This window comes from Phocoena phocoena, chromosome 1 (genome assembly GCF_963924675.1).
Source record: "Phocoena phocoena chromosome 1, mPhoPho1.1, whole genome shotgun sequence".
In the NCBI taxonomy this organism is placed as follows: domain Eukaryota; kingdom Metazoa; phylum Chordata; class Mammalia; order Artiodactyla; family Phocoenidae; genus Phocoena; species Phocoena phocoena.
This window is the reverse complement of record NC_089219.1, coordinates 33,527,858-33,598,684: the sequence shown is the minus strand read 5'-3', so window position 1 is coordinate 33,598,684 and position 70,827 is coordinate 33,527,858. Positions and strand designations below refer to the sequence as shown.

At 54.5% G+C, this 70,827-nt stretch overlaps 1 protein-coding gene across 1 annotated transcript; it reads right to left on the bottom strand.

Annotated features, from left to right (window-relative positions):
- Positions 1-28,605: 28,605 nt before the first annotated feature.
- On the bottom strand, positions 28,606-48,546 carry FOXO6 (forkhead box O6). Its single transcript, XM_065897259.1, has 2 exons — positions 48,133-48,546; positions 28,606-29,871 (listed from the first exon to the last, which is right to left on the bottom strand). The coding sequence occupies exons 1-2, from the start codon at positions 48,544-48,546 to the stop codon at positions 28,606-28,608; spliced, it is 1,680 nt and encodes a 559-aa protein (XP_065753331.1).
- Between the last annotated feature and the right edge of the window lie 22,281 nt (positions 48,547-70,827).

Genomic DNA, 70,827 nt, shown 5'->3' with positions numbered 1-70,827 from the left:
AACTAAGAGATCCTGCAGGCAACCCCATCCTTGGGCAGGTGACTCCACAGGGGAGGGAAAAGAGACAACTCCTGGACCCTGGGCTCCACCTAAAGGAAACTGCCTTCCCACACTCCCCTATCAGAGGCAAACCGCCTGGTGTGAGAGGTAAAAGGAAACAGTACCTCTGGGCCAGGGTGGGGAGAGGGGGACTGGACAGGTGGGAATAGCTCTGCTTTATCCTGGGAGCAACCGGATGGGGGCAGAATGGGGAGCAGTGAACTAAGAGATGTGGATTCTGGTCCAGCTCCACTATTAACTGCATGCCCCTGCGTGTCAAGGGGCAACTCAACTAACCCCTCTGGGTGTCAGTTTCAGAATGTGCGACATGGGGATATTCCCCACATCATGGGACTGTAGTAGGATTAACAAAAATAACGTGTAAGAACTTAGTAAATTCTAAAGTGCACCACAAGGGAATATGGCCTTCATTCATTCATTCCACAGATACTTACTGATCACCTACTATGTGCCAGCGAGGCAAAGTTCCAGGAACTGGGGATGTAGCAGTGAACACGACAAAGCCCCGGTTCCCATGGAGCTGACACTCTGCGGAGGGAGACACATGAACGAGTAATAATTTACCAAGCGGTGTCTCAGTCAAAATGGGCGCAGTTTCGCTGCCGTCAGTGCCTTAAAGCCACTAAGAATCATTTCTCACTCACACTACATGCTCTTGGAGGAAATCCCTGCAGGCCCACTCCACACTGTCCTCATCTGGGGACGCAGGCTGAAGGAGGCTCCATTCCCAACTTCCACAAAAGGGAACATGGCAAATTGCACCAAAGTCCCAAAGCCCCCATCCCCAGTCCTGGAAGTGCTACAGGACACTCCTGTCCCATTTTACTTCCCACCAGCAAGTCACATGGTCACATTCTTCTTCTCCAAGGGGCGGGGAAGTGCGTCATTTTCTGGTACTCGGTACCCAGAAGGTATAAGTGCAGCATATTTGGTGGAAAGCATTATTGCCCACTATGGATAGATTCATGGCTAAGTACCAGGAAAAAAATAAAGTAGTGTAAGGAGCTGGGTGGGTGGCGATGAGGGAGTCTGAGAAAGGCCCTCTGAGGAGGTCACATTGGAACAGATACATAAATGAAGTCCAGAGCAATCCTGTAGGAAGAGCACAGGACACGGGAAGGAGGAGCAAATGTCCTGGGGCAGGTGGAGAGCCAGGAGCCCAGTGGGCTGGAGCCAGGAGCCAGGGGCAGGGTTGGAGAGAGAGAGGCATTCAGAGAAGGAAGTGGATCGTTCGTCACACGTTGTTGGTCAGGGTTTGGCCTTTCCTGAGAGAGATAAGATGTTACAGGTGGCTGCCAGCAAGCAGTACCCTTAGTGGATAAAGGGTAAACAGTTCCCAGAGCCGGAATGCCTGAGGCCAAGGCCCAGCTCCATCCCCTGCTAGCATAAGACCTTGGGCAAGTTACTTGACCTCTCTGAGCCTCAGCTTCCTCTCCGTAATAATTGAGGGTAATAAAAGGACCTGCCTCAGGATTATTGTGATGATAACGTGCTTAAAACAGGGCCAGCGCATTGTGAGTACTATAGCAGCACTGGCTATCATTGCAATCGCTTTCCTCCTCAGCCTGGAGAAGTCCCTCCCTTCCGCTTTACCCCATCTCCCGGTCACCACCAGCACCCGTCTCTAACAGGGATCTCACCTTCCCTCTCTTGAGTCCCAGAGCCTGTGAGGCCTGAGTCCTTCCCCGCCTCTCTGTCCTTGTGATGCTCTCCTCAGCTTCTGCATCTGCTAGGTGGGACCAATCCTCCCTTGCTGTCCAGGTGATGGACCCCGCGCTCCCCAGTGAGCACAGACTCTCCCCCTGCCCCACAGGAGGTGGGTGCTCCTGCATGGCTGCTGGATGGATTCCTAGCTGCCTGTGCTTTCCGCCACCCACCCTGGGGGGGCTGGGAAGACTATGGGTTCCTCCCCTTCAGTCACCCCCACCACTACCCCAGCTCTGGCAGCCAAGCTCTCTCGTGGGCAGGAGCTGGCACCTCACCCAGGAGGGGAGAACAGCTGCAGAGATGGTGGGAGAATTCCTCCCGCTGCTGGATTTGTAAAACAATTGATTAAAGACAATGCAATTAATTATTCCTTGATGAAATAGTGGAAATTACCCAAGAAAATGAAGATTTCTGCAGCAGAACATTAAATCCCTCTAATTATGTCATTCCTAAAAAAGGGGGAGGGGCATAAAAAGGATAGAAATGGTGGGCCGGAGGGAGGAAAAGAATTGTAAAAATAGATGGGGTGACGCTGGGGCTCGTGCCAGGTGAGTGGGGGGGTGGATGGAGGGGGTCACCACCCTGGTCTTGACCACATTGTTCGAGGGAAAAGTCTGAGGTGACAGAGCTCTCTGCAGGGGATGGTGAGCAGCCTGGCAGGCTAGACACTGGGATACATGCCCTGGGTACATTAGCACATTCTCACACTGAATCCTGGTGCCTCATCCCCATTTTACATAGGAGAGCACGAGTCTTGGAGAGGGCACATGACTTGTCCAAAGATGCACAACTACTAATTAATAGAGGCAGGACTTGAACTCGGGTCTAACTCCAGAACCTGTACTTTTTCAACCCCACACCTGCTGGAGTCTACAGCAGTAGGCACTGCAGATGCCCTTGGCAAAAGTGGCTCTGACTGCTAGCCCCCTGAGAATCTCGGTGGCCCCCTGAATCTCAGGGCTGGGTGTGGGGGGAAGGGTAACTGCCAGGTGCTGACATCTCTGCCTATGGGAATTGGGCCTGAGGTCCCCTGGGAAGGGATCTTTCTAGACTTCCATCCCCTCTGATCCCTCTGGGTGTGCTTTTGCAGGCCAGGGAGGGGTGGCAAGTGGGATCTGCCATGGGCCTGGCCTGGCTCTCTCTCCCTGGGAGCTCCAGATGCTCCACTAGGGAGCTGATGACCTAGATTCCAATCTAGGAATGGCTGGGGTTGCCATATAGCCTTGGGCAAGTTCCCTTGCTTTCCTGGACCTCAGTTTCCCTATCTGTAATAGTAGATATGGAGCCAGTGGATATATGGGTCCATTTGAGGATACTGGACCCAGCCCTACCCCAGCTCCAATGTTGAACTCAGTTCCAAGAAACCAGGATCAGCTCTAGAGTGGGCAGGGGGAGGAGATGGACAAGGGAAGTCCCAGAGCCAGCAGACTATGGGCTGTGGGTTCTAGCTTCTGGGGCTGGGCTAAAGGAACCAGGAGGAAGCCAGGGGCCCTGCCGTGGGCAGTGGGTGGGAGGCCGTCCAGGGAGGGAACTGGGGTCGGGGTGGGAGGAGGGAAGAAGAGGAGCCTGGAATGCAGTCAAACCACTCACCCCCATTCCTGCCTCCGGAAACCAATCAACGGACCAGTTGCCTGGAATGGCCAGGTCTGGTGGGGCCTAAAGCAAGGGACACTGATTCTTAGCACTGCCGAGGTTCTTTTCAGAGCTTGTTCTGTTGTTACCCTGCTCCTGGACCGTATGTGAGCATAGCCCATAATGCTTCTGGACACTCTCAGGCACTACCAGTCTCATTTTTTTTATTGGGGTATAGTTGCTTTACAATGTTATGTTAGTTTCTGCCGTACAACGAAGTGAATCAGCTATGTGCATACCTCTATCCCCTCCCTCTTGGACCTCCCTCCCACCCATCTGGGTCACCACAGAGCACCAAGCTGAGCTCCCTGTGCTATACAGCAGGCTCCCACCAGCTATCTATTTTACACGTGGTAGTGTATATATGTCAATCCCAGTCTCCCAATTCATCCCACCACCCCTTCCCCCGCACCGTGTCCACATGTCTGTTCTCTACATCTGCGTCTCTATTCCTGCCCTGCAAATAGGTATTTTCCAATCTAATCTAGCATCAGAATTTCAGTTTCTCATTCAGTCTAAACATTTCACCCTTTCCCTCTCAAGCTCAGGCCCAACCCAAGCTAAGAAACATTCAAAGAGGATGGGAGGCCTGGTCCTCCAGGAAGATTGGGGCTACCAGGCCCTCTCTGTAGAGCATTTCTTGTGGGTCTTTGGAGTTTCCCTCACTGGAATCCTTCAGCTGGTATTTCCCTGACATGGGCAATGATGTCTATAGCTGAGATCTCACGACTGTCCCCAGCTCCTTCTTCTGGGGGCTCATCCCACTCAGTCTCCAAGAGGTCACCTGGCCTTGGCAGGCAGACCCTTCATGCAACATGTCTTGCTACAGCCTCTCCGACCCACAGAAGAGCCTGGGCTTGCCAGACTCTCTTCCCCACCGTCATAGACAGTTCCAAGTCACCACCTCCTTCTAGACTCTTTTCAAGCCAGGGTCAGGCCTCGGCCACTGTGCCAACCAAATTCTTAGGGACACATGTCAGCTTTTCCAAATGCTTCTCCTGAAGGTCCCCTGCTCACCCAATTAAAGTGGGAGTAGGGGGGCACACCCCACCCCTCCGAAGGCATCCTCACTGCCCACCTCCACCTGCCCCACCCTTGTCACTCTCACCTCCCTTTATATAGCATGGAAGTGGGTACTGAGGATCACAGAACCAGCTTGGGCCTTGCAAGGCCTGAAGAGATCTACATCTCGATTTAAAATGTGGGTGTTCTGGACACAAATTACTCTCAGAGGCACCCCAAGTACGCCACGTCCCGTTCGGACAGCCTCATCTGAAAGCAAGCCCCGGCTCCTCCAGCTGGTACCGACTCCTTCTTTGGCCATGTCCCCATCCCTGTCAACTATCCCAGGCCCAGCCCCGACCCTCTCCCTGTGGCAGGACCCCATAGCTTCAAGTCCGCTGTTAGCAGCACCTTCACTCCAGCCATCCTACAGCGCCTGTGGAAACAGTGGCCCCGAGCAGACCAGCTGCAGAGCCAGGCCCCAAACTCAGGCGCCAACTAGCAGGCCGGTGCTCCTTCCACCAGCTCAGCCCCCAGCTATCGCTCTCCGGGAGGGATGAGCTTATTGATGGAGGGGCTGGGGCGGGGAGGAATCCCTTCCCTTCTAAGGCAGCAGCAACAGTTCCTGCGATAGCAAGGTTGGGAGCTGGATAGACTTGGGTTTGAACCCTAGTTCTCCTACTTTCCAGCTGGCTGATTTGAGGCAAGTCACCTCATATTTCTGCACCTCGGTTTCCCCCTCTGTAAAATGGGTATGATAAGACTGAACCCAGAGGGTTGCCAGGAAGGGTGAGTTGAGATGAAGTCTTAGCCAGGCAGTGGCACGAAGTGGGTTCGTTCCCTTAGGACTCCCCCCTTGCAGTCAGGACACCGGGGTTCTACTTCAAACCCAGAGACCAATTTTCTGGCCAAACTGGGTCTTGAACTTCCCATTTGTGTCCTGGAGAGAAAACCTGCAGTGTGGTGAGGCAGATAGTGGGGGCCTGAGAGGCTAAGGAGGGGCTTCTGGAAGAGAGTCTTTAGAATTAGGGGTGGTAGGGGCACAGCCCAGATGGGAAGGGCTGTTCCTCCCACCCATCAGCTCCCGGACCCCTCCCACCAGGGATGGCACTCTAGCCCCTCCCCCAGCTCCAGCACAGATGGCAGGAAGGAAATGCCAAGGCATGGAGGTAGGGAGGGGCCCCCCAGCCCCCGGAGGCTCCAGCCCTTGCCAAGCTTCCCACAGGAGAAGGAAGCACAAGCCCCCTCCCTTGCTATGGCACTGCCCTCTGAGAGCCACAGCCCACTGATGCCCTGGTGCCTTGTATCCCGTTGTCATGGTAACCAGGACTAGCTGACGTGCCGACAGGCAGACCAGGAGCTGCTACCACATGAATCACTTGAACTTGATGTGACAGACACAGGCGGGTGGCCTGCACAGAGGTGGAGGGAGGTGGTGCCCTGTGGGCAGGGGAGCTCAGGCTGAATCTCTCCAACCACGACAGGTTTAGGGGCTCCAGAAGCCCGCGAGACCCTAGAGGTCCCCAGTGAAGGTGAGGCTGGCCCTTGGACCAGCCATGAATCCTCTCCAAGCCCCTATTTCCTTATTTGTAAAATTGGGAGAATGGACTGGATGGGAAAGATCAAATAAAATAATGAGCAGGGGCTTGCTTTGTAAATTCAAACCTGACACAAACGGCTGTTTGGGAGAGCTCAAAGGCTCGGTTCTCGTGCAGACTTGGACTTCAGTCCCTCTTCTGCTCCTTGCTGGCGCCGTGCCAGCCCCAACTTTCTGTTCTGTAGAATGGGGATAATACTGCCTCCCTCACTGGATTCAACTTTTCACTTAGCCATTTAATATTTATCAACCCCATCTACATACCGAGCACCGCGTTATGTCCTAGGGACACAAGAGTAAACGAGGCAGACCCATTTCCTGCCCTCACTGAGCTTACGTTCTAGTGGGAGGGGCAGACCCTAAACAAGCACACAGACCAACAAAATATCTCAGGTTGTGATGAGACTCTGAAGAATGCAGGCGAGGGACTGAGCTGCGGAGCAAATGGGCCGAGGGCTTATTTTAGGAAGGATGATCAGGATGGATTTTCTGAGAAGGTGACATCTCAGCTGAGACCTAAGTGAAAAGAAGGGGCTGGACTCTCAAATGAAAGTGAGAGTGTTCCAGGCCAGGGACAGCAAGGCAAGCAACCTGAGGTACGGCTGAAGCACAGGCGGAGGACGACTGTGGCAACAGCAGGGCAAACAGGTTAAGTGTGAACAATGCAATGGTCAGCGGAAAGCCAAGGAGCTTTGAGTAAAGAAGCAATGTGACTTGATTTCCACGTACACGCTAAGGATGTTTTTGCTGCCAAGTGGAGAATGGGCCTTCCTTCGGCAGCCAGCCCAGGTAGAAGCCTGCTGCAGAGGTCCAGAGAAGAGAGGAGGATGGCGTGAACACCAGGTGGGGGTAGGAACAGAGATGGAGAGAAGCGGTCAGATTCAAGATAATTGTGGGAGATAGATTCACCAGGACTTGTTCCTGGTCCAGATATGGTAGGTGAGGGAAAGGGGAGAAAGAAAGATAACATCTGGGCCTCTGGTCTGAGTATATGGTGGTCGGTGATGTCAATTTCTAAGATGAGGAAAACGGATTCGTTTGTAAAACATCTGCAAAGATGGGACTTAAGTTCATGAGAAAAGTCCAAGGGACTGAAGTCCTCTCTCCAGGGGCAAAACCACACTCATAACAGAGCAGCCTTCGGACAGGCCGCTTCCCTCCCCCTGTCCCCTGGGGGCTGCCCCAGCCTCTCTGGAAGAAGTGTTTGGAGAGCCTACATGGCCAGGGGCCTCAGTTTGAACTCTGTTTTGAAAGTGACAGAAATGTAACTCCGACTTCCATAGGCACAAAGAAGGATTTAGTGGCTCGCAGAATGCAAGGAATTAACCCATGGGAACCTGCTCTGCTCTCTGCCTCTCCCCACAGGCCAGCTCTTCCATTTCAGCTGCAGACCCACTTCTTCCCCAAGGCAGGAAGCACCGAAACCTCCGGAGTTTTTAAAAAGAGAAATCAACTTTTATTTATTTATTTTTTTTCTCTTCAGTAGGCCACCTTTGGTCTAAAAATATTAAGAAATATAACAATGACCTGTGTGTAGAGGGAAAAGACTACTCCAAAAGCACATATATTAAAAAAAAATTTTTTTCACTGTTCTAAAAATGATTCACATACAAAAGCAATAAAATTAATCTATAACAGGAAAAATATGAAAAAATTCATAATAACATTCTCTCAATTTTTATATCCTATAACTTCCAATGACTCTCTTTCTAGATGAAAAACTTTGAGAATTTTAATTGGCGAGACTTGCATTATGTGAACACTGGGCCAATCAGCTATGCCAGGGGCTGGGTTTCTATAAGAACATGGCAGCTCACACTATGGCCGCAGGGCTGGAGGGGGCTAGGGAAGGGCTGTGATGCCCAAGAGACAGTGCGGAGCAGATAATACTCCTAATGTCTTTTACGTGGTATGTGTCAGCTGAATTCCCAACCAGAGAGATGGAAGGGAACCATGAGAACAAGGAAAAATTTGCAAAAGTTTGGAGAACTGAGCAGTTGTTACTTGGAGGCCCAGGAAGGGCAGCCAGAGAAAAGCCCATGGCCCCAAAGCCATCTACTGAGAGCAGAGGATAAAAAACCTTGTCCCGATGGAGTTTGTCTGTGTGAGAAGCCAGAGGAACAGTGTCCAGACTCTTGGACTGGTTGGGTAGCGATCTAGCTATGCATAACTGCAATATCTGGTAAAAGTTTGAGAAAGACCTTTATCTCCCCCAGAGACTGGGGCTGCCAGCAAAAGGGCTGCAGATGGAAGCTGAATCTGCAAAGCAGACAAAAGTGCAAGTTAGTCAATTGCTTTCAAATGAGTTTCAGGCTCTGGAGCCACTCACTCGCTGTGCAGCCTTGGATAAATCAGATTTCACATCTCTGAGCCTTGGTTTCCTCTGATTTTAAATGGTGAATGTGTAAAAAAATAAAAATAAATAAGGAAAAATGTAAAGTGTAAATGCAAAGTGTAAACTGAAGTCATGTATGAAGAAGAGTGCTTCTCTCATAAGGTCAAGTGAAGAGTAGATGATAGAATGCAGGTAAAATACCTGCTCCAGAGCCTAGCACATAGTATGTGCTCAATAATATTATCGAATACTTTCATCACTGCTACAGAGGAGGTGTGTGAAGGGGGTAGGTCAGAGAGCGTTCCATTAACTTTCAAGTGCCTCTGAGAGGACAGTTTCAATACAGGAGGCTTTAATTTGTGGCCATGACTCCACCCCAGGCAACTATAATAGCAGCTTTACTCTCTGATCACCTGCCATGTGCCAGGCACTCTGCTAGGAACTTTACTTCCATTATCTCATTTTTGAGCATTATCAGCAATGATTTGAGACAGTGTATCAGTTAGCTTTTGCTGCATAATAACTCAGCCCCACATTCATAGCTTAAGACAACAACCACTTACAAAGCTCATGATTCTATGGTTGGGAAATTCAGCTGGGCTCTGCTTCTGGTCTTGGCTGGGCCCACACAGGAATCTGCAGTCCACTGCTAGTTAAGTGGCTCCACTTCTGAGAGTTGCCTGGCTGTCATCTGGGTGATGGGGATGACTGAGCCATGTGTCTCTATTCGTCCAGTAGGATAGCCCAAGCTTTTTCACACAGCAGCTGGGCAGGGTTCCAAGAGAACATACGAAAGTGTGAAAGACCTCTTGAGGCTTGGGCTCAGAACTGGCACTGGCACTTCTACTGCATTCTGTTGGCCAAAGCAAGTCATAAGGTCATCCCAGATTCAAGGGGACGGGGAGAAGCTCCAAAGTTCTATTGCATGGGGCATGCTCAGAAAGGGGTGGAGAACTGTGGCCAATCTTGCAGTCTACCACAGATAGGGACTAGTATTACTGCCATTTCACACATAAGAAAATTGAGACTCAAAGAGGTAAAAATGTCTTGCCCAAATTATGCAGCTAGTAAGCGTGGCAGAGCCAGGATTTGAACTCAGGGGTCTCCGTGCTCGACTGCATTGTGACATTCAAACTCCATTCTCTCAGGGGAAACTGGCACAATCCAAACAGCCCAATCTAACAGGCACCAGAGAGCTTGACTGAGATGAGGGTGGCGCAGGAGCAAAAGAAGTTGAGTTGAGGCAGCACAAGACCGGGAGATTCAGACAGAGCCGGTGGCCATGACAAGGATGCCAGTTTTGTGACATGGACTTCAGCCTGCCTCACAAAGCCACAGAACTCAACAGGACAGGCCGGAGCTGACCGTCTTCCAGGCAGAAACCTTGCCTGGGCCTCTTGCTGGCAGGGGCCCACCGTGAGTCCTCGGTGAGGGAGCTGCCTCTGGTGTCTGCTACTGAGTTCCCTCCCAGACCACGGGTGGCAACAGCGCCGGCCAGAAGATGGAAGAGTCGTCACAGGTGAAAGTAGAGCTCTGTCCTCCCGAGAGCACACTGAGCTGGTCTCTGTCCGTGCCCAGGTGTGAGCAGAGGGGTACTGGGCTGGCCATGAGATGCCCCACCTCCTCACCTCCACTGTGACCGGCCCCTCCCCCGCAGAGATCCCAGTGCCAGGAGCACAGCTGTGCCCAGCCAAGCTGCCGGGTGCCAAGCCGGGCCTGGCGGACTCCCTCTCATCTGTCTCTCTTTACCAGGAACAAATGGGAATGAGGGAATCAATTAACAAGGCTCCTTAGCCAAATGACTGCTGCTCCCTCCTTCCCCAGCCTGTTAACCCTTTTCTTCCAAGGCCGGGAAGGGCTGCCCTGGCTGGCCGACCTCGCTCAGGCCTGGAGCCCCCAGCTGGATGCTGTGCTCCTGCCTTGGCTGGGCCGAGTGCTGGCAGCAGCTGCCAAGCTGAGGGACCAGAGCCAGAAACCTCCATTCGGCCTCGATGGAATTGGGGGTCAGTCTCCAAGGATACTCAGGGGCTCTGGCCCACAGGGCAGGCCTGGCCCTTTCTTTTCTCTCCAGAGACCTGGGCCCCTCTCCTGGATAAAAAACCCCTGAGAAGAAGGCTCAGGCCAGGAGGGTGGGTCACAGCCAAGCCTCACCTGGGGAGCCCACCGGGAAAGGTAGGGGCCCAGGAGACAGGGCAGGATGCATCAGGCCTCACTCTGTAAGCCCTAAAACTCAAGCTTCAGAAACAAATGGTTAGTCTAAGCATTCTCTCCGAGGAATTTAGACAGGCCACTGTGGTGGCCTGGTTGTCCGGAGTGCTGGGTTCAAGTTCCAGCCTGAAAACTGACATGGGGTCTGAAAACGTTTGGAATGATTAATCAATAGGCCACTCTTTCTCCCACCCCCTCTCACCGCATGTCTTTATTTGTTCTCCAGGGGTCTTCCACCACCGCCACCGCTCCCTTCCCCCCACCCCACCTGCCAGCCTTGTGCCTCGCCTCAGCACTCAGGCTTCGGCTTGAGCCACCGCATTACACAGTTCAGGGACTGCCACACATAGCCTGATCCACCATATGCTGTGGCATTGGGGTCACAGAGAAACGTAGACGTGTGCTCTTGGCCTTTTACAACCAAAAGACACTCAGATTCTAAGTTCAGACCGAAAAAAATTGAATGCAGCTTGCATGGAGAGAGCTATCTGCACCCACCCCCTAGATTGGATAAAAGACTCCAAAGGCTGGGAAGGGGGCAGTGAAAGGGACCAGAGAGGACAGGTCAGCAGGGAGGACCACCCGCCGAGCCCTGACACTGGAGAGTGAGCTCCGGGCCCAGCCAAGGCCTGAGATACATGTCAGTTCACCCATTCGTTCGTTCATTTCACAAATGGACAGTGAGTGCCTTCTGTACTCCAGACACTGTTCTGGGCACAGTGGACAAGTGACAAGGGCCCTGGCCTTGGGCAGAGTGAGGCTGAGGACGTGAGAGTCACTCAGTGATGGCACTCAGCCATTTACCCACCTATTGTCCAGGAGGAGTGAAGCCGTCTGTGCGCTGAGTCTTGTCTCAGCAACCCCCCACGTCATCCAATGGACACAGCCCCTTCCTGCCTGGCTTCTGTACCCCAGGACATTTGTGAGACCCCTGGGTGAAGGTGGGCCCGAGACAAGCCGGCAGCAGTGGGGGAAGGGAGGAGAGGCCTGAGCTGGAAACTGCCCAGCAAGACAAGGTCATGCTGAAGCCACTGAGCTGCTCTTCCCTGCCCCTACAGTGTTTGCCAGTTTCCCTTCTTCCTGCCGAAGGGGATCTGGGCTGCTGAAAACTCCAGAAACTCACCTTGGGCCCAAGTTCAAAACTCTCAAGCCAGGGCTCCAACTGGCCCAGTGTGAGTCATGAGTCCGTCACTGAGCCAATCAGCACTGCCCGGTGGGGGGGAATCTGTAAAGGATGGCAGCTCCCATTCCCAAAGCAGGGTGAGCACAGTGGGGAAATGGTTGCCTGAAGACAAAACCACCGATGTCCACGACACTGACCTTGGGCATGTGGAGATACATTGAGCCTCACTCTTCTGACCTCTAAAATGGATCTAATGAGAGTGCCAGCCTCACTGGGCTGTCTTGAGGATTAAAGGAGATCATTCAGATGACTGTGCTTCTCACACAGCAGGTACTGAAGAAATGGAAGTCATTTCTCTGGCCTCAGTCACGCTGTCTCTAAAAGGGGTGGGTGTCCAGGTTCATCTCCCCAGCCCCGATGCCCCAAGATCCCATGGCCCCGAGCCTGCATGATAAGCGTGAGTGAGCACAGACCCTCCTCTCAGAGGTCAAGAGCCCCCCTTTATTCCTCAGGACTGGGAAAGTCCTCCTGCTGCTCTGCCCATCCCCCACTTCAGACTCTCCACCTCCTGTGACTGCTCCCCAACCCTCTGAGTCCCTGCCTGGTGGGTGTCCTAGGGAAGAGCGCATGCAGGGCTGTGCAGAGCTGGACCACCAGAGTGCAGATCCCAGTTCTGCCTGTTGCTTAAGGGCTGGGCGATCTCGGTCAGGTTCCTTAACCCCTCTGTGCCTCCCCCGTTTCCTCATCTGTAACAATGGACGTGCTAACAATAGGCACCGCCCCATGGGGGGTCGCTGTGTCTGTGGCCAGGCCGTGTAAGTGGCAGCTATTCCAGTTCTCTCTCTGCTGGCTCCCACTCCACCCAGCTGCGGAAGTAGCTTGGATGGTAAAGAGGGAGCTGAGCACTGGGGACAGAGCGGTGCCCAGACTGACTGCCGCACCCCTGGCCTCCTCAGCCTCCTCGAGTTCCCTGCCTGGTGGCGGCACACACATCAACAGGCAATTTCAGTGTAGCATGACCAGGGCCACTCTCTAGGGAAGCCTGCCGGGGGCGTGGTTAGTGTGTAAAAGGAGGGGCCCGACCCCGAGGAGGGAGGCCAGGACAACTGGAAGACAGTACAAGTGGGCTGGGTGAAGGGGGCTCAGGGTGGCGGTCCAAGCAGAGGGGCCAACAATACAAGAAACTCAACCATGAGGGTGGGTCAGGAGACAGGTTGGTGGGGAGGACCCAGGGGGTGGCAGCTCCCACCAGACTGTGTGCCTGGGTGTGACTCTGTGTGATTGACTGGGGCTGTTATGTGTATGTGTGTGGCTGTGTGGCGGACGGTGCGTTTGTGGGTTTGTTTCTGTGAGGGACTGTGTGTGAGAGTGTGAAATAGTGTCTTTAGAAGTGGGGCGGAGCTTGGCATGCCTGTTTGAGACACTTCAGGGTGTGACCACTGTGGGGGAAGTTGTATGTGTGTGATTGTGTGTCCATGGGTGTCCCTAAGCTGTAGCTATGTAGCTGGCTGGCTGTGACCAGGAGTGTCTCTGTGAGGTGTGTGTATGTATTGAATATATACATAGATGTCGCATGTGTGTGTCTGTGTGTGGGTAGTGTGTGTGTGTGTCTTTGTGTAGGGGTGTGTGTGTGTGTGTGTGTGTGTGTGTGTGTCTGTGTGAGACACATGTATACTGCTGTCTGTGGAGTCCAGGGCAATGAGAGTTGCTTCTCCCTCTTCCAGCCCTGCTGCAGAAGACACACACACACACACACACACACACACACACATGGGGCTGGGAGGGGTGGCTGCCCGTTGCTGCCACAGCCAGTCAGAACTTGCTAATTTGCATGTTAATGAAGCTCGGGAGCTTTCCAGCTCGAGACTGACAGGAGCCCCCGGCACCCCCCTACATCCTCCCCTGACGGGCCTGGGAGGGGGGAGTGGAGAGGGCTGAGAACCGGCAGAGGGAAGAAGAGGCGGAGGAGGCTCTGGGCTGAAGCTTCCCTTTCTCTCTCTCTCTCCTCCCCCACCCTGTGCAGGCCCCAGGCCCCTCCACGTGGCCGCCGGCCCCTTGGCCCCCCTGCACTCTCCCTCCTGGCCCAGCTTAGGGAGAGGGGGCTGGGACAGAGCCCTGGGGCACTGGCAGAGGCGGCTGCTCAGGGGTCCCCACGAGGTGAGGTGAGGCTGCCCTCCCCGACCCCTCCAGGGAGCACCCAGCAAGCCACCTGGGGCAGACGCCGTGGGATGCACATCTGAGAGCGAGAGCGGCTTGGTGCCAACACAGCCAGCAGGCCCTCCCTCCTGCCCCCCACCGCCATCAGGCTTCAGTGTGGCAAAGGGGGTCCCCGTGAGCTCTTCGGCCTGCACCTCTAGAGAAAGGGCTCAGTCCGCGTGGGATCAGAGCTCCTGCCCAGAAAGGGAGAGAGGCGGACAGGGTTGGGGGCAGGGACGGGGGACGATAAGATGTGTAGGGAGACTGGGGTACAAGTGGAGGATGCCTCCCACCCGGCCTCAACCGGGCATGTGCTCCCAGGGAGGGAAGGCTGGGTGGCAGGTGGGAGGTCAGAGCCCTCGCAGCTTTGATCAACAGGTCGGTCCTGGTTGCGTGGCTGTCTCCCGCTCAGTCCATCCCCTCTGCATTCTTGTCCGTCCCAGGGTCCTTCACCCCTCCCATCCCCCCACACCCCTCCTGCCCCCTCCCCTCCTTCCTTTCTTAATCAGCCACATCCCACAGGAGGCTGGGCTCTCTGGGGAGCCCTCAGCAGCAGGCTGCTCGAAACACTGTCTGGTTTTGTCTCAGAGGTGTGTCCCCTGCCTTGGCAGACAGACGGTCTCTGGCTGGGGGTCCTGGCTGCTGCCTCCTCAGCTTGGCTCCCAGCGGGCATTTCCTCCCCTCCTTTGCCTCCCCTTCTCCCCCGTCACTCTCGGCACTGGGTCTGGCCCGCTGCCCCCCACCCCCCACCCCCCGTCTCTCCCTGAGCCTGGGTCTCCGTCTCTCCCTCCTTCTCTTCCCTGAATGCTCAAATACTCATATTCTATCCCCGCCCCCCTCCCTCTGCCTTGCCCTATAGGTCTCTGGGCACCCACCCCTGCCCCTGCCCTGGCCCCCAGGTGTCCCTTCACCAGAGCTGGGAGGCAGAGAGGTGAGGCTGCCTGAGGCCCTGGGTCTCTGCAGGTGAGAGGGGAGCCGGGTAGTTGCTGGTGTTAATTGCAGGGAGGATGTCTGGCAGAAATAAGGTGGTTTTTCTGCTTCAGTGACGACTGTTACAATCAAATTGTCCACAGACAATTAGCGGAGTGGGAGAAATAAGAATTAGATTTCTAATTATTTTCCCAGTAAAAGCCGCCCTGGACCCGGTGGGTGAGGGGGAAGGGCTCCTCAGTGGAGCCTACAGGCACTCTGGTGGGCCCTGCTCCCCTGGGCAGGGCGCGTCTCATAGAAGCTCCCAAGGCAGGAAGGAAGGGGCAAGACTTGCCCAGCCAGGGGCTGGAAAGGCCAGAGAATCTGGCCATGTGGGTCCCAGAGCCAGCCTCCATGGCCTTAGTTTGCTCGTTCCAAAATGGGGGAATCATCATTCCCAAGCAGCAGAATTGTGGTGAAGAGTCAAGGAGATGAGGTGGCGACAGCGCCTGGCAGACATTGGCACGGCTCCGGCTCACACACACGTGTGTGGACGTGCAAGCTCACACACTCACCCCCACACGGGAAGCCTCTCCTTCCACCTCCTCTGCCTCCTTGCATGGCAAGGCCTGTGTCTGTGACACGGGGAGGGGGCTCTTAGGGAAAAGGGGACTGAACCCAAAGAGAGCCTCACACAGCCAAATTCCTCTCCCTGATCTGTGAGCCTCCCTCCTCCACATCTCTCAGATGAGGCTACCGATGGTGCCTCCCACCTGGGGTGAAGTGAGGGTTCAGTGACACTGGGGGTGAGCCTCAGGCCCGGCCCAGGGTACATGCTCAGTAAACACGGCTGATGGTGAAAGTACTATCCAAGGCGGCCAGACCAGGCCTGTGAGGCTACACACAGGGCTCTGTTCGGAGTGCTCTGGGATCATCGGACCCAGCCTTCACTGGGGGCCCAGACGCTCAGAGAGACGGACAGAAGACCAAGCTGAGAAGGACCCACCAACAGATAGGACAGTCCCGGGCTCCTGTCTGAGCTGTGCCCTTTCTAGCTAGTCAGACAGCGTCTGCTTCCCCTCTCTGAACCTCAGTCTTCTCCTCTGTAAAGTGGGAAGAGAGCAGTGGCCTCCTCAAGGAGTTGCTTTGAGGCTGTGACAATAATTTGCTCCTGGAACGTGCTTTAGGGGAGGGAGGGGCTGGTGGCTCAATCACCTAGACCCGAACACAGTCGCCCCTTCGCCCCACGCGCCGCCACCGTGTCCGTGTCCTGCACGCAGACTCGGGGAGCGAGGGTGGGAGCCTCTGGGCCACCCCCGGCCTTCAGGCCCTGCCCCCCTTGCAGCTCAGCTCACTAACGTCCTCAGGGCCCAGGCCTGGTGGCAGCCAACACACCTGCACGCAGAAGAGGCCATGCACGCGCCACACCTGATGGCGCTCTCGCTGTCACGTTTGTACATGCGTCGCACAGGCACACACACACACCCCCTTCCCGGGGCAGCCAGAACGTCCCGGAGTGAACTGAGGGGAAACTCACGGCCGCACCCACCAGGGCTGTGATGAGGCAGGCAGCTGCCGCCCGGCGGCAGGATCTGGCATGGGTGAGGGGAGCTGCCGGGAGCCCCAGCTGGGCGTCAGGCAGGAGGGGCTCTCAGCTGCCTCTTGGGCTCCAGGCCACCTTCCCACCTCTGGGGCCAGCTGGCTGGGCTTGGCAGGGTGGAGGTCACCTGCCGGGAGGTGGCAAGAGCCTCTGCCTGTATCGCTCTCCCCCTCCCCTATCGCCCTTCATTCAGCAACAGCGACGTGACCCCGCCCGCCTTCCCCCACCTTCGGTGCCGTCTTCCCCCTCCTCTCCCATCTCTCCATCTCTGTCTCTCTGACTCGCTCTGTCCGTCGCTGGGTCCCTGGATCTCGGTCTCTCTGGGCTGGGTCTCCCCACCTACCCCGGTGCTGGGCTATGTAAATGTGGTATTTCCCGTCTCATCAGCAGGGCTGCCTGCTTGGCTCACATTTAATTTGATCCATGGCGGCGCCTCTGCGGAGCCACTCATCAAAGCAGGAAGACAATTAGGTGAATGTCAGGGTGGCCTAGGCCCCACGGGGCCACCAGGGCCTGGGACTGGGGCCCTGGGGGGTGAGGGGCAGGGGCCTGGCTGCAACCTTCGTCTCCCTAGGGGCCTGTCCATACTTGGCCCAGAGTCTGTGGGGTGGCCAGCTGCCTGGACGGCCCCAGCGAAGACCAGGCTCCCCTCTGCCCAGGACCCGGTACCCCTGGACTTGCAGAAGCCCCTCCCCACCCCCAGGCCACAGACGGCAAGAGGCCTGGGCATCTGTGTGACTACAGTCAGGTGGACTCCTGGGCTGGGTCCGAGTTGGGATCGGGAGACCGTCCGAGCTCTGAGCTAGTTCAGGGTCCACTGGGAAAAGCATACATTCTTTCCACAGGCCCTGCCCGGCCCGCCCATGCCGGCTCCGAGCCAGCAGTCCTCTCCTGAGCTTCAGCCTGGCCTTTTATCCTCCCTGTTCTGTCTCACTTCCACTCCTTCTGTCTTTAGTTCTCTGGTCTCTTCCCTCTCTCTGCCTCTTTTCTCAGTCTCATCCCTTTATTCCCAAACTCTCCCTGCTCTGCGTCTTATACCCACCCCCACCCCCCATCCCTCATCGTGTCCTCGGTCTCCTGGGACCTTCTAGCCTCAGCTACTTATCTATAATTCCCCATCCCTGTCCATGGCTGACCCTGCCCCAAGGGGTCACTTAAGACTGAACTTCTAGGTAAATCCCAACACCTCTCCAGCCTTGGATTCCTCCCCACTGCCCTCCACGCCCCTGTCCCCGGGGATCCCTGAGTCTCTGACATCTCCCACCCTCCTGGCTTCTTCCTTTTAGCCGTCAACACATTCAAGTCTCTCCCTTCTTAAAAACAATAACAATAATAAAATACATTTTAAAGAAATACTCTTCTTGACAGCCCAACCTCTTCCACCACGGCCATCTCTCTCCTTGCCCTCCAGGGAAGCTTCTGGGAGAGTTATCTACAGTTGCTTCTTGACCTACTACAAGCTGGCTTCAGTACCCCTCGTGCCCTAGAAACGGTCCTCACAAAGGTCACCAGCAACTTTCTTGTCACTCATTCCCACGATCACACCTCACTTGGATGCCAGGACGGCATCAGAACAACTGACCTCTCCTCTCTTCTTGACTCTCCCTAACTCCCAAGACACCTTCCTGGCTTTGCCTCCACCCCTTTGGCTAGTCCCTTCTTGGACTCCACCTCTGCCCTGGCCTCTCACGGCTGCTCTCCATAGCTGTCCCAGATCCTCTTCTCCGTTAATCCTTCACATGACCCCCTAAGTAATTTAATCCATGCCTCACCACCCACCCAGGCTTCAGTCACCACCTGCGTCCACACCTCTGACCTTCTGCTCTAGCCTAGCGCTTTTTCCTGTGCCTCCTGGTCCCTCCCTGCATGTTCCATGGCTCTTCCAAACCCAGGGCGGCCTAAACCAAGCTTTTCCTCTGACCCTGCACCCTGTTCCTCCTCTTGGTTTCTCCAGCTTGATGACTAGCACCTTCATCTCCCAGTTTCCCAAGTCAGAAACCTGGAGGGCAAGCCAGAGCCCCTTCCCCCACTACTTCCAAACAGGGGGTGATGATGGCCAGCAGAGTCATCAAGTCTGCCTCCAAAACATTTCTCTTCTCTAAGGCCTTGAAAGTCCACCCTCACCTTTCCCATCCTCCCTAGGCAGACCTGCTCAAGCCAAGATGTTCTCATTATTCCCTTGGAGGCATCTTATGCTTCTCCACCTGTAGGTGTTTACTACTCTTTATCCCCACATGGAATGCCCGCTTTCGCTTCTTTGCCTAACCCGTGCCAAATCCATCTTGCCCCTCTTCTTGAAAGCCTAGCTCCAGCCCCCTGCAAGGAAGTCTCTCCTCTCTGCCCCAGCTGGCAGGATCTTCTCTCACCCTAAGCTCCTGGACCCTTCTTGTCTGGTCCACGCCTGGACACACAGTATCATCTCCACTCTTCCTCCTGTACACATGTACTTCTACATTTCCCAGACTCCTTTATGGTAAGTGAGCCGTGTGACTGATCCTGGCCAATGAGCTGCGGACAAAGGTGAAATGGGCACTTCCTGGCCAAAGCATACAGGAGTTAGTGCACGACCTTCTAGCTGCTACAGCAACCAAGAAAGCCTCTTTTGAGATGATGGAGCCTCAAGATCAAAGCAGCATGGAAAGCTGACTCACCCCATGAAGGACAAGAGCCCTCAGATGCCTGGACCTGCAGCAGACTTTGCATAAGCAAAAAATAAACTTTTATCGCATTTATCCACTGAGATTGAGGGGTTATTGGTTACCGCGTCATACAGCCTCTCCTATCCAGACGAATACAGCCCTTTCTGAGTGTTATTTCCCCATCTCTAGCCTGAGGATAACCTTCTGCTCCTCACAGGGTGGTTGTGAGGATTAAAGTATTGAAAGATCCACACTCAGCTCCTGAGTTCCTGCTACAAGCCAGACTCAGTGTAAGTGCCAGACTATGAGATATCCTAGCTGGGTATGTGTTATGAACTGAATGTTTGTATCCTCCCCAAATTCATATGTTGAAGCCCTAATCCCCAATGCAATGGTGTTTGGAGGTGGGGGGCCTTTGGGAGGTAATTAGGTTTATATGAGATCATAAGGGTGGAGCCCTCCATGATAGTATTAGTGCCCTCATGAGAAGAGGAAACATCAACCATCTGCAAGCCAGGAAGTGTTCTCACCAAGAACCAAACCTGCCAGCACCTTGATCTTGGACTTCCCAGCCTCCAGATCTGTCAAAAATGTTTGTTGTTTGAGGCACCCAGTCTGTGGTATTTTGCTATAGCAGCCCAAGCAGACTACGACAGCAGAGTTCCATTTATCAGAGAGAAAAGAAGCTAGCTACATTCAGCTGCTCAGGTTGGGTACTGAAAAATTCCAGGGTTGGGGCGGGGGCACTGACAAATATTATAATGTGGAAGCCACTCCCTGGAGCTGCGAACTGTAGTAACCCTGTCGTATTCCCAGTCCCAGTGCTGTTCTGAACCCGCTGATAAACATGGAGACTAATTTTGTTATTACAAAAGGAAGAATTGGGGGTAGGGGGGCTTGAAAAGGGCACAGGAGAAACAGGAACAATGGTTATAATTTCATAATATTAATATAATAACAATAATGTCAGGAAAATTTCACATCATGCTACTATGTGCCAGGTACTGCTCCAAGCCCTTTACTTAACATTTATTCATTTATTTCTCACAACAACAGCCCTGTGAGATAAATATCATCTTACAGATGAGGAAATCGAGGTAGAGATAAGATAGGTAAATTACCCAACGTCATGTGGCTCATAATTAGGAAAGCTGAGATTTGAATCTGGGCATTTTGTTTTCAGAATTGCTCTTAACCCTTTTACTATATGGGTTCCTGGGATGAAGGCAGTGTGGGGTTCCTCAGCCCCCTCCACTCTTTACATCTTCCATCCCTGCAACCTCCATCCCCTGCTACCTTGGCCTTGATGCAGAGCCCAGGACCACTTTGGCATCCAAAGGGCAGGGGATGTGAAATATCCAGAGGCCACCCCTTTGGCCTGGCATTGATAATTCATGATGGGAGGGATGGAGGGGAGAATTCTCCAAACATGTTCAAGGGTGGCAGATGGGCATAAACAGGAGTTTGGGCAGGACCAACTCCGAGCCTGAATCCTTTCGGCATAATAATAAAATAATAAATGCAAACGTGACCTCCCATGTGCTCGTAGGTTCTTCAGCTCTGTGACACATCATGCCACAGACAAGAACGCATTTAATTCTTACATCAACCCATTTCACGGATGAAGAAACCAAGGGTCAGAGAAGCCAAATGCCCAAAGTCATTCAGCCATTAGGTAGCAGTGTCTGGCAGACCCCAGGGCTCAGGGACTGTCCACATCTCCAGCTATGCTCAGAAGTGCCAACCCTCCTAAGAGAACCCCCCATGTCCCCAAGGATACCTCCTACTGGGAACCAGGTCTCCTGCAGCCTGGCAGAGGTCTATCTGCCAGGGTGAGCCTCTGCCTCACCCGCCCACCCGTGCGCTAGGGACAGAAGGGGGACTTTATGTGCAATCTGCCTGACTCTCCAGAAAGCACTTAGGTTTACGATGTGCATGAGATTGATCGCCAGTTGGCGCAGCTCCCGCTCGCTCAGTGCCAGCCCAGCGCTGGCAGGAGGCTGCCCTCCCACCCCCCCTCTCAAGGAGCATCAAAGCTGCCTGCCAAGGCCCCTCGTGAGGGTCCTTCTGCACTAACAAGTGCCGAGTGGAGGGGGGAGCTCTGTCCAAAGACCTTTCCACGGCACATATACCCCCGCCCCATGGTAGTTAAATAGCTCCGGGTTTTATGCCAATTCCTGCCTCTTCTGCTTCCCCTCTAACGAGCTGATGCTTTCAAAGGCCCCACTAATTGGTGTTTGCACCTCACACACCACGATACTTTGGTAGTCACTTAGGACGTGGGTCCGTCCATCACACCCACGGTCCAGAAGGTTGCTCACCTCACTGCATCAGGGTGCCCAGCCTATGTGCTTTTGCTCCTGTGTGCACGTGGGGGCGTGCCCGCGCGCCTTGTTTCACATGTGAAGGACGTGTCTGCACAGGCACACTTACGTGCACATGTGTGTATAAATGCCCCTTAGGAATATCTCTTGTGTATCTACGTGTTTGTACGTCAGTGCGCGTGCACAGGCAAACACTATCATCTGTGCACATGGAAGTACGCGCTTGTATGTGTGCGCGCAGTTCCCCGGGTGGGTGTGTTTGCGTGCTTATGTGATAGAGCGTGTGTGTGTTTAGGCGTGCACTTATGTGCTTTGCGTGTGGGTGTGTGTGGACATCTGCTTACAGGCAGGCATGTTCATGCGAATTTTTGCAAGTCAACTAATAAGGTATATTCATGCCCAAGTGCATCTGTAGTTGTGTGGGCTTGTATGCCCAAGCACAGGGAAGGGTAGACGTGCATTTGTGTCCGTAGAGGTGAGATGCGGGGATGAGGGAATCTCTGGTTGGGGCATCTACGTGGCATGCGTGTACTTGGGCATTTGTATATGACATGTGGAGAAAAAGTGTAACACAGGAGTCAAGGGCTCACAGGCTTTGGGTCTGAGGCCTGGCTCTGCCATTTTCTAGCTGTGTGACTTTGGGATGATCAAAGAACCTCTCTGATCACCAGTTTGCTCATCTGTACAATGGAGATAATAAAATCATCTATCTCACATTGTTGTTATGAGGATCAAATGAGATAATACACACAGAGGGCTAGTCCGATCTTCCCCGCCTGCTGGGAACACCCACAGTGTGTAGAGACCGCCCCCCACCAGCCTTGTCTGGCCTCAACACGGAGCTGGCTGCCCAGGAGAGACCCTGCAGGCACCTGGGGAGAGAAATGGCCAGGCCCAGACCACACAGTAACAACTACAACCTCTGAGATCTTTGTCACAACCGAAGTGAGTTCACACTTTTATTACCTACCTTTGACGGGTGGGAAACTGAGGTGCAGGAGTAAGTAGGAGTTGGTGGCAGAGCAGGGACTTGCTGTCAGAAGACACAGCCTACAGCAGGGCTGTGGGAAGCCAAGACATCCCTCATTTCCAAGAGAGAGGGGGCGGCTTCAAGAGGGTGGAGTAATGCATACCTTCGTGAACCCCATGCACCGATATACAAACCCGGAGCAAAGGGGTTTCCTTACCTGTCCCAGCCTGGGGAGCCTGCCTCAGGGGACCATCCCTGTTGGGGACTCAGGCTGAGTACGGCAACCCCCAAGGTGCCCAGCCCTGTCCCTTCTGTAAACACAGCTCTAGTGGATCCATATCATTTACTCACCAAGACACTGAGGCCCAGAGAGGGGAAGGAGTTTGCTCAAGCCCATAGGACAGAAAAGAACTAGAGCAGAAGCCCCCAGGAGGCAGGCCATGATTCTCACGCCTTGCTCTCCTCATTCACTATGCAGCCTCAACTGGCACTGACCAGGCTGATGAATCATGGGTTGGGGCAGGTCATAGGGCCTTCCAACCCATCTGGCGGTCAGCCCAAGAGTCCACTGTGTCCCCGTTTAGGGGAACATGGCCTCGAGACCTGGGCTCCCGCAACCACTATGTGTTACTTTTTTTCCCTCATATTTTGCAGGGTAATTTTTTATGTTACTTTTTAAATTTAACAAACATGAAAACTTAAAAAACCATCACCACCAGTAGCAGTAGCGGCACTGCACCCTTGCCAGTTGACGTTGCCACTGTCATTAACACCGCCATCCCCCGGAGTCATCGCCACCGCCAGCACCAGTCTGACTGTGCCCCCCACCACCAATTCCCACCCCTTAGGCTGTCGTTACCCCCAGCCCTTCATTAGTGACTCGGAATTGGTCTTCTGCCACCCTTTGCATTTCATTTCTCCTCCCACTCCCAGGCTTATTCCAGGATCATTTGACCTGAAGCCCTCCCCAGATCTGCATCCCTCCCTGCTCCCCTGAGCCCCTGGCCTCGCCTGTCCTGCAGAAACTGCGGGCTGGGCTTTGGCCCTGAAGTCCTCACTGGGGGCTGGCGGCCAACAAGGGAGCCAGGAGGGGCAGGAGTGCCGAGCGCCCCCTTCCCCAGGGCTGGTGCCCCACCCATCCAGCCGGCGGCCTGTCTGCCTTCCTGAGCTCATTAACTGCAGGTCACCATTCAGCAGGAAAGACAAGGCGTGGGTTCTGCGGGCGTTCATTAGCCGTGAGAGGAACAGTGTGTGTGAAATTAGCAGTCACCTGAGGACCTCGATAATTTCATAATTAGGAGGCCTAATGGCTCCAGCTCTGGAAGCCAAATGACTTAACCCCTTGCCTGCTGGGCGCCTAACCCCCAGCCCAAGCCTGCAGTCCCCTCCCTGTGACCCAGTCGTGTTCATTTCTGCCACCCCCATGCCCAGCACGAGGGTTGGCACAGAGGGGGTGTGAAAGCAAAGTTTACGGAGAAAATGAATGAATGAACAAAAGGGTATCTGAATGGGGAAAGAGCTTCAGCTCCCGCTGCAGGTGATCGGGGAGGAATGATTCTCCATCTGCAGGAGTAGGTGTGTGGCTGTGTGCGTGCCTGTGTGTGTGTGTGCGTGCGCGTGCACACATGCAGGCATAGGGCACACAGACGTGTGGATCTGTGCTGTCTGCTTCTCAGAACCTTGTGTGTGTGTGCACTCACGTCTCTGATATTCATTCTGCTGCCTCCTGTGCTCTGTGGGTGCTCTGTGATGGGGCCCCACGTGCCTTCCTTGAAGCCAGACTCCCCTGGTACCATCTAAATAATGGCGACCCCATAATTTCTACCTGGGGCATTTGGTGGGAAAAGCGGGCCTAGGGAGCTGCCCTGAACCTGCATTTGCGTAGCAAGTACACTATTTTAATTTAGACTGAATGCTCCGTCTGGGAGTCCGGCGTTAATCAGGATGGGGGGGCACTAAAGTCACACCCTGTAGTATGTGGAGCTGATCCTGACAGCCTCCGAAGACCCCCAGCCTCCCTCAGCCTGCTCCCCTTCCTCCCAACCTTGCCCTGGTCCTGAAGAGGTGGAGGCTGAGGTGGAAGATGGGGTGCACTGGGTTCCCCGTTGGACCAGGCCCTCCCCAATCTGGGCACAACTGATTCTGAGGCTCTGGTGACCCTGCCTCCCTCCCCGAATTGTTGAGCAGTGGTTGGGGAAGAGGTGAATGTGGTGAGAGGGGAGGGGAATGAAGAAAGGGAGAAGAGGAGATGTGAGAAGAACAAGAAAGGGATGGAGAACAGGAGGGGAATGGGGTAGAAAGGCAAGTTGCAGAAAGGATGGTGAGAGAGAAGAAAAGAGGAGAGAGAAGATGGGAGGGGAGGGGCGAGGAGGAGAGGCAAGGAGTCTGAGAGCATTATCAGCACTTAAAAAGCGAGCAGCTCGGTTCTTCTTTGGCACAAATAATGGCTTTTTATGAATAAATCATGTGTCAGACGCCTCCCAGGGAGTGGGCATGGAGGGGGGCGCGTCTGCTGGGCTCCAAGTCTGGCAGGGAAGGGCCAGTTGCGGACCCCCAGCTGCAGGGGTATTGCCCCCTTTCTCCTGATGGGTCCCAGCAGGACAGAGCTGTCTCTGGAATTACCACTGGCCTGAGCCAGGCGGAGCTCAGCCATTACTCTGAGGTGGTCCCGCTGCTCCCTGCGCAAGAGTCTGGCCCATCCCAGGGTTGGGAGTGTTCCTCTGTTCCCCTCCCCTCCCCTCCCCTCTCGCAGCAGATCTGCCCAGAAGATGCTCCTGGCAGGGGGACACCAGCTCTAGTCCACCCGGAGAGAGGGATGCTCCAAGACAGGCAGACACACCCAGAGAGGGAGGCATGCAGCGCGCACAGCTCACACAGGAATGGTCTCCACAGCCCCGGGCACACATGTGGGCACACTTGGAGATGCAAACACTGTCATTCCCACCACACACACACACACACACACACACACACACAAATGCCCAGGCATGCACACACTCAGACAAGGAGACCCCAGCCATCACTCAGCCTGCCCCCCCCCCAGCATGTGCGCACACACGCACGCACACGCACGGGCCCACACGGACAGATGCATATGGGGCTTCACGGACACACACAGACCTGCACACACACAACAGCAGCCCACCCTCCATCAGCCTAGGGTGGGGGCAGCTTTGCAGCCCAGATGGAGCCCAGACCCAGCTGGGCTGGCCCTGAGTCTGGTTGTGGGGTGGGGCTGGGGCATCACTCCCAAGGGAGAGCTCATCTCTGTGCTCACCACCCGGCGAGGACACCTACCACACCCCGCAGGGAGGTCTCGCCACCCTCCGCCAACTGAGCCCAGAACCAGTACAGGTCCTGCTGGCTCTGATCTCCTTTGTTCCTCTGCTCACAGCCACCTCCCCAGAGGTGGGCAGCCTGGGCATTGGAGGTACACATTCGGGCAGGAACCCCAGCTCTGCCCCTCGCCAGGAGAGTGACCTCAGAGAATAATTCCAATTTTATTTGCTCCTCAAAACAAATCTGAGACTGGTGCTACTGCCCCATCTTTCAGACCAAGAAAGTGAGGCTCCAGGAAGAGTGTTGGGCACTCCTTTCTAGGACTGGGCCCTTTTCACAAACCCTAGGAGCCCACAGTGTCCTGGTCTTCCTCCCCTCCCTACACTGCTTCTACTCAGCCAGTGCATTCCTCTTCCTGTGCCAAGGTGCTCTAAGGTGTTCCTCTGAGCAGACCTGGGTCGCCTGCTCGTCCCACTCTGCACCACCTGCCAAGCCACTCCCAACACCTCCATGACAACCTCCGTACTCTTAACTTCTCTGACCTCCCTTCTCCAGCTCAGACACCTTCCTGGGCTTCTGACCCCATTATCCAGCTGGACATCTCTGGGCTACCATGTTGCCCAACGCCAGGGAATGCCATTCACACAGTACATATGCTCCCAAACAACCCTTCCAAATCTCAAGGGGTCCCATAAGGCATAACTCAAATTGAGCTTGTCTGAGGCTGAGCGCACCATCTTCCCCAGGGCTCCTCCTGCCTTGAAGTTCCCCATCTCAGTGAATGGCCTTGTCTGCCCAAGCGCCCAACCAGAATCAGGCAACATTTGATCCTCATTCCCCATATCCAATTCACAACCACGTCTCAGTGACTCTACAGCCCAAATATATGTGAACCATCCTTCCCCCCTCCAGCCTCGCTTCCCTCCCCTGTCCCTCCTGGTCTGAGTCACCATCAGCGTCTCTGGCTTGGCCACTGACCCTCTCCCACTGTTGCCCCTTCTGGCCCACTTGCCTCCCCATCATTGTTCATCTTTCCACCTCTGAGCTTTGGCCACGCTAAACTGCTTTTTGTTCTGGAACCCAAATGATCTCTTGACTCTGGATCTCTGATCATGCCATTCCCTCTGTCTGAATCCCTTCCCTTCCCAATGCCAACTCATCCTTCAAGGCTCGGCTGAGACAGCACCCCCTCCGGGCCCCTTCCCTGACTCCTCAAGCCCAGGATGGGTGCAGCTGTCTCATTCATTCCCACAACAGCCCCCTGCTTCCTCCATTCTTTACATCTCTGATCTAAAATCGCCCATTTACTCATCTCTGTCCCCCTCGAGCCTCAAAATTCCTTGAGAGCAGAGGTTGTGCCTCTGTTGCTCTCCATGGTAGCCCCAGTGCTTGGTATAAGACCTGGCACATAGCAGGTGCTCACTAAATTTTCCATGGATGAATGAATGGTTGCAGGACCTGTGCTGCCAGCTTACATATGTTTTCTCATTTACTGCTCACAAGAAACACATGCAATAGGTGTACTAGCCTGTGGTCTAGACCAGGAAAGCAAGGTGGAGGCTGAAAACTTGCCCAAGGTCACACAGCTGGAAAAAGCAGGGAATAAATTCAAACAGAAGTTTGTGTGCCTTCAAAGGCCTCCTTTCCACCATCGCTGCCTGCCTTCCTAAGCCATTTTCCCTCTCTGACCGTTTTCTCATCTGTACAACGGGAACAAAAATTATACCTAATACAGGACCTGGCATGAACACGTTCTCAGTTAATATCTGTGCCTTCTCTCCCAACTCTGAAGCTTATTCAGGACAGAATATCCCCAGGCCAGAAACTTCCTGCGTGCACATGTTCACAGAAACAGGTGCAGAGCTCCACACAGGCACATCTCCAGCATCCAAAACTCAGTAGGCGCTTAACCAGTGCGTTGAGCAGACAGACATCAGTGAATGCTGACACAGACTCAGACACCAAGCCACAATGGGCTCGGGCACGGGGACCCCCGCCTCCATGATCCCTACCAATTATCCTCTTCCTCCGCAGCTCCCCCTACTAGCCCAAGGCGCGAGAAATATTTAAAACAATTTTATTCATGAAAATATGCTGTACAATGCACTCTACACGGCCTCGACACGGCACACACGCACACGCACACGCTGACGGCACGGCCACGGTACACTGCCTACGATATGCGCCGGGGACGCCGCGCCCACAGACCGCCCCGACCGGACACTTATAAATATGGGAGAGAGGAGCCAGGACTGGCACGGAGAAAGGGATGTCGGGTTGCGGGGGTGGATCCGGAGCTGAGGCCCACTGGGGAGGCTGAGACCAGTACTGGGGTATGGGGACGGGCGGAAAGGGAGAGGGACTTCCACCTGGGAGGGGAGAAACTGAGGCGGGCAAGGATGGGTGGGCGGGGCTGAACTGTGGGGCTGGAGGGTGGGCGGGGCTGAACTGTGGGGCTGGAGGTCGGAGAGTGGTTTAGGGCCGGAGGACAGCTCAAGGTGAACAGCCAATAGGTAGGTGTGAGTGTGTTTCCGGGAGGGGTTCCTGGCTTGGGGTGGGTGAGGCTAAAACCAGTGGGAACGTGTCAACTGGGAATCAGATTCGACTTTGGGGTGGGCGATTCGTCACGCGGGGGCCCCGCAAAGGAAACTGAAGATTCGGAGACGCCCCCCACCCCGCCCCGCCTCCCGGTTGGCTTCCCAGACTAGCACGGCCCACCTCATTCCTCCCTACTCCCACCCAGCCCGGAATCCAACCTCCACTCCCAGGCTTCCCGCCCTTGGGAGTAGGGGGAGCGGGTCTCAGGAGTCTGGGCAAGAATGGCAGGGTGTCCCAGTCCCTCCCTACCACTTCCCTAGGCGGTCAGCTTCCGAGGGGTGTCTCTAGCTGGGATGGGGCTGCCTCCTGGATCCCCTCCGTGGAGCGGGAATGGGAGTGGGGACCCGGGGATCAGGATGGGAAGACAGAGGCCCCTGGGGGGGGGGGGGGGGCGGGGCAGGGCACCGAGGGCGCGGGAGGCGGCCCTCAGCCCGGCACCCAGCTCTGGTTGGGGGGCGGGGCCCCAGCCAGGCCGGGCGGCGGCGGCGGCAGGGCCGAGTCGAAGTTGAAGTCCATTTCGTCGCTGTCCATGAAGTCGTTCAGGATGATGGACTCGACGTCGCACTCGAGGCTTCCGCTGAACATGTCGAGGTCCAGGTCGGCCGGGAAGCGGTCGGGCGCGGCACCCAGCGGCCCTGCGGCGGCGGCCGCGTACGGCCCCGGCAGCGCGTCCAGCAGGAGGCCGCCGGGGGGGCCCCCGAAGACGGCCGCGTGGCCCGGCGGCGCCACTCCCGCCGCGCCCGCCTCGCCGGGCAGCGTCATAAGGCTGATGGGGTGGGCTAAGGCACTGCGCGAGGGCGCCGGCGGCGCGTACGGGGCCACCCCCTTGCCCGGGTAGGCGGTGGCCGCGCCCGCCAGTGCCAGCTCCCCGGGCGCGCCCAGCACCGGGCCGGCCCTGGGCGCGGGTGGCGGTGGCGGCAGCAGCGCGGGCAGCGCCCCCGGGCGGTAGGGCGCGGCGGCCGGCGTAAAGCTGGCCTGCTTGTTCTCCTGGATGGTCTGCATGGGCAGGCGGCGCAGCGCGCCCAGCGCCGGCGGCCCGAAGCCCCCGCCCCCGCCGTAGGCACCGCCCTTGCAGCCGCCGAAGTAGGCGGGCGTCCCGGCGCGGGCCCGCGACCCGTAGGCATCCTGCGAGCCGTCCAGCAGCGCCTCGGGCAGCCCCGCCCCGCCGCCGCCGTGCAGGCCCAGCGGGCCCCCGAGCTCGGCCAGGCGGGTCAGCTCCCCTGGGCAGCGCGCACCCAGCGCGGGCGACAACGCGCTCGCCGGGCTCGGGTACATGAGCGGCGACGACGGCGCCAGGGCCTCCAGGGCCTCGTCGTCCTCCAGTTCGGCCGCTTCCCCGAGCAGGGGTCTCCCGCCGCCGCGGAAGTCGGCCCACGCCTCGTAGTCGTCGCTGGCGTGCGAGGCCGGGCTCGTGGCCCACTTGGCCGCGGCAGGCACGGGTCCCGGGGCTGGCGCGCCCTGGGGACTGTCGTCGGGGCTTCGCTCCGGTGCCTGCAGCTGCTTCTTCTTGCTGGCCTTGCCCTTAATGCGCAGGAACTTGGCCCCGTTGTCCATGGACACGGCCCTGCGCCGCGGGGTCTTGCCCGTCTTTCCGCCCTCAGGGTTCAGCATCCACCAGGAGCTCTTGCCTGTGCCCTCGTTCTGCACGCGGATGAACCGGGTGTGCAGAGACAGGTTGTGCCGGATGGAGTTCTGTGGCCAGAGACAAGGATAGGGGTGGGGGAGTGGGAAGTGAGGGGGTAATTGATGGGAAGAGGAGTGGGAGAAAATATAGAAGTGAGAGTATAACAGAACGGGAGAGGAGCCAAAAGGCGGAGGGGGAGGAAATAGGGAAGATGAAAGGGTAAAGGGAAGAAGGGGGGAACAGGTGTAAGTACCAGGTCAGACAAACTCAGACTATCCATCCTCTACCCCAGACCCGCCCCATCCTTCCCGCTCCCCTGCCCCACACAGCCACTGTCTGTAGGGTGAGGCCAGAGCTTTGGGTCTAGCCTTTCCAGGGAGGCAACTGCTAAGGGACCTGCAGCGGGGGAGCAAAGACAACCCCCCCAACTCAGCCAAGCCCCGCCCGGGGCTAGCCAGGCTGCCAGGGCCCCCTAGCAGATTATGTAAGGGCTCATGCCGCTGCGGCTCATTTGTCCGCTCCCCACCACCCTGCCAGCCTGGCATGGCGCCAGGAGCCCGAAAACCCAGGGCTCCAGAAATCAATCTCGCGGTGACTGATTAAGCCCTGTTTAGAACTAATTGCTCTTTCGTGTGTGGGGAGAATAAATTACCTGCTTTAATTTCGTGTCTTTAAAATGCAACTGCAGGTAGAGAAGACTGTTAACCCTTTGCTGGGAGGGCCTGACCAGGGAAAGCAGAATAGGCTGGGTGTCCCCAAGGTGGGTAGAGGCCCAGACTTTCCCCCAACTTCTCTGAGCTTCTGTGAACTCCACAGAGGCCTTGGATCCCAGCAAGCCCCTCAAAGCACATCCACTGGCCATGAAGACCCCAGACCCCGCCTCTGCTCACTGCCCACCTTCAGGTCAGCCCAGGTCCCCTCTGGGCTGCAGCCCTCCCTCCCCTCCCCTCCCCACCCACCTGATGCAGAGTAGCTCTGCCCTCAAAGCCCCTTCCTGGTGGAACCTTCACAAAATCTCCACAAAGCACGTGGCATCAGGCCCATTTACAGACAAGAAGACCGAGGCTCAGAGAGGTGAAGTGGCTTGCCCAAGGCCACAGAGCCCTTCGGCTGCCCCTGGTCCTTCCCCGGGCTTCACCTTAGGCACACCTACACATATCCTCTTCTAAATTTCTGTTGGGCCCCATATCACTGCCTGCGTTTGCCAGGCCTGTCCTGGGGACAGAGGAAGGCTGGGGAGTCCACAGCTCCACTGACCTGGCTCCCCACAAGAACCTGGAGGAGTAGAACTTCTGCAGGGCCTACCATGCCCCACCTCTGAGGCCTCTCTGCTGGTGGCCTGGACCTCCTGGCTCAGGTACTGCTGTGGAAACAGCAGGGGTTTGGGTATCTGCAGGGCTGGGCAGGATGCCTGGCTCTTTTCAGCCACCTAGCTATGTGACCATGGCTACTGACTCCATCTCTAGGAGCCCATGCCTCAGTGAGCTCCTCTGAAAAAAATGGGCGACATCCAGTAACCACCTCAGAAGGCTGTTAGATCATTACCTGAGATAACGTGTGTGGCTGTTTGGTGAACACACCAGGTGCCCATAAATGCTGGTTAAATCCCTCACTCCGGCCAGAAGACCTCACTTCTTAGATCACTCCATAGACCCGCTCTGTCTCTACAATCCTTAGTATCAGGCCCTAAGTGTAACTGCGCTGGGCCCAAACAACTCTGGGGAGCTGGCATTACCCCATCTCATGTACCAGGGAATGGAGGCCAGAGGCGTGATGTAACTTGCCCTCGGTCCCACAGGCGGCAATGCCAGGTACCACTCCAGATCTGCCCGGCATACGGACCTGCTCTCATCCGCCCACCTCCAGAACCTCCGCGAGGGCTCTCCCTCCTGCCTCCTTCCCGCCTGTCTCCAGAAGGAGGGGTCCTCCCTGCTTCCCAGGGCACCCTCCCACCCCTCACCCCCAGTTCCACGTACTCACCTGACTCTTCAGGGCCCCAGGCTCCCTATCTCTAGCACGTTCTGGTCTTGGGAGATAACAGCTAGGGCTTCAAGGCCCGTCCCAGCATAGTCCTGCCTGGCTTCTCCTGGGGCCCTGAGAGGAGGGGAGCTGGACCCCCAGGGAGTGGTGCTCCCTGGAGTAGAAAGCCCCTCTCCTCCTCCCGCCCCTGCACCTGGCTCCCCAGCCCCTTCCCAACACCTGTGCTGGTTGGGGGGGGCCTCAGAGGCCTCAGTTCTCCTCCCCTGGAGGATTATCTGCCTTACCAGAGGCTCCACCTCCCAGCTTCTCCAGCTGGAGGTCAGTCAGGCTACACCTCTTTATCAGTGTCACCATGTGCCAGCCCGGTTCTGAGTGCTTGGGGGTGGGGGGAGGAGGAAGGACACCGCCAAGTACGGGCACCTCCCGAGTACCTGCCAGGTCAGCCCTGAGTACTGGAAGTACTGATAGAATACATTCTATCAGTCTCCACACCACGCAGGGATTGTGAGCCCTATTCAAGATGAGGCGAGTGAGGCTCAGAGAGGTTAAGTAAGTTGAAAAGATCACACAGTTTAAGTGGCAGAGCCAGGCATTGATTTCAGGTTAGTCTCGTTCTGAGTCTAAAGGACCTCACGTTCCACCATGGCAGAGAGAACAAGTCGGAGAACTTCCAAAGAATCTTAGGAAACCAGTCCTCCATTTCTTCTGAAAATTTCCATGACGTAACCAAGCCTAGAAGCTGGCAGTATGGGAAGCTGGGGGCATGTTACGAGGTCAAGATTCCTACAAGTCTTTGTAGAATTCAAAGGAATCTCGCACTGTACTCCATCATACTCCCAAATTTTCTGAATATCAATAAAAATGTTTTAGATTACCACCAAGAACACGTGTTCCAGGCCCATGAAGGGCTGCATCCTTCCCCACTCTGTTCCCTGCCCAGCCAGGTACCCCTGAGCCCCAGCCCAAAACCACAGCTGGTCGGACCCAGAGAGGAAAAAAGGGCTTGCCCCAGTTCACCCAGGGATTCGAGCCCAGGCCTCCTGACCCCCAGCTTGGTGGCCCTCCTTCCCCGGCAAGCCTGACCTGGGGCCAGTCCCTCCTCCTCTCTGGGCCTGTTTCCCTCCCCATAAATTGATGAGATGGGCCACTGGATTCTAGGCACCTTTTCAGTCTGACAATAAAAAGTTCTTGGAATCATTCGGTCCAGAGGTTTTCAAACTTTTGGTTTTTTTTTTTTAAAGTAGTGGAACCTTTTTAGTGAATGGAATCTAATGCAAAACTTGAGTGTTCAACATTCAAGCCATCGGAGGTGGGGCAGGGGTACCTGGAGCCCTGTCTGCTCGGCACCCTCCCTTGGCACTCTCACTGAAAACGAGGCCCTTGGGGAGGGATTCTGCAGGCCAGATGGATGGGGCAGTTGAGGCCTAGAAAGGTGCCGTGCCTTGCCCAGGGTCACCCAGGAGGTGGCCCAGAGCCGGGCGAGGACCTAGGCCTCGGACTGCTGAGCCAGGCTCTTCACCAGGTGTGCACCAGGGCTGTGCCCCAGGAGGCAAGGCCAGGCCCTGCAGCCCATTCTGGCTACTCAGGTCCCAGCCACCTGGTACCCATCAGAGCTCCCGGCCAAGATCCAGTGGCAAGCGCCGATCACATCTCGCCCACAAGGCCTCCTGGGAGGCCAGAGGCCACGGAGGAGGTGAGGGAGACGCCTCTACCACGCAGCAGTAACCAGGGCTCCCTCTCAGAGTCACCTAGCAACCCGCCACCACAGCTACGGCCCCAGCATGCCCCGGTTCCCCTGGTGCGCAAGCTGGGCCCGGCTTCTGGGGCCTCACACCTCCCACACCTCCATGCAGGCCTGGGGCAGGTTCCCAGGGGAGATGGGACCTCCCTGACTCAGTGCCTCAGAGACCATCAAGAGGCAGAGGGAAGGGACAGTAGGTTACATCCCATGCCCATCCTACTCTCCCTCAGAACCTGGGCGACAGGCCAGCCCCCTGGGGCCTCAGGCACCAGGGAGAAGAGGCTGGTACGGGACAAAGAGCATGGGATTCCAGTCTTGGCTTCAACACCCACAAACAATGGAGCAAAAGGTGCTTTGAAACTCCATTTCCTCAAACAGCTACCTGCTTGCACCCTGTTTCCCTCCAGGCAGCAGCTGGAGGGATCCTGTAAATAACGTGGACCACATCCAGTCCTGCCCAGCGCACTCTGATGCCCCTATCTCACTCAGAGTAAAGAACAAAGGCCTTGCCGTAGCCCACAAGCCCTTCCATGACCTCCCAGGCTCCTGCCCTGACCCTGGCCTGCTGCCAGGAACCTGCTGGGCACCATCCCACCTTGGGGCCTCGGTCGCAGGGGCAACACTGTTCACCCAGATACTCACATCCATCTCTCATCTCCTTCAAGTCTCTGTTCAGATGTCACCTATGTGAGAAGCCCCATCCCGCCCACTTTCTTAACAAGTGCTTCTCTGCCTTGCCACTTCTTGGCCCCCTTAGCCTGCTCTGAATTTTTCTAAAGCAATTAGCGCTTTCTAAAGTACCGTATAATTTCTTTATATTGTGTTTATTATTTATTGTCTGGTTTCCCTTATATTAGAAAATAAGTTCCATGAGGGATTTTTGTCCCCCCTTTTTTTCTTGTAACCGGACCCCATGTGTTTGGTATACGCTAGGCATTTCATAAATTTTTGCTGAATGAAGGAGAGACAGAAGAGGGGGGGGAACACTGTATGGCAGGGAGAATTAATGAGACTGTCAGAGTGGCTGGCACACGATAGGGGCTTCCCCAGACTGGGCTGAGAGAGGGGAATACAGGACGGAATGGGAGGCAAGCATGGGGCGGAGAAAGGCAGGAGCGGTCGGAGCCACAGAAGGAAGCGCAGAGAGGAGGAGAGGCTTCTGTGCAAGGGGAAGAAGGGCTCCCAGGGTGAACAAGGCGGCTGCCCACCCCAAGCCCCACCTGCTCGCTCCTGCTCCCCAGATAGACTTGGGGAACCCAAGGCTTGCTGTGGCCAAGCTCTCTCACAGCCTGGACCACGTGGGCCAGAAGACGCTGCAGCAGCCCCCGTGGGAACAGAATAACCTCGCCCTTGCTGACGGTGCCTCCCTCGTGGACAGGGTCTGAGCCATTTGGTAGTGGCAACTCATCTATCCAAGAGGACACCCTCATCTATTCCCAGGACACCCTTCGCCCATGAGCGGTAATGCATTCATCTGACAGCACAACCCCATTTATCCAGCACACCAGTCCCATTTATCCAGCAAGTACAACCTCATTCGCTAACAGCACTCCATTCACCTGACGGGCCCCCTCATTTATCCAGCAGGACGCCCTCATTTATCCTCCAAGTCGGAGGCTCTCCTTCCTCCTGTGGCGTGGCTGTGTTCTCTGATGGTGCAACCCGACTGATCCAGCGGGACACCATCTCTTCTACAAGTACACTTCATCCCCTGATAGTACAACCTCATTTATCTCATAACGCAGCCTCACCTTGCCTCCAAGTACCACCTCATTCCCTGACAGTACACCTCGTTTATCTTCCAGCACAACCTCATTTCTCCTCCCAGCATAGTTTCATTCCCTGATAGCTCAAGCTCATCCAATCTTACTTCTCCAGCCAGAGCCCACCAGATCTCGGGGCTGAAGAGTAGGGGCAAAGAGGGGGAGTTTGGAGAGAGAAGAAGGGTCCCACCATTTGCTGTCCCCTGCCTAGAGAGGGCTGCATGGCACGATGACTATATCCAATCTCCCCAGGCCCTAAAGGGCCCATGGACTTTGAGTTCTAGGTTGCTCGGCCCAGCCAGCCCTCGACCATTGCCCCACCTCCCATGTGGTCCCCTCTAGAGCTAAAGAGGGCCCACGGGATGGATTTCCTTCAGCTCTCCAACAGGGGAAAAAAACCCACCTGATTCGATTTGTAGCGTTTGCTGATTTCTGTGGCATGGATACTCCCATCGTGGCCAATTTTAAGCTGGCAGCATGATGTCACTGAGTGCAGAACTGGGAAGAAGTGTGCATGATCAGCTCTCACGAGCCAGCGCAAGCCAGCTCTCGCACACCACTGGCCCGTGCTCAAATACCGAGGCAGGAGAAGGGCACCACCTACGATGTGCCAGACCTAAGCTAGATTCTCTAGATACGTTTCTTCTTTGAATCCTAAAAACCATGCAAACCGTGAGTAGGTAATGCTATTTTACAAAGTGGGGTGGCGGGGGAGAACTGAGGCTCGGGTGGGTTAAATGACTCCCGAGGCCATGAAGCTGCGAAGTGATGGAGCCAGGTCTGGGTCTCGGGGCTGTTGGATTCCAAAGCTAAGGCTCTTCCTACCCATACCGCCAATGGGGCGGGGAACACTGCCCTGCTGCCCACCTCAGAGGCCATCCCTGCCCTGGTTCTCAAGCCCAATCTTCCTGGCTTTCATCAGAGACAGGAGACTCAAGTCTTGTGCTCCCCACCCACAAGCCCCGTGCTATTCCTACCTCCTGGCCTCTGGCACCAAGGGGATTCCAGGACCCTCCCAGTTCAGTCCTGGGTCTTGCGTCCAAAACCAGGTATGGATTCCTCTCCAGGTTCTATCGCTGTCCAAGGTTCAGCCCGGCCCCTGCCTCAGGAAGCTGACCCCAACTATCCAGTGGGGATGGTGATCCAGCCCCACCCTCTAGTGCCTTCCTGAGCAGAGATCACCTCTGGGGTGCATGAGTGCTCTGATCCCCTCCATGACTCCCATTTCCTTTCTCCCCGCTTCCTTCCCTCCTTTCCTGCATAAAGAAGGGTTAAGGGCTAGAGTTGGAATCCCAACTTCATCCATGTGACCTTGGGCCTCCCCCGTAAAAGAGGGTAACTATTGCAACGTCCGTGGGGGAGGGAGCGTGGCTGGGAACTGGATGAGATCCCACATGTCAAGAGTCTTCCTGACTCCCTGTCTCAGTCCCAGGCACAGCTGTCGTAAAACACCCCACCCCCTCTGGCCCAGGAACACACCTGACTCAGAGAGAGCCACAGACTCTGGGGCGGGGGGGCGGGGGGGGGTGTCACTGGCTCTGCTGCCTGGAGTACTCAGTCCAGACAGCATTCCTGGCAGAAGGGGTGACCTGGATGACCTCAGGGCCCTGAGGCCACATGCAAACCCTTGGTACTAGGGTGTGTAGTGAAGGAAGGGGGCATCAGAGCCACAGGTGTTGACAGGTGAATGGGCTTGGGGTCAGCAGTGGAACAGAAGTGAGCAGCCAGGGGCCAGGAGGAACCAAATGTCCAAAGCAAGGCGTGAGGTCAAGGGACGGGCCCTGGCGTCCCCCACCCCTGCCCCCGCAGAGACAACAGAACCCACACACCCAGCCTGGACAGTACACAGATCAGCAGCAGAAGTCCCAGCTCGCCCCTACTCAAAAGCCCATGGCTCCTCATGCCGCCAGCGCTTGCGTCCAACTCCAGACTGACATTCAAGGGCCCTCTGGTGCTCTCCAGCTTCATTACCTCCATTCCCTTAAACCCATCTGGGACTCCAGCCACCCTGGATGTCTCACACCTCCATGCCTTCACACACTCTGTTCCCTGTGCCCTTCCCTCGCTCTCTGCTCAAGTGGTTCCTGCCGCTCCATCAGGGCTAGCTGTGCAGCATTTTCCTAGCCCGCTCTGCAAGCCCCAAAGATAGCTTCCTCCCTTCAGTGCCACTGCAAAAATCTACCTGCACGCTGGAGTATAACTCTAGGTGAGTCTGCCTCCCCACTTGAACTCTGTGGGGCAGTCCTTGGCTCACAGCAAGTCAACACATAGGTTGGAACTCTCAGCAGCCGTGAACCACTCAGGCCGGGCAACTCTGTGTCGTTTCTGTTCAACAAGACCTCAGGCCGGAGCTCCAGGCCTTGCCTCCTCCCTCCCGGTTTCCCCTCCGGTTCCTGCTGCCTCTGCCACCTCCCTACTTCTCCCCTGGCTTCTCAGGAGACTTCAGCAAAGTGAGAAAGGAAAGAAACTACCACTTGCTGAGCATTCAGTGCACCGTGCTGGCACTCAACAATTAAAATCTTACTGAGTATCTGTAACAAACCTCTGAGCTGGTTTATTATCCTGACTTTACAGATGAGAAACTGAGGCTTCAAGAGACAACTGACCTGCCCAGGTGGGGAAGTGTTGAGGCAGGAATTCACACCCAGGGCCCTTGCCCTTCCTCCTACCCTGAGAGCCTCTAGGGAGGAGCCTAGGCCAGACAGAAGCTCCCCTGGGGAAGGGGTGCCAGGAGCTGTCCACACTGGCTCAGCAACCTCTCCACAGACTCTTCCCTCCCTCTTCCAGGACTAAAGGGGATCCCTAAATGCCAGGCCATTCAGGCCTCTCCCAGCCTCTCCTCATCGGAGCCTCCTCCCTCCCTCTGCCGGCAGCACATCCAACACCCCTGCCCCCGGCCCTGGGAGCAGCTGCGGTGACCTCACCCAGTCCTGCCCCGGGCCTGGCTCTGGGGAGGGCTCAGCAGCTGTGCCCCAGCCCTACAGGCCGGCTCCTGGGGGGGGGGGGGAAGGGGGGGGAAGAGTGGGCATGGTGCCAAGAGGACCATCTGCTCTCCCAGGGGCATGGCCACCCGCATAGACACTGCCCTCGTCCCCAGGGGCCGCCCTTGGCCCTCTGTCCCCATGCCAAGGGGCTCCAGGAGCTCGGGGCAGCCCACCCAGACCGGGGCACCAGCCCTCATCTGCCATCTGTCTTCCTCTTGGAGCCCGAGAGGCCCTTGCAGGGCATGTTGGAGCACGAATGTCCGCTGAAAAATGAACAAGTGCTCAGGGTAAGCTCTGGGGGCAGAGGCCAGAGGCCAGGGCTGGGTGTGCCGAGCACTGCCTGCCCCAGCACCGCCTGCCCCAGCACCAGCCCTGCAGAGCCAGGAGCAGGTGACCCCCTAGGGGCTTCGGGGGGGGCGGGCCTCCATCCACTCACATCTGCTCGGCCGACAGGTGCCTCTGGCTGAGGGCAAGCCCCTTCCCCCACGGCCCCAGCTCAGGTTACAAAAGAAGGCAAGGCCAGCCGAGGACAGGGGGAGGGGACTGGAGGGGTGGAGGAGGCATCACAACTTCCCAGAGTGTTGGGGGAGGTGAACTCGGATCCCGAGATGAGACTGAGGGCCAGAGAGGGACGGAGCATGCCCAAGGTCACAAAGCCCGCCAGTGGGCAAAGAGGAGCCAGCGTCCAGGGGCAGGCAGCCCCGGCTTCGAGGGTGACCTTGAGTAAATCACCGGCCTCGTCTGTAAAATACAGTGCCTAAAACCTGCCTGCTTGCTTCCCAAGGCCATGGGGAAGGCTCTGCAGGCTAGAGAGCAGTGGTTGGACCTAAGGGCAGGATGAAGCTTGGACGTCCTGATCTTCTGACACCCCAGGGACAGAATGGGAGGGACTAGAAGAAGAAATCCTACCCCCGACCCCAAACACATACACAAGTCAGTGTCTCTCAGGGGTCAGGGCCCAGGACCCCTACCCTACACAGCACATGTGGAGGTATCTCCTTTCCCTCCCCAGAGCAATGAATACCAATAATGGTATTTGCTAAGATTTCACTGGGGACTTTACATGTAACTCTCCTTACATGCAATTCTCACAACAAATCTTGGACATAAGTCTTATTATTATCCCACTTTGCAGAGGGGGAAACTGAAGCTAGGTTGCCCAAGGCCACACAGAGGGTAAGAGGCAGAACTAGGACTGCTCCTCCCTGCTTGCCTCCAGACTCCTACCCACACCACTCTGTCTCACCTCTGAGATCCTCAAGGCACCAAAGGGTGCTGCTTGGCACCTCAGGCATCTTGGAATCTTGGGACCTCCACCCTCTCTCAGGCTCACCTTCTCCCCTGGACCCCAGTATTGGGCCCACATTGGGCACCTGAGCCAGTCTCTCCCCCCCCACCCCAACCCTCCATACCATCCTTTCTGCCCATGGCATTCCTCATCCCCCACAGCTCGGAGTGCCAGCTCCTTGGTGTGGCATTCAAGGCCATTCGCCATCCAGCCCCTGCTTGCTTCCCCAGCCTCAAGTCCTGCTGGGCTCCGGTTAACACAGCCAGACCCTGTGGGGCTCCTAAAGAGTCCTGATGGTTTGACTCCTTTGCCTGGTTCTCCCCCCTCACCTCCAAATTCCCATAGCTCATTATCTGGCCCTCCATCATGACCCTGGGTAGTTTTTATCCTCGTCTTATCTCCCCAGCTGGACCTGCAGGCATTTTGAGGGCAGGGAGCCAGTCCGGTTCCTCTGAGCAGTGCTGTACACTGGGTGCCCAGTGGGTGTAGGCCTGGATTAAAGTGAGTAGAGGAAGCAGCCATCAGCCCTGGGGCCTGCAGATGGAGGGGGGCGGACAATGTCAGCTCCCTCCCTCTGGGAGCTCTGGATTTGAGAAAGGGTACCAGGGATCCCAGAGCCACCTCCGAGGCTGGAAGCCCCAGGGCCAAACTCTAAGGGAAATCAGAGAGACAGTGCTAGGGCTGGGGGGCAGGGGGGTAGCGGCCAGCCTGGACTGGCCTGGCCAGAGCACTCGGTTAGGGAGGAGTAGCCCAGGGGAGTTTCATTTCTGTCCCTTCCAGTGGGATACTGTGAGAGCCACTTTGTTTCTCTCAGCCTCACTTTCCTCATCTGCAAACTGGGGATAGTAGCAGTACCAGCTTCACGGTTTGCGGTGAAAATTAAATGGAAGCACACCTGTCATGGCATGTGGTTGTTCCATCCTGAGCTGGAAGAGTTCTGTGTGGCTGAGGCAAGGGTCAGAAGACCGCTGGGGTGAGTGATGTGGCCGTACAGGTTGACTGGGGCCAGGTAGCCAAGGCCTGGAGTGGCACGCTACAGCCCCAGGACTGGATCCTGTAAGACCGGCACCGCGCTGTACACGTGGTCTCGCCTCCCCCATCAGACAGGGGGCTAGCAGAGAGCAGGGGCTGCGACTTTCCACTTCCTTGTGGGCCAGCGCCAGAGAGGCCTGCTAAGTACACGACGTTTTCCCTCCCTCCGGCAGCCAAAGGCTCTCAGTGGCAGAGCACATCAGACACGGAGGGCGGGCGAATGTATTGTGGTGTTTCAGTCCCTTGGAGCTGACTGCATGGGGCTCGATTCCCTGGAGGACCAGAAAAAGAGTGAGGAGGAGAGATGTGGGCTCAATCTGGGCAGCCTGTTTAGAGAAGAAGGTGGTCCACCCTGGGAGCGGAAGACGGGAGGGGGACTTCCCTGGAGGTCCAGTGGTTAAGAGTCCATGCTTCCACTGCAGGGGTTGCGGGTTCAGTCCCTGGTTGGGGAACTAAGATTCCGCAAGCAGAAGCAGAGGAAGCTACCATCTAAGGCATCGGTTCAGAATCCGACCCGTCATCAGACAGACCTGTTAAAATATAGATTCCAAAGCCCACCCACTGACAGTCTGATACAGAGGAACTGAGACAGGGGCTGCAGATTGCACTACCTAAAAGCTTCTAGGTGACTGATAATCAGCCAGCTCTGCCAACAACTAAGGATTTAAGGCAGATTCTCAGAAAGACACACTGGGTTCCAGAATCACCTGGGAGGTAGGATTTTGTTCAAACTACCCAAGCACCCGCCTAGTCTCTGAGGGGTGTCCCCAGGGTTCAATCCATGAGAGTCGATAGCAGCCTTGGTGAACATGTAACAATGGCAGTGGTTTGGGTTGAGAACTCCAGTGTCAGGTATAAAGATGGCAGTGTGAGGGCTGCCTGGGATCAGAGGCAGCAGGGAAAGTGGGAGGGAGGGCAGGGCCTGGACAAGGCCAGCAGAGGGCCCAGGGGTCCAAACAGAGCAGTTTGGGCTTGGTTGGCTCCCAGGGGAACTGAGGAGCCCTGGAGGGCTCTGGAGCTAGCATGAGTGAGCCCTGGGGCAGGAGGGCTGGCTGGGGTGTGGGCTGATACTACACTGGCATTGGAAGATGGCGAAACATGGAGGAAACAGGTCTGCATCTAAATCTAGGCTCAGCCTCGTCTCAGCTATGCTACCTTGGCCAAGTGACTTCATCTTTCTGAGCCTCCATTTCCTCAACTGCAAAATGGGGCTATTAACACATACCTGGCAGGACGCAGGGAGGATGAAATGAGAGGATTTATGCGAAGTGCCCAACTGACTGCCTAGCATCCAAGCGTTAATCCTCTGATTTCTCGTTCCCCTTCCCAAAAGAGGCATCCCCCTTAGAGGCCAGAAAGGCTTCTCTGCAAAGAGGGAGGCCCGGGGGGGGGGGTGCGGGGGGGGAGGGGGGGGAGAGGGTGGGAGGCCCATCCCCCACACGCCACCTGGCCCCCCTCCCACCTCCACATATGGGTTGGGGGGTGGGGAGAGACAGCAGACAGCCAAACCCTCCCAAACAGGAGTTGGTTTCCATGGTAACCAGGATGCCAGGAGGAAGGGGGGTGCTCCAGATCCAGCTGTCCCCCTGAGCGCCCTACCAGGGCCCCAGAGCCTCTGCTAATGCCCACCTAACACCCTGCACCCCCCATCTGCCTGCTCTGGTAGCCAGCTGGGACTGCCAGGAGCACTCCCTTCACTGTGCCCTGAGTTTGTCTGCCACCTGGGTACTGCCAGGGGCAGGGTAGGCAGCCCCAAGCAGGAGTTCCCAGTTTGAGTCCATCCACACCTGTACTCACGTACTTCCACCCATGGTAAGTCCCATTAGGTATTCTATGCTCTCGGTCCCAACTAACCCCTCATGGCTCCTAGAACCAGAGGGTTTGTCAGTCACAGCCCCGAAAGGGCCACAGACTGAGTGAGTTAAGGCCCTTTGGACACAGATGAGAGCACTGCGGACCAGAAGGGGAGAGAGCTTTGCTCCAGCTCACACACGCTAGATCAGGGTCCCCTACAGGTGCTCTGCCCACCACTCACCAACTCCCGACTCCACAGCTCCAACAGACCCCAAAGGGCTGAACTAGGACACCCTGAGTGATGCTCCAGAGAGATGGGTCATTGCCAGGGAGAAGGAAGGAAGGCCTAACAACTTGAAGGTCTTGTCTAGCAACAGAATGGGCAGTCCCAGAGCTTGCGGGCTGCAGGTCCCTGGGAGTGTGTGAGAAAGGGATTGACCTGGGAAGGAGGCTTGGAAGCAGGTGATGGGCTCCACCTCTCTTGGAGATCCAAAGTCAGACTCAGGTGTGGAAGGAGTGGGCACCAATGTGTACCTGTTTCTCAGGTACCCACTCCCAAGTTGGGAGGCAGGCCACAGGCTGCAAATAGGAAAGGGGTGCTGAGGAGTCAGCCACAAGTTAAGGGAGACAGTGAGGTGAGGAGGGGGCTCCCCCTGCTATAGCTGGTGCACTCATATCCCAGAGGCTCACATCCACACACGCAGCCCGCGACCACACCCTCACCCTTCACAAGACATAGAGAGACGGGCTTCCATAGCCCCCAGGACCCCACGGAGTGGCCACCACCAGCTGCCACTCAAAGATGGGAGAAGGTGGGCTGCAAGAAACAAGCCTGCACCCTTTCCAAATCCCTCCTCTCCAGTCCCAATGGCACAGGAGGAAATGCTTGAGTTTGGGGGACAGGACGGGGTTCAGTTCCCAGGTCTGCCACTTCTTAGGGATGTGACCCTAAGACAAGTCACTTCACCACCTGGGAAACCGGGATGCTAACACCCACCTGGAAGGATGGAGGACAGGATTTGAGGGGATGTGGGCTTGGCCGGTGGGCGCCTGCTGCCCGGCGCTCTGAGCCCTTCCCTCTCTCTGGCAGAGACCCTCCACTCCACTCAGTCCTGAGCTGGGTCCTCAGGGCGTGCAGAGAGGGGAGCCCCAAACCGCAGAAAGTGGCGGCTGGGGGGCGCTGAACTTTCGAACCCGCACACACCTCCCCCCCCAAGCGCCGTTCATTACCTTAACAGGAGTTAAAAATAACCGTCTCATCTCTTTAAATTAGTCTGTCTGCAATTACCGCCTGGCACGGCGCTGCCCGCCATCGTCCCGCTGGAGCGGCGCCAGGTGGCAGGCGGGGCCCTCACCCTGTCTGTCGGTCTGTCTGTCTGCCTCCAGGTCCCCCCCTTTTCCCCGCAGAGGCGCAGCCACCCCAGGGGCCTCCCGGCGGCCCTGCCTCCCAAGCTCCCCAAGTTTCTAGGGAGGGGGCCGCCGGGCGGGCCACGCGGCGGGCAGAGTGTGGGGCCTTCGGGGAGCAGAGGACTGGGGGAGGAGGGGCGCGGTGGCGAGGGAGGGGCGCCGGGAGGCCCGGGAAGCCGGAAGGGCCCGCCGCGCGCCAGCGCTCGTGGGTGGGTGTGAGCAGGTGGCCGTGGGAGTCTGCCGGGCGTGCCAGCAACTGTGCCAGGAGCGGCTGGCACGGGCTTGTGCCCAGGAGGCGGGCAGCTGCCAGCCCCCCGCTCGTGCAGCGCGGGGGGTGAGGACACCCCCCAACCCGGGCTCACACCGCCTCTTCCCGCACCTCCACCAGCCCTCGGGGCTGGGGATCCCCGGAGGACAAAGAAGAAGGAGGGAGCCCTGCAGGAACGGGCTGGGGGGAGGAGAGAAGGGGGAGCCCCTGCACGCACAACCACCGCTCAGTCGGGCTATAGCAGGACCCTCCTCCCGGCCTCTCAGATCAGTCCCTCCCCTCTAGCCCCCACCCCACCTAGGACCTACTGGCCCGCCTGGGCCGGATGGGGGGGGACACCCCCCCTCCTGATCCCACCCCACAACAGCCAAGCTGCTCCAGGCACTGAGGAAGAAGGGAAATCCCCATCCACTGGGCTCCTCCCCCACCAGTCCCGTGGACAGGAATGGGAGGCACCCAGGCCTGGCCTGGGAGCTCCCAGGGGAGCTGGCAGCCTGGAAATACAAAAGCAGGCGGAATAACTCCAAGGGCGCTAAGTGGAAGGAGCACCAGGACCCAGAGCAGCCTGGAAGGCTTCCCGGAGGAGGCAGGTGGGGCTAGAGTGTCTGAGAGGAAGTAGGAGGCTCTACCTGGATGTGGGATATCCACACTTTTGGGACACTGGAGAGGGAGGGAGACTCCTGTCCAAGTCCTCGTCCCAGGCCTGGAGACCCTCTGCCCTGACGGCAACACCACCAGCCTCTCTGGTGGTGTTCCCAGCACTAAGCCAAGACTCTCTTTGGGCTTCAGCCTGTTGGGTGCCTTAGGCCTGCTGTTGATCTTGCCTCCTCCAATTCCTCTCTGCAACACCTCTGAACTATCTTCCCACATCACAGGTGGGACCACAGGGCAAAGGCCAAGCACAGGGCCCTCACTCGGCCTTTCCCACGCCACAGCCCTGCCATCCCACGCTCCTAGCCCTGCCTAGGAGCCCTTGGTTCCAGCCTGGCACACCCAACAGTCTCCCAAACCCAACATATGCAATTCCACCTCCTTGCCTTTGCGTATGCAGTCAATATCTCTTAGAAGACTTTCTCCCCAATTCTACCCCCCCCCCACCCACCCAGAGAAGACAGACCAGATCAAGTGCCATCTTCTCTGTGAGGGCTTGCCTGGCTCCCCAGGGGACCTACCCCACTCTCCCCACACCCCTATTCCCACCCCCATTCCCCGGCCCCCAGTCCTGCCTGCAAGACAGAGGGCTTGCCCTGATGCATCCTGAAAGCAGGTGCAACGCCTTCCCCTTCGGTCCCCCCACTCCATCTAACACAGGGTTCGGTACACTCCAGGGACTCAAGTGCAACACTTACGTGGGGGAGGGGAGGGAGGAAGGAACAATGGGGTCCCTGGCCCCAGCCCTGGCACCTGCGGTGTACCACAGGCTCTGCTAACCGGAGGGTGGCTGGGAGTTGGGAACGGCCCGCCACCAGGGCCCTGGAGGGACTGACTGGGAATGGGGGAACAGGCATTAGGAGGGACAGGAATGAGAGGGGAAGGAGGCTCCCTGGGGAGCTGGATGGGGGGGTGGGGTAGAAGGAGGACAGCCACTGAGGGGATGAGATGGGAAAGGCCAGGGGCCTCTCTGAACAGCCCTCCTCCAGTGCCTTGGGGGTCTCTGCCAGGGCCTAGGTCAGGAGCCCAAGGCTGAGGCTCCCTTACCAATGCCCTAGCCCAGGACAAGCATTCCTGAGCCCAGGCGCAGGGAGAACCAGTGTGTCCCCAGCAGCGTGGTGCAGTGGAAACTGCATCCAATGGGCAGGCGGGAGGCCTGGGCCATCATCCAGGGCCTGCCGCTCACTGATGACCTGAGAAGAGTCCCATTCCCTTCCAGGGCCTCAGTCTCACAGTCTGAGAAATGAACTCATGGGACTAAATTATCTCCAAGTACCTTCCCAATCACAGTCTAGGATTTAGATCTGCCCCTGTTTGAAAGCTGTCAGTGTCCCCCTCCCACATCCAGTGCCAGCAGGACACTATTCCAGAGGCTCTGGGTCCCTGGAGGGAGACACATCTGGACTGGAATCCAGTTTTCCCATCTACTGACTGTGTGACCTTGGGCAGTTCACTCCTCCACTCCCTGCCTCAGTGCCCAGCCCTATAAGTAGTGACAGTAAAACCCACCTCAGGGAGTGCAGAGAGCATTAAAGGAGACACCTGGCAGAGATGCCTGAAGGTGCCTGGCACGGGGCTTGGCCCTGAGACCCTCAGTGAACTGCAGTTCTCTCCCAGCTTCAAGCCTCATGTTCCCTCTTGCCATCTTCCCCATCATCCCTCACCCATCAAGCTCAGCTGGAGCTCTGCCTCCTGCAGGAAGCCCTCCTGGCTTATTCTGGCCCATAGTACCCTCCCTGGCCTCAGCACCCTCTTCACGTATTTCTTCACTCTTTTACCAGACATGCACTGGTAGTTCCCAGTGCCAGGCTCTATGCTAGGTGCCGTGGGCACAGAGATTGTTCTGACACTGCCACTGTCTTCCAAAGCGGGTGGGGAAGGGAAATGAGACAGGACACAAAAGACTAAGACCTATGACAGGTAGGGAGAGGGCCAGAGAAGAGGGAGTCCTGAGCTAGCTAAAAAGGGTTAGGGAAGTCTTCCTGGAAGAGGCATCTGAACTCTGTGCCCTTGAGGACAGGGACTATCTACAGGGAGAAGTAAAGGGTGGGACAGTACATGCGAGGGAGGAGGGAGCAAAGCACAAGGGCAGGACCCATTTAGGAGGAACAAGTGTTCCGGAGGGGGCTGAGCCCAAGGGGACCGGAGAGAGGATGGAGAAGGAGACTCATGTGGGCCCCTCCAGCCTGTGTTCCCACCCAGTAGTGGCCACAGACAGACAGAGAAGCTGCCAGCGAAAAGCCTGAGAGTCATGGGCTCCCGGGGCAGAGCACCGTGGCCCCTACAGTGCAGCCCCTGGGCATCTTGAGCTGTCCATGTCTGCAAGCCTCCCCTCCTCCCGCAGCACACCTCCTTCCTCTGACCCTGCCTATAGGCACCACCAGCCAGAGCCCCTTCCCTCCATTCAGGCATGCCTCCCTCATAGAGACACCCCTCTCCCACAGGGAGTCTCACAGCTCACAGGCCCTAGGCATGGCCCTACCCCCACCCCACCCCAGTCTCCTCTCCCTCAAAGGCATCGACTATCCCCCTGCCCCAACAAGTTGGCCAGGGGAGGGTCTGGAGGCCACAATCCCGTCAAGACCCTGTCATCGCCCAAGATGGCTCCCCCCTTTCCATTGGTTAGTACTGAGGCCTCCCTGGGGTGCCCCTCCCCTCTCCCCCTCCCCCAAGTGCATCTGGGCTCAGAAAGCCAGGGAAGTGGAAGACAGGCCTGAGGTGGTCATGGACAGATCCCCAGGTCTCAGTACCTTGCCCTCACACCAGCAGGGATCATCACCAGCCCACCACGCTGATCCAGGCAAGGGGGGCAGCAGCTGCCCCATGGAGAACTCAGATCTCAGGTCACCTGACCAGTTCCCCACCCTAGGCTGGCTGGTGCCCTAGAGTGAACTCCTGGCACCACAGAAAGAACTGTGGGCCTAGGGTCGCATTCCTCACCCTGGGGCCAGCTCCAGGGAGGGCAGTGGGAAAGATTTGGGAGGAAAGCAGCCACTGGCCTCAAGTCATTATTTCAGCTCTTTAAGGAGGGTGCCCTGGTGGAGAGGGTAAAACAAGAGTAACACAAAGCAAACTCGTGGGGTTAAGAGGGGGGTCTCCAATGTCTGAGGCCCGAGAATAGGTTCTTCTGCTATGCCCCCAAGGATGGGGTGAGGGTGTCCCTCGAGAGTGCCTCAAAGTGGCAGTCCCTTGTCACCCCACCAGACCTCCCACCTCGCATCCAGAGCATGCACACAGCTGCTCCCAGCACGCCCCCGCCTGTCTGCCGGCCGGCCCCACGCCCTGGGCACACACTCTGTGACTCCTGGGGGTGCCCCAGGGCCTCCCTCTAGACCGCCCGCCAGGAGCCCAGACGCATCTAGCAGCCCCTGGAAGCCCCAGCCGACGACTCCAGACCCCCTCCCCTGCCGGACGCCCCCACCTTCCAGCCGGCCGAGCTGTTGCTGTCGCCTTTATCCTTGAAGTAGGGCACGTAACGGACCATCCAGTCGTAGATCTGCGAGAGCGTGAGCCGCTTGTCCGGGGCGCTCTCGATGGCTTTGGTGATGAGGTCGGCGTAGGACAGGTTCCCCCACGCGTTCCGCCGGGAGCTCTTCGCTTTCCGCAGCGGTCCGACCTCCGCGCCCAGCGGCGGCGCTGGGGCCATCGGCGGGGCCGTGGCTCGGCGCTCCGGCCCGCAGTCCTCAGCGCCCTCGGCCACCCCTGAACCCAGCGCTCCGTCCTCGTCGCCGACCAAGTCTGGCTGCGGCAGGGGCCAGGTACACGAGCGCGGCCGGCTCTGCGGCGCGAAGTCCGGGTCCACGTCCACCTGATGCGCTCGCAGCTTCGCAGCCATGGTCCCGCCCGGCTCGGGCGAGGAGGGGAGGGGGACTCCTCGGATGGTGGGCGGGCGGCTCTGGGATTTGCGCGCCCCGGGGAGGCCCGCGGGAGGGGTCCCTGGCGGCGCCGGCTCAACCGCGGGGCGCCATGGGCCGGGGCGCGGAGACAGGGGGCTGGACGCGCTGGGAAGCCCGAAGGGAGGGAGAGATGGGGGCAGTGAGGGAGCGGCGGCCCCGGAGCCCAGCGGGCACACACCTCGCCCAGCCCCGCTTCTAGCACCTGCCGCCTGCCTGCGCCTGCAGCCACCACCGCCACCGTCTTTGCCGCCGCTCCCCCGGCGCCGGCCCCGCACGCGGGCCCTGCTCTCCCGGGACGGGGCCGGATTGCACCATGCCGGAGCCCGAGCCCGTGCCGGAGCCCGCGCCGCCGCCGCCCCGTGAATGCCGCCGCCGCCGCCGCCGCTCCGGCTCCAGCGCCAGCTCCCGCGCCTGCCGCGCTCAGCGCCGGCTGCACCTCGGATGGGCGGGGGACGGGGAGGGGGCGGGCCCGGCGCGGGAGAGGGCGGGGCGTGCCCGCCCGCGGCCGTGGAATCCTCGGCCGGCCGGGTGCCCCGCCCGCGGGCTGGAGGCGGGGGGGCGGGGCTCCCGGCCGAGGGCGACCCTGCCGCAGCCCCAGCACGCAACAGCGCCGCCTACGGAGCAGGGGAGGAGCGGCGGATGCGACCCCGCCCCCTACTTTAAGCTGGGGGAGGGGGCGCGGGAGCGAGGCCCGAGCGCTCTCATTGGTCCGCAGCAGGGCTGTCCCGCCCACGGACTCGGCAGGATCCCTCCCCGAAGCGCGTCAGCCGGTTATTGTTACAACCCGGGGTTTCCCGGGGCAACGGGGATGGGGCGGGGCTCAGAGCACTTGGCTCCGCCTTCTATTCCTGGGAGGAATGCCCCGCCCCTGTTTCTAGACACCCCCCCATCACCCCCACCCCCACCCCCACCCCGCCCCGGTGTTTCCAAGTCTTCATTCCAGAAACCTGGTGGGGTGGATGATGGAGCTCTCCTCTTCTTTGTGCCCTGGGCTGGAGAAAGGGAGAGGGTCAAGAATACCTGTGTTCTGGGTCAGGCTTGGCCACAATTTTGGCTTCTCCATCTGCAAGTTGTTTTTCGTGGGCTTTCAGGGTGCCTGAAGTTTAACGTGTAGTAGAATCAACCTGGCGAGCTTGTTAAAACATATTGCTGTGCCCCAGTCTGGTAAGTCTGGGTTGGGGCTTGAGACTGCATTTCTGAGAAGTTCCCAGGTGATGCACCCTGGACCACACTTTGCAAACCACTGTTTTAGAGTCTGTGGGAGGCTCTTGCAGGGGCTGTTGGAGCAAACACTTGCCCCCAATTTCATCCTGCTTGGGGAGAAGTTGCTCGTTCATTTAACAGTTATTTATTGAGCACCTTTGATGCACCAGGCACTGTTGGGGCTACTAAGGCAAGAGCAGCAGAAGAGACAGATGAGGTCCCTCCCTCATAGGCTAGTGGAGAAGTCAGATGTAAGTCAGATCATCATACAGCCTCAGAAGGAAGAGGTCGGATGAGCAGTTGGGCAGCCCATTACCTCATCCCACAGGGCCCTAGGCTAGGTTTCCAGCCAACACTCCACCTGCCAGCCTTTGCTTGGTGCATCCCCTCTGCCTAAAACACGCTTTACCCTCCTCAAGGTCCTCCGAAGATTTTCCCATTCCTCAAAACTCAGCTCAACTTATCCCTGACACCTTCTTTAACCCAGCTCCCAGCACTTGCCCTTGTCCCTTGCTTGCCCAGACCACTGCTGCTCTGCCAGTAATATCTATGTCCCTTTAGCCCAATATTTCTCTTTTGCCTGTCAGGAAACTGAGGCCCAGAGTGGGCAGGTGTCTTGCCCAGATGGAATGGCCAGGATTAGAATCTAAGCTCACCAGCCAGTACCACATTCCTGGAGAGGTTGGAGACTGCAACTTGCAGAAAGTTCTCTGGGCAGTGGGAAGGCTGGTCCCAGGCCACAGGAGACACCCCTCTCTCAAAAATTCCTTCCTTTCAGCTTAGGTCCCAAGGAGTAGGGCCAAGGGTGAGGGTGCGGGCAGGGCTGGAGGGGCCCCTCCTCGCCGCCCCCCCCCCCAGGGTGGGAGCAGGTCCAGCTTGCAAATGCCTGGCGTGGCATCTGCCTGAGTCACATCCCGAAGGCAAGAGTGGGCATGGGAACCATTGGCTGTCCCCTTTCTGCTTACATATACACACACACCCTCCAGGTGGTTCTGTTTAGAGTCAGAAGGGCCCTGAAATCACTGCTGGACCCCCTCCCACAGTTCTCATATGCCCTCCCTGCCTGGGGAGCCCATGCTGAGGGCTGCCCCCTCAGGTACCCTGGAAGCCAGGCAGGCCTCCTGCTGGTCTTCAGCCCTGGCTTAGCCTGCTCTGTGAGACGGGGCCTGCTGGGGGCCATACCAGAGCTGGGAGGATCCTTAGCTGGGGGCCCTGGCACAGGCTGCCACTGCGGGGCTGGGAAGCCAGGTTGGCAGAGACGCCCTAGAGGCTGACTCAGGCTCTGCTCCGGCCCCTGCCCCTCCCAGTGTCCACAGCTGCTGCCTGGAATCTCCTCTGGGACCCACACTGGCACACTCAGCCCCCGCTCCCCCCCTGCCACACACACACACTCACACCTACCATGCACACCAACGCTCATTTTTCTTTACTCACAACTTGGTTCCTGCTCACATGTTCATTGTGAGGCTGTATAACATAGGGATTAAGAGTATGGACAAGTTCCTTAATTGCCCAAAGCCACTATTTCCTAATCTATAAACGAGCATCATCATAGCACGAGCTTCAGAGGCTATTTGAAGGATTCCGTAAAATCGTGAATGTCAGCACCAGGCTCAGAGTAAGTGCTCAATAATCCTAGCTGTTTTTATTACTGTTGGTGTAATATCTTCCCTCCCTATTTGTCCCAGGTCACACTGTCCCACCTGCTCTCACCACGCACGCACTGGTGTCCACTCACACACTCGGGCTCACTCGCATGCACACTTGCCTATGTCCCTTACACGTGTGTCCCAATTCTGCAGACCCTCAAGTTCCTGTGGTTCCAGCCCCAGGGCCCTCCCACTCCCCTTCCCTCCTCCACACTAGCTCTCAAGCTCCCAGTTACCCTCCCTACCACTCCCACATTCATTCCTGCTCACAGACAAGCCCCCACTTGCTCACCCTCGCTTTCCTCCCCCTTCCACACACAGGCACGTTTGCTTCTGCTCACACCTTCCCTTGTACTTAAACTCACTCACATTCCAATGCATACACACTCGCTCACTCACACACAGACACTTACACTTGGATCACAAAACCTGTGCACATACACCCGAACGATCCCAGGGCACGCCTCGGTGCCTCAGTTGTCCATCCGTCCCAGTGACAAGCAGGCACTACCCACCTCTCCTGAGGCACACTGCCCTCGGCAGACCCCTTCCTGGGCCACGCACTGACCCCCCCAGCCCCGCAGGACTGTATCCTCCCGGCTGCTTCCCCTCCTCCAGTCTCAACTCCCCAGCCCCTCCCAGCTCTCAGAATAGCCCCTGCCGCTGTCGCCACCGCCACCTCCACTGCTGCCACTGCTGAGCTGTCAGGGCCCGCCAGAGCCCGCTTCCCCAGCACGGTGCCAGCTGTCTCGGCTCACTCGGGGCAAGTGAGGACAGAGGACAGGCTTCTCTGAGGTCTGACGGGCGTAGCTGCTCTGCACCCCCAAGAACCCCCTTCCAGAACCCACCTGGAAGACAGTCAGCTTTCGGGGGAGCCCACTGCCACTTGCCCAGCATTTTCCCAGTCCCCAAAGGACTTTGCCTGTGTCCCTTTTGGTCCTCAAAAGCCCAGAGAGGGCTGCCTCTCCTTCATGGCTGAGACAAGCCGAGGTCTGGGGGGAGGGGTTTGGTCAAGGCAGAGCAGTGAGTTGGGAGCAGAGCCAGACCAGGGCCAGCCATTCCTAGCCCTTCCGGGGGGCCTTGAGGGGACCCTCCCCTAGACTGCACAGAGAGCAAGAACCACCCCCTGCCCCCACCTGCCGGTACTGAGAGCAGAGCCCGGTTGACATTTGATGCCACAGTTGTCAGGAAAAGAGAACAGCACAGGGGTGATGTCTGGGGACGCCTCTGGAGGGGGAGGGGCTGGTGCCCAGCGGAGGCCTCCAGGGGTAGAAGGGGGAGCGTCTGCAGAAGCCAGAGGGGACATCAGGACAGCTGGGAGAGCCTCCAAGGCAGGCTCAGGCCTGGCCCAGGGACAGTGTCAGGGAGTGGGCGGGGCTGAGCTGAGGCTGCTGGCTGAGGGGGACAGTGCAGCCGGGGAGGGCACTGAGGCAAGGCCCGAGGCGCCTTCAGCTGCCTTCACAGTCCAGGCCTGGGCCAGGGAGTCCTGCGGGCTCGGGGAGGCGGCTTAGACCCGTGGCTGCTCAGTGCCCAAAAGCATGGGGCCCAGGTCAAGAGGGCCTTGTGTCCCCCTGGGCCAGGAGTCTGTACCGCCACCGACAGTGGCAGAGAAGTAGTGCTGAAGTGAGCTACTCTTATAGGCCAAGCCTGTCCCATCCACCATCCCACTTAACGCTATATCCTTATCCCCCTAAGTTTTATTGAGCACTTGCTAAGTGCCAGCCCCTGCAGAGTAACTGCCAGGCATGATACTCCTTGGGAGCAAGAACTCTGCCCATCTTGTTCACTGCTGAGTCCCCAGGAGCCAAAGCAGGGGCTGGCACAGAGACTTTCAATAAACATTTGTGGAATGGCAGGATAAACGCGTTGTATTCTCACAACCACCCAAGAGGCAGACGCTATTATTCCCATTTTCTAGATGAAGAAAGTGAGGCTCAGAGTAGGGAAGTGAGTAGCCTGCTTCCCTGAGACTCAAACTGGAGTCTGGGTGTGCTCCTTGCACAGAACTAGAGGTAGGGGAAAATGAGCTTCGGGGCAAATCACTTCCCTTCTCTGAGCCTCACTTTCCTCATCTGTGAAACGGGAATGGCTATACTTACCTGTAGGGGATGATTAAGACCACCTGTGTAAAGTGCACAGCACGGAGCCGGCAAAGAGCAAATGCCAGACAAATGTACGCCCCCCTCATCCTACTCCGTGTTGGGCTTGCCTGATGTCCTAAATTTCCACACAACCACACCTGGTATCCATGACGCCTGTAAGTCACCCCTTTTTCTGTACAACAGGAAGTAGGCATATGAGTTGGCTGGGGCTGCTGTAACAAAGTACCGAAGTGGCTTAAAGGAACGGGAATTTATTGTCTCACAGTTCTGGAGACTAGCAGCCTGAAATCAAGGTGCTGGCAGTGCCACACTCTCTCTGAAGCCTCTAGGGGTGAATCCGTCCTCCCCTCTTCTAGCTTCTGGTGGTTGCTGGCAATCCTGGCGTTCCTCATCTGATAGACACATCACTCCTCTGCCTCCGTCTTCACGCGGCATTCCTTTCTGTCTCTTCTCCACGTCTTCACGTGGCATTGTCCTCTCTGTGTCTGTCTCCTGCTTGTGGTGACACCAGCCACACTGGATTTAGGGCCCATCCTACTCCACTGTGACCTAATCTTAACTAATTACATCAGCAAAGACTTTATTTCCAAAAAAAGATCCAATGCTGAGGTTCCAGGAAGGGCGTGGATTGGGGGGGGCGGGGAGACACTATTCAAGCCCAGTACAAGAGGTGTAAATGGAAAAGGTGTAGGATTTGGAGACCAACAGGACCGGGTTCTAATTTCACCTCCTTCACTAGGAGGCTGTTTGACTGTAGACTTCTCTGAGTCTTGTTTCTTACCCATGTAGAGCGAGGACAGCAACTCTGACCTCCCAGGAATGTTGAAAGGAAAAGATGAAGTGAACTCTTGACAGCCGTGCCCAGCAGAAGACCCGCATCTCACTGTGGCCTCACTGCCCTGGCCCCGCCCCATCCTGCCCACGTGACCTCTCCTCAGGATTGTCCTGACCTAACCTGTCATTTTCCCGATCCAGTGATCCTGTCAGAACACCGAGCTGCTGCTCCTGGCCCTGCTAAGTCACTTCTCTGTTCCTCAGAGCCTCCGTTTTCTGATCAAACCGGTGAGAGGCCTGGAGCAGATGATCTCAAAGGTTCCGTCTGAAGTTGATGCTTGCAGAGCCCTGATACCTCCTCACAAAATATTAAAGTAGTCTGGAATTCTATAGAGCCGTGCCTGTTCAGAGAAGATGTCCTAAGGAAGGGACGGAGGTTTCTAGGAGAAGGTTGCCTCTTCCAGCTGCCCCCGTCTTGCCAGATTCCCTGCGGCCCACCAGGCCATGGAGGCAGCAGACTTGCCAAAGCCCGTGAGACTCTGCCTGTGAGGAGCCCCCAGAGGGCCGCCCATGGCCTGCTGGGTCTGCTGCTTCTCCCCTCGGCCACAGCCACAGCCCCATTGCTGGATGACAGGTAGCTATGGAGAGAGGCAAGTGCTAGCCCCATCAAGGACTTCCTGTGTGACCCTAGACTGGTCCCTTACCTCAGTTTCCCCGTCTGCAAAATGGGGATCACAACACCTACCTCCAGAGTGGGCAGGAGAATGAAAGGAAATCATGTGGAGAAAGAGCTACGTAACCTCTGGGGTGTCGTAAGGATGTCTGTCTCTGGTCTTCAGCATGGCCTTGCCCTCTGTCTCCTGGGCTCATGCAAACATCACCACTTCCCCAGCCTGACTCTCGGTCTGAGGACCCACAGCATGAGGCGTGCTGGGAAGAGAGGCTGTGGAATCCCAGTGAATTAGGATAATCAGAGCAACCAGCCCCCCTGAGACACCGGCTGATAGGAGGAGGGAGGAGGCCAACAGTGACAGAAGGCCTCCTGTGTGCCAGGCACCGGGCCATGTGCTCTCACTCATTTCGTCCTGACAGCCACACTCTGGAGCCATCGGCACCATTCCCATTTTGCAGTTGGGGAAACTGAGAGCATCTGCTAAGGAAACTGAGGCAGCAGCTGCTGGGGAAACCTCACAGGGTGGTTGTGAAAATGATATAATAATAATATTTAATAAATATCATCATCGGGGACTTCCCTGGTGGCGCAGTGGTTAAGAATCCTCCTGCCAACACAGGGGACACGGGTTCGAGCCCTGGTCTGGGAAGATCCCACAGGCCGCGGAGCAACCAAGCCAGTGCGCCGCAACTACTGAGCCTGCGCTCTAGAGCCCCCGAGCCACAGCTACTGAGCCCGCGTGCCATAACGACTGAAGCCCGTGTGCCTAGAGCCCACAACAAAGAGAAACCACCGCAATGAGACGCCCGTGCACCGCAACGAAGAGTAGCCCCCGCTCGCCACAACTAGAGAGAAAGCCCGCGCACAGCAACGAAGACCCAACACAGCCAAAAATAAATAAAAAGTAAACGTATAAAAATAAATAAGTAAATAAATATCATAATCATCATTATCAAGAACTTACTTATCTTACTTATTTATCACGTGTAGCCTCTATGCTGATTCCGTGGTTCTGCCTCGAGCCTTAATTAACCCTGACAGGTTGGAAGGAGCAGCAGAGGCTCAGAGAAGTAAAGAACTTCTCCCAGGTCACAGAGCCAAGAGCTAAGACAGAGGTTTCCGACCCCAAACCTGATGTTTTCACCACTGCAACTGCTTTCTCTCACCTTGTTGCTGCCCACACAGGTGAGTAATGCCACGTAGTGGCGGCACCGACTGCCCAAGCCAAGTGAGCTGACAGGGTAGCAGGGATGGGATATGCCATCGTTTCTATCCATGTTTGGTGAAACATGCTCAGCCCACACCCTTAATCACTACTTTTTAATCATTGCAATTTGATACTTGGACTAAGTGAGGAGAAGCCAAAAATGTAGTCCATGCAAATGATACCACTTTCCTAAGCTCTCATCACCAGGAGCCCAGAGATGGCCCCCTCAGGTAGCCTGGCCCTGCCCTGCCCAGCACCCTGGGACCTGGGTCCAGCCCCAGCCTTCCTCACAGCTGCTTCTCTGCTGCTCCTCTGGGTGCTCTGCATGGCCCAAGCATGGCCTACACTACAATGACTGCAACTCTAGCTGCAGGCCCAGGCCAGCTGAAGGTATCCACGTTTTGCAGCTGCCTTTCGGAGACCTCCTCACCCAGTAGAGGGACCTAATGCCATACACTCTCACCCCAGGCCTGGCTGTCTTCTGTGTGCTTGTCCTTAGCCTTCATTTTATCTCCTGGACTCCCCTTCATGGCTCGGCATCAGAAGAGCACAGGAATTGAGCCCAACAGGCCCAGGTTAGCTTCCTGGCTCTAACTCGGTGACCTCGGGCACTTATCCTCCCTGAGCCTTAGTTCCTTATCCTTAGGCAGCTTTGGCAATACCTACTTCACAGGACTATTGTGAGGCTGATGAGAATAATGACCAGGATAATAACAATACTTATCAAGGGCCTAACCAGTGCTAGTTCTATGCTAAGTGATTCCATGGCTATCAAGGGCCTAACCAGTGCTAGTTCTATGCTAAGTGATTCCATGGCTATCAAGGGCCTAACAAGTGCTAGTTCTATGCTAAGTGATTCCATGGCTCTCACTGATCCTTTATCAGCTGGAGAGATTGGTATTATTTTATTGTCATCCCCATTTCACAGATGAAGATGTAGTTAACAGAAGTTTCTGGCATATATTAGGCACTTGACAAGTATTAGTTCTGTCTTACAGCTTTTGTTTTTTTCAACAGTCAAAATTCATAAACTAAATCAGCTACGTTCAAGCCATGCTGGGATACACAGCCGTTGTTCCCACCTAGGACATCTATACGTGTCTAGCTTGCTCTGTGACTCCAGCCTGGCAAACTGCATGCCTGGACTCTTCCTTGTTCTGAGATATATCATCCTCAGACCCTCCCAGCTGAACCTGTGAAGAGGCTGCATTGGGATCGGGAGACGTGGTCCCAGGGCCAGCCCTGCTAATGTTTCTCTGCACCTTTTTGTGCCTCAGTTGCTTTGTTTATGTCTCAGGGGAGGGTGGTTGGAAAGGAGTGGTAGATAGCAGGTGCTCCGAAACTGTTGGTCCACAGCCTCTCCATCCAATTTAGTCATGTGAATCAGTCAAAGATCAATCCAAAATACTGACCAGCCCAATACACAAGCGAGCCATAAACACAGGGAACCAACCAAGGGTCAAGTGTGGAGAGAAGGGAGCATGGGCTCTACTTGTGGGGCTGGACGGGCCCTTTGTCCCCACGGTGCAGCAGGTGCAACCCACTTTGCCTGCTGGGAAGCATAGTTACCCCTTGTATTCTATTGGAGTAAGTGGCCTCAGTTTAGGTTTATGGTTCATCTCTTCTCCCATTTTAAAACAAAACCCTTACTCCTTTTTGATTGTGCTATTGTTGATTGTGCTATTGTTATCGTATGTGCCATTTTATATAAACTGGAATCTCCCCCAAGTCCCGTTTTTGGAAGTGGGCATGGAATGAAGGATGGATGAGGGCGAGAAGCACAGGCGCAGGAAGTAAGCCACACGTAGGGTAAAGATGGAACCAAGGCATCATCCACTCCCACCTGACAAACTCCCAGCATCCTTCTTCCTCTGAGAAGATTCCCAGACCCCTGTGGACATATCAGTCCTTCCTCCTCTGTTCCTGGTGCCTGTTTCTTGTTCTGCTCACGCTGGGCTGTACTCATCTGTTCCCGCATCTGTTTACTGGTCTGTGAGGTCCTCCAGCACTGGGTCTTATCCTACTCACGTCTCAGATCCTGCACAGGACCTGAATGGGGGGGAGGGAGCAGGTGGGGAAAGGGAATAAGAGAGGCTTCACAAAGGTGAAACATTTGAGATGGGTCTCCTGATAATGCCCTGAGCACTTATTAGATGCCAAGTGAGCTTTCCAAGAATAAGAATGACATATCCAGAAAAACATGTACCTAAAGGGCCTCCTACAGAGACAGGCACATGACAGGCACTCAAGAAGTGACAGCCATGGTTACAGTAGGGAAACACTGGAGGCCACCTGGAGGAGGTTACGTTATGCCACAGCCACGCAGAGGAAAACTATGTAGCTCTTAAATAGAATAAATAGCACCTCCAGGTGCTAACACAGAAAGGTGGCCATAATGTGACCTTAAGTGGAAAAAGGAGTAGTGCCTACAACATGCCAGGCACTGTGTATATTATGATTCTGTTTCTATCAATTCTACACATGTACATCATATTTGCATGTATGGATACACATATATAAAAAATGCTATGTATATATAAAAAGGATTCTCCCAAATTGTTAAGATCAGTTAGTTCCAATCAAGAGCCAATATTGGGGGTTGGGGGAGAGCTTTCCGTTTTACTTTATATAGTCTTGCCTTATTGAATAGTTTTATAACAAATTGAGAACAATGAAGGAAAAAAGAAGTAAATGCTATAATGAGTGCCCCATGAAGAGTCCAGCTGACAACCCCAGTGACTTGGCAAAGGGCTCCAGCAGCCTGGTCTCTATGCCTCCATCACCTCCATCACCTCTGCTGAGTGCAGAGGGTAGGTAGACACTGAGTCTGATGGGGAGGCCCATAGGAAAGGTTCCAGGGAACCAGGGAAACCAGAGTTAGGTAAACTGCCCTCCACTGAGGAGGGATGTGACTGGTGACCCCTCTGGAGACACAGGGGTCAGGTCAGATCCATGAGTATCAGCCCCAGGCTTAGGAGACCGACCCTGTGCTGGAGCTGAGCCCTGCTCTCTCTCTGGGCCTTGAGACAGAGTCATGAGGACAAGACCCCATGCTCTCAGGTCAGGCGGGAGCCTTAGAAATCATTAAGCCCATTGCCCCATCGTCCCATTATCTGGATGGGAACTTAGTCCCTGAGTCGGTGTAAGGCATCTGGGTAGGGGCAGAGCTGGCCAGAATGGAGGCATCGTGATTCTAAATGGGAGATTTTCCAGGCTCCCTCAGAGCCTCCCAGGTGGGAGGGGCATGTTGAGTAGAAAGAGTATGGATCTTGGAGGCAGACAGACCTGGTTCTGGACCTTGATGCCCACCCTTGAGACCCTAGAGCCTCAACCGCCTCCTCAGGAAAATGGAGACGACACTGCCTACCTGAGGGTAATTGTGAGAATTGAAGACAAGTTTAGTGGGACTTAATATGCAGTGTTAGGGGTGAGTGGTGTCTTTAAGAAGAGATGGGAATTTATGGATAAGGACAAGGGTAGCTGGAGATTTGGACTCTAGTCTTTAGGGTTCACAGCCTGATATACCTTAGAGAGTAAAATCTACACCCAGTCCAGGCAAGAAAAGGTGGAAGAGGGTAGCAGTTAAGAACTCGGGTCTGGAGTAAGTCCCTGATGCAAATTCTAGTTCATTTCCAGTCATGTGCCATCTCTAGGCCTCACATTCTTCATCGTGAAAATGGGGATAATAGCAGCTCCTACCTTTCAGGCTTATCATGAAGATTAAATGAAGTAATGCGTGTATTAGTAAATTACCTAGTGCACTGCCTGGCACTATTTGGGGTTATAAGGCAGAGGCGAGGCTCTCAAGCCCTTTCTACCTGAGAGAAAAGGATCCAGAGTTCCTAATAGACATCAGGTTATGGCTGGAAGAAGAGACCATCAGAAACAGGAGGTGTGTGGCTTTGGCAACCACAAGGTGGAGTGGTGCAGAGGGCAAAGGCCTAAGAGTCAGACCGATTCGAGATGAATACTAGCATCGCCATCTTAGCTGTGTGACTTCTAACAAGTTACTGCCCTTCTCCACGCTTCAGTTTCCTTATCCCCAAAATGGATTGCTGTGCCTGTTACTGCTTGACCAGAACATATGAGAGTAAAACTCCAGATTGCTTTGCCCAAGCCTCCCTCCCTCCATCTCCTTCTTCCCCAGCTCCTCCCTCCGGACCACCATCTCACAGTCTCCAGAACAGAGCACTGGGCTTGGAGTCACAAAGACTTGCTTTCCAGACCCAGAACATCAGCTGTTACCTGTGGGACTTTGAGTAAATCACTGTGCTTGGCAGAACCTCAGTTTCCATGTCTGGGATGGGGAGATTCCTCCGTCCTCGCCAGGTTACTGTGAGTAGCAACTGAGGCAATAAATGTGAACATATGCGAACGTGCCTCACCCAGTACTTTGAATAAATGTTCACTGTTCACTACGACTGAATCTTTACAGTACTTTTTTGGGCCACTTTTACATTTTACAAGTCATTTTAAGAACAACTTAATCTTACTCTCCATAGCCAAATGATCACCTTGAAACTGAACATGGAAAGAACATGTATATTGAGTCCAGGGCCTGGCTTAGATCTTGGGTCTAGCTTGTAGCCTTGGCCAAGGCCCTTCATCTCCCTGAATCCTAGTTCTCTTAGCTATAAAGAGGCACTGAATTTATCTGAAGGAAACCAAAACACTATTTCGAAAAGATATCTGCACCCCCATGTCCATTGCAGTATTATTTACAATAGCCAAGACATGGAAGCAAGCTTAGTGTCCATAGATTGAAGAAAGGATAAAGAAAATGAGATGTGCACATGCGTGCTCACACACACACACAGGGATATTATTCAGCCATAAAAAGGAGGAAATCCTGCCATTTGTGACAACATGGATGGACCTTGTGGGTATTACGCTAAGCGAAATAAGTCTGACAGAGAAAAACAAATACTGTACGAACTCGCTTATATGTAGAATCTAAGAAAAAACTAACTCATAGATATGGAGAAGAGATTGGTGGTTGCCAGAGGTGGGGAGTAGGGGGTGGGCAAAATGGATAAAGGTGGTCACAAGCTACAAACTTCCAGTTATAAGACATGTAAGGTCCAGCATGATGACTATAGCTAACAATGCCCTTGTCTATTTGAAAGTTGCAAACAGAGTAGATCTTAAAAGTTCTCATCACAAGAAAAAAATAGTTATAACTAGTGTGGTGTGGGTGGTAACTAAACTTACTGCAGGAATCACTTTGTGATGTATCCATATAGCAAATCATCATGTTGTACACCTACAACTAATACAATATTATATGTCAATTATATACTATTTTTTTTAAAAAAAGAGGCAATAATAATACCTACTTCACAGGGCTGTTGTGAGGCTGATAATGACGATAATAATAATAATAACAACAACAGATGTAGGAGAGGGCTGGGACCTGGCCTCACAATCCCCCACCAGGGTAGGCCAGCTCTGGAGCGGTAGACCAGATACCCAGGCAGATGGAGGTGTTTGCACTGAGCAGACCATCACTTGCAAACACACCTAAAAACATTGCCATCACCTGTGCTTCAGCTGTTACTCCAGGTGAGAGGGGGAGCAGGCTTGGGGGCTGCAAGTATGATATTGGGTTCCCAGGTAACTCTGGCACAGCCTCTCGGCAGACAATAGCTGTCTCTTGAAGCAAGGTCTGGAGTTTGGCTGGGAGGGTCTGAGGATGAGATATCTCAGAACAAGGAAGCAGCCCGGGCATGCAGTTTGCTAAGCCGGAGTCACAGAGCAAGCTGGACACAAGCAGATGTCCCAGATGGGAACAACGGCTGTGTACCCTGGCTTGGCTTGAGCATAGCTGATTTAGTTTACGAATTTAGACTGTTGGGAAAAAAATGAAAGCCATAAGACAGAACTAGTACTTGTCAAGTGCCTACTGTGTGCCAGAAACGTCAGTTACTACATCTTCACCTGCGAAATGAGATGACCGCAAAATAATGGCAACTTTGCTGGGTTGATTAAGGATCAGTGAGAGCCGTGGAATTACTTAGCATGGAGTCTGTATTCCATGAGCTCTTGGTAGATAGAAGCCCGTATTATCATAAGGCATAGGGCAGCCGGGAGGGGGTTCGCTGAGCCAGCGATCACAAGAAGGGGTGGGAACTTCAGAGGAAGTGATGGATTTGGTTTGGGGACACTGAGTTGGAGGTGTCTGTGGGACAGCCAAGGAAGACATCTGGCAGGCATTGATGTAAAGCCTAAAGGTCTGGGATGAGGTGGGGACAGGAGATGCGAACTTGGGAGCCCTTGGCACCAAGATGGAGAAACCATGGGAGGGGGTTAAGACCCTGGGGTGATGTGAAGCAAGATGTGAAGACAGCAAAGAGCTGAAGGATGCCAGCGTATTAGGGGGAGCAGAGAAAGGGCAGACTGTGAAGGGCTCCAGGAACTGCTAAAGGAGCCTGGGAAGGAGCAGGCAGGGAGCTAAGAAATGATGGACTCGTGAAAGCCAAGAGAAGAGAGTAGTTAAAGAAGAAGGAACTGGTAAATAGTGCGAATGTTGCAGACAGGTCAAGAAAGCAAAGCTTAAAAGAATGTGCTACAGTATAGGTTTTCTCAGACCCGTGAAGGCCAAAAAGTGAGGCAGCTGCTGCTCCCAGGGAGGGCGAGGCCAACCTCTAAAGCTCACATAGGAAATCCTAGCACACTTCCCTGGTGGTCAGTGGTTAAGATCCTGCGCTTCCAATGCAGGGGTGTGGGTTCGATCCCTGGTCAGGGAGCTAAGATCCCATAGGCCGTGGGGCCAAAAATCCAAAACAGAAGCAATATTGTAACAAATTCAATAAAGACTTTTAAAATGGTCCACATCAAAAAACAAAAACTTTAAAAATAATTTTAAAAAAAGAAAAAAGAAATCCTAGGCAGTCAAGGGGCCTCGAAGTGGAGCAAAGGCCCTCGAGAGGCAATGTAGAGGAGGGAGGTGCTGAATCCCTCTGCATGAGGCCTTGCCATGTCTCTAAACAGCTCTGAGCCTCTGTTTCCTCAAATATGAAAAGGGGGTAACATGCAAACTTTATAACAGGGTTGTAAGAATTGGATGACATCCTTTTATAAGATACCTGGTACATAGTGAGCACTCAACAAAAACTAGTGCTTTTACTCCAAGCCAAGAAAAGTTAAATTCAGGCCAAGTGTCCTCTTTTGGGGAACACAGGGAATACTTTAGAAAGATTCACACTGTCACACCTGTCTTACTTCCGAAGACTTGGTGATGGGGTACCCCAGGCATGACCGCCAAGCTCCCCTCCAGCCCCGTCATCCCGTGCTCTCCCCAGAGAGAGGTGGTCATCTGTGGATGATCTGTCCATTCAGGGGACAGTGGGGAGCCTGACTGGCCAGGCTAAAAAGCCCAATGCCTGGGGAAAAAGGAAGAAAGCTGTGCAGAGTGTAACAGAGGCGCCCAGGCGAGGTCCAGTTTAGGAAAGTAAGTTAAGTTGTTCTTAAAATGACTTGTAAAGATTCGGTCACAATCAACATTTACACCAAGTACTGAGAGAGTCACGTTCACATATATTGTCTGTCGTTACTCCCACCAGCTTGTGTGGAAGGGGGAATTCTCCCTACCCCTGACATGGAAACTGAGATTCTGTCAAATAAAGTGATTTGCTCAAAGTCCCACAGGTGACAGATGATGGCTGTGGGATTGGAAGGCCAGGAAGGAGAAGCCAGCTGGATTTGAGAAGCTAGGAAGGAAGCAGATGAAGGGAGGGAACCTTGGGCGATGTGATGTCTGGGTTTTACTCAATAAATCCTGGTGGAGTGGGAATAAGTACAGGGAGGGGCAGGGACCTGACCACACAACCACCCACCTTGATGAGACAGCTTTTCAGAGACAGACCAGACACCTGAGCAGATGGAGGTGTTTCCACCTAGCAGACCGCCACCTGCAAATACACCTCAAAACACTGCCATCACCTGTCCTTGGTCTGCTACTTAGGGAGGGAGTCATGACAAGGAAGGAGGCAGGTTTGGGGGCTGCCCGCCTGAGATGAGCCCCACTGGTATCCGTGGTGGCCAAGAAGCCAGGAGCAACCAGCCCACCACAGGCCCTCCGGAGGGGGGAAAGGGTCAGAACTCTCTGAGCTTAAGTGTCTTCACGACGGAAATTGAGATAAGATAGCCTACATCACAGGGCTATCCCAAGAAATATGTAAGAGAACACATAAAGGGCACCTGAAGAGTTCCTGACATAGAGCATGTGATTCTCTTTCACTTCATACTTGTCAGATGAGGAAACTGAGACTCAGAGAGAGGCATTGACTTGTCCACCGTCAGATATCTAGTGAGCTGGTGATGGGACCAAGCCTAGGAGCCAGATCTCCTGATAGCCAGGGGCCCTAACCCTCAAGCAGTAGATTATTCTTTCCTCCTGGATGGGGGTGATGTGTTAGCCACGACACCCTACCCATTCAGACCACATGAACAGAGGTAGAGTCTAGACCTGCCTCACACCTGTGTCCAACACATAGCCACTAGTCACAGGCGGTTACTATGTACTTGAAACGTGGCTATTCCCAAAGAGGATGTGCTCTAAGTGTGAAAACACACCAGATTTTGAAGATTTTGTATGGAAAAAAAAGTTTGATATCTCACTAATGATTTTTATGTTGAAGGATTTATGTTGAAATAATATTTCGGACATATTGGGTTAAATAAAATATAGTTTTAAGTTCATGTTACCTATTTTCCCTTCCTTTTTTTTTCTCTCTTTTTTGCCACACAGCTTGCGGGATCTTAGTTCCCCAACCAGGGACTGAATCCGGGCCTCCAGCAGTGGAAGTGCAGAGTCTTAACAACTGGACCACCAGGGAATTCCCACCCCTTACTTTTTTTAAGGTGGCTACTAGAAAATTTAAGATTGCCCACGTGACTCACCTTATATTGCTGTCAGACTGCGCAGGTCTCAAATGTAGGAGGAGATGGGGCTGCCCCTCTCTGTGCAGAGGAGGCCTGAGTTGAATTCTAGACCGCTCATCTCAAGAGGCACATAGACAGGGAGGAGTGTATCCAGAGAGAGCGGGGGAAGCGGAATGAGGCCACAGTTTTGCACAATGCCAGGCACACCGCTGACATCACGATCCAGTAGGGCTGTATTCAGTGACCCCACAACTATGTCATGGAAGGGACAGTTGAAGGACCTGGACTGGTTCCATATGGAGAGAAGACTTGGAGAGGGGACGTGATCCCTGTCTCCAAATAGCAAAGGACAGTCACGGGGCCAAGGGAGCAGATGTGTTCCGTGTGGCCTGAAAGAGGAGAGCTGAGGTCTCAGGGGGAGCTTCAGGGAAGCAAACTTCTGCTCTGGGACAGGCCAGGACCATCCTCAGCGGAGGGTGAAGGGAGCCTGGTGAGTTTTTCTTAGGAGGGGTTAGCATGGAAGGAAGAAATGTTCGATGACCTACAATGAAATGTCCTCACACCTGGAGGCTCTGGAACACCTCTGGGTGGGTGGCTGCCCCAGGCAGGTCAGGACAGAGAGGTTCCTGGGGTTCCAGCCTAATAATAATAACACTACAATAATGGCTTATTGAGCATCTACTAGGCACCAGGGGACTGTACACATATTACTACTATTCCTCTCACCCACCCTGATGAGGCAGTTACTACTTCCCCTACTAGGTAGATAGGGAAACTGAGGCTGAGATAGGAGGAGTGGACAGGAGCCTTGTCCAAGGTTATACACCTCCTGGGCGAGCTGGGATTTAAACCCAGTCTGGCCGATAGCAGTACCCTCAGGCATGGGGCAGCCTCCTTGGGGAGCCAGAGGGGCAAAGGCCAGCTGAGCCGGGGGACTGGCTCCTGGTTCACGGGAAGCCAGGGCCCCACTGGGCTCTCCAATTAGTGAGAGCAGAGAAATCAGAGGCAGCAACAAGCTCTGCTAATGAGCTGCCACATTAAACAATGAGTCACACTCCCATACGGTGCCGCTCCAGCCCTAACCCGGAGCAAACAAGCTGTGAGAAACAGTTTACAAAACAGCGAGGTGTGACTGTCTCCCTGCTGCCACCCGCTGCTGCCACCACCACCGGCACTGCAGCCACCACCCAGCCCACCGCCCACAGGCAGACACAGGCGCAGAAGAGAGCCTGGGAGGGGCTCCCAGCCAGCCCTGGCTTCTGAGCTCAGGGGAGTCCCCATCTCCGAATGGCCCCAAGACCCTAAGTTACAGCTTCCACTGCCATTCTTGCCATCTCCTGAAATGCTGGGGGCTCTGTCATTGGACCACTCTGTGACCTAGGGCAGGTGACTTAAGCTCGGTCTCAGTTCCTTTATCTGTATTATGGGGATAATAATAACATCTAGCTCATATTCCAATTGTGGTGTTTCAATGTGATCATCACATGAACTGCCTGGCACCCAGTAGGTATGCGGTAAACACTGGATCCTTCCTCCCCCCTTCCCCATGTAGGGAATCCAGCTCAGAGCCAGACTTATAGAAGGCTCCCAATAATAGTGACTGCTTTCCTTGTCCTGTCCCATATCATACTTCTTTCTGTCCCTGGCCTACCCCCTCCTAAACTGTGGGATCCTGTGAGCAGGAACCGTCCTACTCATTCCCACAGCCCCAGGCCCAGCACAGGTGAAGCTGAAGAGCAACAGGCTTTGGGGACAGATCCTGCCTCTGGCCGTTAATAGCTGTGAGATCCTGGGCAGCTACGGTAAGAATTATTTCTTGAACCCTACCCTGTGCCAGACGATATGCCAAGTGCTACATGTGCATTATCTCATTTCATCCAATGAAGGGTATTATCCCATTTCACAGATGAGGAACTTTATGCTCAGAGCAGTTAAGTAGCAAGGGGCGGTGGCTTTGCAGTGCATCCACTCGGCTCAGCTGGACTACATTTCCCAGAATTCCCTTTCCTCTAAGGTCCTGGTTAGAATCTCCTAGTGGTTCTGCTTCTCTAATTGAACCCTGACTGATACACATGGCAAAGGTTCCACAGTTTGTTACTGATGGAGCTGGAGTTCAAAATGTTTGCCTGTCACTCAGCTCTAGGTTTTCAACTATTCTACTGCATAATAATAGCTAACACTTACATAGTAACTATGTCAGTTTTATCTCATTTAATTCTCATAACAACCCTCTAAGGTAGTTTTTATTATTATCATTCCATTCTTACAGGTGAGGAAACTGAGGCACGGAGAGGTTAAATAATTTGTCCAAGGTCACACATTAATAAATGGGGAATCTGAGAGTCAGACCCAGAAGTCTGGCTACACAACCCATCTTTTTATCTGTTACATTATTCTACCTCTCAACTCTAATATAACTCTTTCTCTAAGCCCCAATTCTCCTCAATCTATAAACTGGGGATAATCATACCTAACATATAAGATTATAGTGATAATTAAATGTGAAGATGTAGTTATAGGGCTTCTGGGAAGATGAAACAACAGGGGGTAGATTTGCCCTCTGTCCCGAGCAACTGAAAAGCTAGATAAAGTAAAGGAAACAGCAGTTTTCAGACACAACATCAGGCAGCACAAAATAGCAATCCCTGAGAGAGGAGAAACTAATGAGGTGAGCCCTACGATTGCCAGCTTCTTCCTGGGGAGAGTTTCCAGGCTGAAGCACAGGGAGCAAGGTCCCAGCTGTCTCCTTGCTTTGAGGAGGTAGGGCAAGGGGTCTGGGGAGGCCAAAGCAACTAGAGTTCACAGGGCAGAGAACTGCAGAGGAGAGATCTTCTCAGAGAGAGAGAGCTTCAATGATCTGTAAAGAGTTCCCCTCAAGCCTTCAACTGAACATTTAATAGCACTTGTATGTGAGGAAACTACCCAAGTTTGAGGAAAGAACATCTCAGAGAAGCAGAGGAAACAATTTCCAAAGTACACACAAGACCTGGAATGCTTTGTATCCCTACCAAGCAGAGTGAAAAACCTCATACATCATGGGGCATCAAGTTGATTCTTTAGAAGGGTATCGCTTCAGTAGTGGAAAAACAGTAATCATCCTGCCTGATAACATTGAAAAGCAAGTCTCAGCAGAATCAAACTCTTTTCAAGTAACTTAACTGCATCCTAGAACAAAGCTCAAAAACACTTAATACACAATACTAAAATGCCCAGCACACAAGTAAAATTCACATCTGGCAACCAGCCAAAAACTACCATGCATGAAAAAAGCAGGAAAGCACAACATATAATGAGGAAAAAGTTAATCAACAGAAACAGACCCCAAAATAACAGAAGGTAGAATTAATATACAAGGACATTATATACAATCTAACAATATAACTATATTCCATTATGCTCAAGAAGCTAAAGTAAAGATTGACCGTGTTACATAGAGACTGGGGGAAATGGCCCAAATCAAACTTCTAGAGATGAAAAAATACAATATCTGAGATGAAAAACACACTGGATGGGATTAACAACAGATTTGATAACACAGAAAAAAGGATTAATAAATTTGAAGACATGGCAATAGAAAGTATCCAAAATGAAATAGAGAAAAAAAATTAATGGACAGATTATTAATGAGCTGTGGGACAACTCCAAGAGAAGTTACACTATGTGTAATTGGAGTCCCCAAAGGAGGAGGGGAGCCAGAGAATATTTGAAGAAATAATTTTAAATTTTCCAAATTTGATAAAAACTATAAACCGTGAATTAAAAAATCTCAGTGAAAATCAAGCACAAGAAACATGAATGAAACTTCACCAAGGAAAGTTTATGGTTGTAACTTTACAGTAATAAAGTTGCTTAAAACCAGTGATAAGAGAAAAATCTGAAAAGCAGCCAAAGAAAAAGAAACACGTTATGTACAAAGGAATGAAGATAAGAATGACAGCAGACTTCTCATTGGAAAGAATTCAAGTCAGAAGACAGTGGTACAACTGTCTTTAAAGTACAGAATGTAAAAAACAAAATCAAACCAAACCCATTAATCTAGAATTCTATACACAGTGAAAATATATTTAAAAACAAAGGTAAAATAAAGACTTTTTCCAAAATGAAAAAAACTGAAATCATTAATCGCTAGCAGACCTGCACTATAAGAAATATTATAGGAAGCCCTGAGACAAAAGGAAATATGATACCAGAGTGAAATCTGGATCTTTTTTTCTTTCTTCTATATTTTATTACATTTTATTTAATTTGATGTTTTTAATAGATATTACATTTACATAAAGAAGCAAAACAATATAAAAGTTATATACTGAGAGTATGGTTCCCACCCTCTTCTCTCCTCCCTTTTAAAACACTTTATTAGATTTTAAAATTTACCCTTCCAAGGTTTCTTTATGCAAATATGAATATTTTTGTTCCTCTTCATCTCTGCCACAGAGGTAACATCCCAGATACACTATTCCATTTAAGGTCATGGGTTTAAATACACATTGTTCAGTCTTTACTATGAAGACTTTCAAAACAATGGGAAACACAAAAGAATAAAGACCTCTGGAAATTGTAACTTTGTGAGAAAATACTTTTTTCTTATTTAAAATAATCTTTAAAAGATAATTTATTGGTTAAAACAAAAAAAAGTATTTTGGGTTTATAACATATAATGTAAAATGTGTGACAAAAAGAGCATAAAGGCTGGGAGGGGGAAAATGGAGGCATAGTGTTGTGAAGTTCTTATTCCAAACATGAAGTGGTATAATACTACTTGAAGGTAGACTGGGATAAGTTAAAGATGTATACTATAAACCCTAAAGTAACGACTTTAAAAATACAGCTAATTAAGCCAATAAGGGAGATAAAATGAATTTTTTAAAAAAAATACCCAATCAGAAAAAGAGGGGAAAGGGATCAAAGAACACATGGGACAAATAGAAAACAAATAGCAAGAAGATAGATTTAAACTCAATCATATCAAGAATGACACTAAATGTAAATGGTCTAAAAAACACAATTAAGAGTCCAAGATTGTCAGATTGTTTATTCAAAGCAAGAATCAACTACATATTGCCCGCAGAAACCCATTTGTAAAATTTAAATAAAATATAAATTTAAATTCTATCAAAAACTGATAGATTTGCAAGGATAAATAGGAAAATACACAATTATATTTGGATATATTTTAATATCCCTTTCTCAGTAATCAATAGAACAAGCAGGCAGAAAATCAGCAGGGATATAGTAGACTAGAATAACCAATTTAGCTTAACTGACATTTGTAAAACACTTCACCCAACAACAGTAGAGTACACGTTTTTAAAGTGCACAAAAAACATTTACCAAGATAGGCCACATTCTGACTATACAATAAGTTTCGATAAATTTACCGTTAGTCAAAGTATGTCTTCTGACCACAATGGAATTAAATTAAAGATCAGTAAACAAAAAGACATCTGGAAACCCCCCCAAATATTTAGAACCTCAGTAAGATATTTCTAAATAACCCATGGGTCAAAGAAGGGATTAGAAGGGACATTAATATCTTGAACTAAATGACAACGAAAATACAACATATCAGAATTTGTGGAATAACACTAAAACAGTAGTTAGAGGGAAATTTATAGGACTAAGTACCTATAATTAGAAAAAGAGAAAGATTTCAAATCAGTGTCATCAGCTTCTACCTTAAGAACCAGAAAAAGAAGAGTAAATTAACCCCAAATCAGCAGAAGAAAAGA

Bases quoted from the DNA above. Each gene is read 5' to 3' on its own strand.
- FOXO6 (XM_065897259.1), bottom strand. From the start codon at position 48,546: ATGGCTGCGAAGCTGCGAGCGCATCAGGTGGACGTGGACCCGGACTTC. The intron at 29,872-48,132 runs GTGGGGGCGTCC...CTCTGGCCACAG, and splicing joins ACAGCTCGGCCGGCTGGAAG to AACTCCATCCGGCACAACCT.